General features: G+C 43.9%; 2 protein-coding genes across 7 annotated transcripts in view; both read right to left on the bottom strand.

Moving 5' to 3' along the window:
• ccdc120a (coiled-coil domain containing 120a) overlaps positions 1-14025 on the bottom strand; it is a 137136-nt gene extending 123111 nt beyond the window's left edge. Inside the window, exon 1 of the mRNA XM_036989099.2 lies at positions 12601-14025. The gene's annotated coding sequence lies outside the window, so the exon portion shown is untranslated. The remainder of the gene's footprint in view (positions 1-12600) is intronic.
• Positions 14026-25664: 11639 nt separating this feature from the next.
• On the bottom strand, positions 25665-71281 carry mbd1a (methyl-CpG binding domain protein 1a). 6 transcript variants are annotated; one of them, XR_016483464.1, is made up of 21 exons: positions 71159-71281; positions 68206-68590; positions 67395-67615; positions 66420-66606; positions 64952-65044; positions 63602-64319; positions 57334-57371; positions 53348-53440; positions 52177-52236; positions 50597-50725; positions 50431-50475; positions 50136-50189; positions 46168-46239; positions 45924-46050; positions 40931-41383; positions 39169-39249; positions 35903-36007; positions 35206-35526; positions 30464-30682; positions 29533-29703; positions 25665-28444 (listed from the first exon to the last, which is right to left on the bottom strand). XR_016483464.1 is itself a non-coding variant. In XM_036989095.2 (21 exons), exons 2-21 carry the CDS (start codon positions 68377-68379, stop codon positions 28274-28276), a joined length of 3558 nt encoding a protein of 1185 aa, XP_036844990.2. In that variant the 5' UTR covers positions 68380-68590; positions 71159-71281; the 3' UTR covers positions 25665-28273. The 6 variants fall into 6 exon arrangements, 4 of the variants coding, with proteins under 4 accessions (XP_036844990.2, XP_090041699.1, XP_090041698.1 ...); XM_036989095.2 differs by having other exon boundaries at positions 45898-46050; XR_016483465.1 differs by lacking the exon at positions 50136-50189.
• Positions 71282-72089: the final 808 nt, after the last annotated feature.

Here is a 72089-nt window from a genome sequence, read left to right as displayed (position 1 = left end):
TACGGGCATAACTTCTCCTGTTTCGAGTTTCTACAGGCATATATTCTCCCGTTTAGAGTTTCTACGGGCATAACTTCTCCCTTTTCGAGTTTCTACGTGCATATCTTCTCCCGTTTCTACGGGCATATCTTCTCCCATTTAGAGTTTCTACGAGCATATCTTCACCCGTTTCTACGGGCATAACTTCTCCCGTTTCTACGGGCATATCTTCTCCCGTTTCTACAGGCATATCTTCTCCCGTTTAGAGTTTCTACAGGCATATCTACTCCCGTTTCGAGTTTCTACAGGCATATCTTCTCCCGTTTCGAGTTTCTACAGGCATATCTTCTCCCGTTTAGAGTTTCTACGGGCATATCTTCTCCCGTTTAGAGTTTCTACGGGCATATCTTCTCCCGTTTCGAGTTTCTACGGGCATAACTTCTCCTGTTTCGAGTTTCTACAGGCATATATTCTCCCGTTTCGAGTTTCTACGGGCATAACGTTTCAAGTTTCTACGGCCATAACTTCTCCCGTTTCCACTGTCATATCTTCTCCCATTTAAAGTTTCTACGAGCATATCTTCACCCGTTTCTACGGGCATATCTTCTCCCGTTTCTACAGGCATATCTTCTCCCGTTTCGAGTTTCTACAGGCATATCTTCTCCCGTTTCGAGTTTCTACAGGCATATCTCCTCCCGTTTAGAGTTTCTACGGGCATATCTTCTCCCGTTTCGAGTTGCTACGGGCATATCTTCTCCTGTTTCGAGTTTCTACAGGCATATCTTCTCCCGTTTCGAGTTTCTACAGGCATAACGTTTCGAGTTTCTACGGGCATAACTTCTCCCGTTTCGAGTTTCTACGGGCATAACTTCTCCCGTTTCTACGGGCATAACTTCCCCCGTATCTACGGGCATAACTTCTCCCGTTTCTACGGGCATAACTTCTCCCGTTTCGAGTTTCTACGGGCATATCTTCTAGCGTTTCGAGTTTCTACAGGCATATCTTCTCCCGTTTCGAGTTTCTACGGGCATATCTTCTCCCGTTTCGAGTTTCTACGGGCATAACTTCTCCCGTTTCTACGGGCATAACTTCTCCCGTTTCTACAGGAATATCTTCTACCGTTTAGAGTTTCTACGGGCATATCTTCTCCCGTTTCTACGGGCATAACTTCTCCCGTTTCGAGTTTCTACGGGCATATCTTCTCCCGTTTAGAGTTTCTACGGGCATAACTTCTCCCGTTTCGAGTTTCTAAAGACATATCTTCTCCCGTTTTGAGTTTCTACAGGCATATCTTCTCCCGTTTCTACAGGCATATCTTCTCCCTTTTCGAGTTTCTACGGGCATATCTTCTCCCGTTTCTACGGGCATAACTTCTCCCGTTTCTACGGGCATAACTTCTCCCGTTTCGAGTTTCTACGTGCATATCTTCTCCCGTTTCTACGGGCATATCTTCTCCCATTTAGAGTTTCTACGGGCATATCTTCTCCCGTTTCTACAGGCATGTCTTCTCCCGTTTCGAGTTTCTACGGACAGATCTTCTCCCGTTTCGAGTTTCTACGGGCATAACTTCTCCCATTTAGAGTTTCTACGGGCATATCTTCTCCCGTTTCTACAGGCATGTCTTCTCCCGTTTCGAGTTTCTACGGACAGATCTTCTCCCGTTTCGAGTTTCTACGGGCATATCTTCACCCGTTTCTACGGGCATAACTTCTCCCGTTTCTACGGGCATAACTTCTCCCGTTTCTACGGGCATATCTTCTCCCGTTTCTACAGGCATATCTTCTCCCGTTTAGAGTTTCTACAGGCATATCTACTCCCGTTTCGAGTTTCTACAGGCATATCTTCTCCCGTTTCGAGTTTCTACAGGCATATCTTCTCCCGTTTAGAGTTTCTACGGGCATATCTTCTCCCGTTTCGAGTTTCTACGGGCATATCTTCTCCCGTTTCGAGTTTCTACAGGCATATCTTCTCCCTTTTCGAGTTTCTACGGGCATATCTTCTCCCGTTTCTACGGGCATATCTTCTCCAGTTTCGAGATTCTACGGCCATAACTTCTCCCGTTTCGAGTTTCTACGGGCATATCTTCTCCCGTTTCTACAGGCATATCTTCTCCTGTTTAGAGTTTCTACGGGCATAACTTCTCCCGTTTCGAGTTTCTACGTGCATATCTTCTCCCGTTTCTACGGGCATATCTTCTCCCATTTAGAGTTTCTACGGGCATATCTTCTCCCGTTTCTACAGGCATATCTTCTCCCGTTTCGAGTTTCTACAGACAGATCTTCTCCCGTTTCGAGTTTCTACGGGCATAACTTCACCCGTTTCTACGGCCATAACTTCTCCCGTTTCTACGGGCATATCTTCTCCCGTTTCTACAGGCATATCTTCTCCCGTTTAGAGTTTCTACAGGCATATCTACTCCCGTTTCGAGTTTCTACAGGCATATCTTCTCCCGTTTCGAGTTTCTACAGGCATATCTTCTCCCGTTTAGAGTTTCTACGGGCATATCTTCTCCCGTTTCGAGTTTCTACGGGCATATCTTCTCCCGTTTCGAGTTTCTACGGGCATATCTTCTCCCGTTTCTACGGGCATATCTTCTCCCATTTAGAGTTTCTACGGGCATATCTTCTCCCGTTTCTACAGGCATATCTTCTCCCGTTTAGAGTTTCTACGGGCATAACTTCTCCAGTTTCGAGTTTCTACAGGCATATCTTCTCTCGTTTCGAGTTTCTACGGACAGATCTTCTCCCGTTTCGAGTTTCTACGGGCATAACTTCTCCCGTTTAAAGTTTCTATGAGCATGTCTTCACCCGTTTCTACGGGCATATCTTCTCCCGTTTCTACAGGCATATCTTCTCCCGTTTAGAGTTTCTACAGGCATATCTACTCCCGTTTCGAGTTTCTACAGGCATATCTTCTCCCGTTTCGAGTTTCTACAGGCATATCTTCTCCCGTTTCGAGTTTCTACAGGCATATCTTCTCCCGTTTCGAGTTTCTACAGGCATATCTTCTCCCGTTTAGAGTTTCTACGGGCATATCTTCTCCCGTTTCGAGTTTCTACGGGCATATCTTCTCCCGTTTCGAGTTTCTACGGGCATATCTTCTCCTGTTTCGAGTTTCTACAGGCATATCTTCTCCCGTTTCGAGTTTCTACGGGCATAACTTCTCCCGTTTCTACGCGCATAACTTCTCCCGTTTCGAGTTTCTACGGGCATAACTTCTCCCGTTTCAAGTTTCTACGGGCATAACTTCTCCCGTTTCTACGCGCATAACTTCTCCCGTTTCGAGTTTCTACAGGCATATCTTCTCCCGTTTCGAGTTTCTACGGGCATAACTTCTCCCGTTTCTACGCGCATAACTTCTCCCGTTTCGAGTTTCTGCGGGCATAACTTCTCCCGTTTCGAGTTTCTACGGGGATAACTTCTCCCGTTACTACAGGCATAACTTCCCCCGTATCTACGGGCATAACTTCCCCCGTATCTACGGGCATAACTTCTCCCGTTTCTACGGGCATAACTTCTCCCGTTTCGAGTTTCTACGGGCATAACTTCTCCCGTTTCGAGTTTCTACGGGCATATCTTCTCCCGTTTCGAGTTTCTACGGGCATATCTTCTCCCGTTTTGAGTTTCTACGGGCATAACTTCTCCCGTTTCTACGGGCATATCTTCTCCCGTTTCGAGTTTCTACAGGCATATCTTCTCCCGTTTCGAGTTTCTACAGGCATATCTTCTCCCTTTTCGAGTTTCTACGGGCATATCTTCTCCCGTTTCTACGGGCATATCTTCTCCCGTTTCTACGGGCATAACTTCTCCCGTTTCGAGTTTCTACAGGCATATTTTCTCCCGTTTAGAGTTTCTACGGGCATATCTTCTCCCGTTTAGAGTTTCTACAGGCATATCTTCTCCCGTTTCTACGGGCATATCTTCTCCCGTTTCTACGGGCATATCTTCTCCCGTTTCTACGGGCATATCTTCTCCCGTTTCTACGGGCATATCTTCTCCCGTTTCGAGTTTCTACGGGCATATCTTCTCCCGTTTCGAGTTTCTACGGGCATATCTTCTCCCGTTTAGAGTTTCTACAGGCATAACTTCTCCAGTTTCGAGTTTCTACGGGCATAACTTCTCCTGTTTCTACGGGCATATCTTCTCCCGTTTCGAGTTTCTACGGGCATAACTTCTCCCGTTTCTACGGGCATAACTTCTCCCGTTTCTACGGGCATAACTTCTCCTGTTTCTACGGGCATAACTTCTCCCGTTTCGAGTTTCTACGGGCATAACTTCTCCCGTTTCGAGTTTCTACAGGCATATCTTCTCCCGTTTCGAGTTTCTACGGGCATAAGAGAGAGAGAGAGAGATAGAGGGAGAGCGAGAGAGAGGTGGAGAGAGAGAGAGGTGGAGAGATAGAGGGATAGAGCAGCAAACTGGTTGTCTTTCAGAAAACTGGTCAAATTTATTCTGTCTTCACATCACAGCTTAGAATCGTTCAACTTTCGCTGAATCAACAGTCCAAACAGTTCAAAGTTCACTGAATCCTCTGTTGATGCGTTGCAATAGAGTTGTTGTATTTCCAGCTGTTATCTCTTGGGGGGGAGGGGGGGCAGAGAGACAGAGACAGAGAGAGAGGAGTCTCTCTAAGAACTTTGCACACCTGGATTGTACAATATTTGCACATTATCTTTTAAAAATTATTCAAGCTCTGTCAAGTTGGTTGTTGATCATCAGCCATTTTCTAGTCTTGCCATAGATTTTCAAGACGATTTAAGTTAAAATTGTAACTAGGCCACTCAGGAACATTCAATGTCGTCTTGGTAAGGTTATTGTCCTGCTGAAAGGTCAATTTGTCTCCCAGTGAATGTTGAAAACAGTCAGAACCTTGTTTTACTCTAGGATTTTGTCTCTGCTTAGCTCTATTCCGTTTCTATTTATCCCAACAACAAACCAAAAATATGTAGTTCTTGCCAATGACATGTATACCCATAACATGATGCAGCAACCACAATGCATGAAAATATGAAGAGTGGTACTCAGTGATGTGTTGTATTGGATTTGTGTTCAGGACATAAAGTTAATTTCTAACAGACAGAGAGAGGTCTATCCTAAGTTACTAATTAGTAACAGACAGAGAGAGGTCTATCCTAAGTGACTAATTAGTAACAGACAGAGAGAGGTCGATCCTAAGTGACTAATTAGTAACAGACAGAGAGAGGTCTATCCTAAGTGACTAATTAGTAACAGACAGAGAGAGGTCTATCCTAAGTGACTAATTAGTAACAGACAGAGAGAGGTCTATCCTAAGTGCTGAGAGCATTCAACCAGGTAAGGTTGGGCAGGCTCGGTGCTCAAGAGCTCCAGTGCGCCTGCACGGTCCGGTCTACCCAGTACCACCTCCACGCACCAGCCCTCCGGTGGCAGCTCCCCGCACCAGGCTTCCTGTGCGTGTTCTTGGCCCAGTACCACCAGTGCCAGCACCACGCATCAGGCCTACAGTGCGCCTCGCCTGTCCAGCGCTGCCAGAGCCTTCCTCCTCTCCAGCGCTGCCGGAGTCTCCCGCCTATCTAGCGCTGCCAGAGCCTTTCTCCTCTACAGCGCTGCCGGAGTCTCCCGTCTGTTCAGCGCAGTTGGAGCCTTCCTCCTCTCCAGCGCTGCCGGAGTCTCCCGCCTGTTTAGCGCTGCCAGAGCCTTCCGTCTCTACAGCGCTGCCGGAGTCTCCAGTCTGCATAGAGCTGCCAGTCTGCATAGAGCTGCAAGAAGCTGCCAGTCTGCATAGAGCTGCCAGTCTGCAAGGAGCTGCCAGTCTGCAAGGAGCTGCCAGTCTGCAAGGAGCTGCCAGAGCTGCCAGTCTGCAAGGAGCCGCCAGAGCTGCCAGTCTGTATGGAGCAGCCAGAGCCGTCAGTCAGCATGGAGCAGCCAGGGCCGCCAGTCAGCATGGAGCAGCCAGGGCTGCCAGTCAGCATGGAGCAGCCAGGGCTGCCAGTCAGCATGGAGCAGCCAGGGCTGCCAGTCAGCGTGGAGCAGCCAGAGCCGCCAATCAGCATGGAGCAGCCAGTCAGCATGGAGCAGCCAGAGCAGCCAGTCAGCATGGAGCAGCCAGAGCAGTCAGTCAGCATGGAGCAGCCAGATCCGTCAGTCTGCTCTTCCAGATCCGCCAGTCAGCCAGACTCTTCCAGATCCGCCAGTCAGCCAGACTCTTCCAGATCCGCCAGTCAGCCAGACTCTTCCAGATCCGCCAGTCAGCCAGACTCTTCCAGATCCGCCAGTCAGCCAGACTCTTCCAGATCCGCCAGTCAGCCAGACTCTTCCAGATCCGCCAGTCAGCCAGACTCTTCCAGATCCGCCAGTCAGCCAGACTCTTCCAGATCCGCCAGTCAGCCAGACTCTTCCAGATCCGCCAGTCAGCCAGACTCTTCCAGATCCGCCAGTCAGCCAGACTCTTCCAGATCTGCCAGTCAGCCAGACTCTTCCAGATCTGCCAGACTCTTCCAGATCTGCCAGACTCTTCCAGATCTGCCAGTCAACCAGACTCTTCCAGATCTGCCAGTCAACCAGACTCTTCCAGATCTGCCAGTCAACCAGACTCTTCCAGAACCACCAGCCAGCCAGGATCTGCCGGATCCAACTACCTGCCTGAGCTTCCTCTCAGTGCTGAGCTTCCCCTCAGTCCCGAGCTACCCCTCAGTCCCGAGCTGACCCTCCCTATTGTTTTGATGTGCGTCCGGGAGTCCGCACCTTAGGGGGGGGGGGGGGGGGGGGGGTTCTGTCACGCCCTGGTCGAAGTATTTTGTGTTTATCTTCATTTATTTGGTCAGGCCAGGGTGTGGCATGGGTTTTTGTATGTGGTGTGTTGGTATTGGGATTGTAGCTTAGTGGGGTGTTCTAGTTAAGTCTATGGCTGTCTGAAGTGGTTCTCAATCAGAGGCAGGTGTTTATCGTTCTCTCTGATTGGGAACCATATTTAGGCAGCCATATTCTTTGAGTGTTTCGTGGGTGATTGTCCTTAGTGTCCCGATGTCCTTGTTCTGTGTTTATGTGCACGAGTATTAGGCTGTTTCGGTTTTCGTTACGTTTATTGTTTTGTAGTGTTTGTATTTAGATTCGCGTTGTTTCAGTTTAATAAACATGGATCGCAATAGCCATGATCAAAACGAGGGAGAACAAACCATTCATTTTTTAGGTCAATGTCTTTACAATACGTTTTCATGGGGAATCCAGAATTCCAATCGACGTTCCTGCAGTTCCTACTGCTTCCACTGGATGTCACCAGTTTGTAGAAATTAGTTGAGGTTTTTCCTTTGTGTAATGAAGTAGCCATGATCAAAACGAGGGTCACTTCGAATCACTGCTGATTCTCAAGATCTGGCACACTAATGAGATGCTAATGAGTCCAAACTACTACACCGTCTGAGCCAAGGGCTACATGCTTTTTGGTAAGTTTTGATTACAATACTGGGTGGGGTGAATATATTTTACAAGACATATATGATTTTTGTTAAGGAGTAAATAGTAGCCTACAGCAAAGCGTGTTTAAATCATTTCTAACTTGTTAACAATTTCTGCTAGTTAGTTTTTGCTTGATTGAGCCTGCTAACTGAGGAGTTTTAATTCACCTGTTTCCATACATGTTTCATTTTAAACCATTTATCTTACAAAGGAGTTGTTAAATCTAACCGCTTAACTATTTATCTGTACATGGAATTGTATGGTTTTTTTAAACTCTTTTTTTCTAATCTTTGTAGGAAAATATCACAGGCACTATCTGATGTGTGGAGACATTTCACTGCAGCTAATGTAGAAGGAAGAGCTGTGTACATTTGCAAATACTGTGCCAAATCATATGTGAAGAATGCAACAAAGATGCAGAATCATCTGGCCCAGTGCATAAAGTTCCCTCAGCGTTCACAACAAGCAACCTCTGACAAAAGTCCCTCTACTTCTATTCGAGGTGTAAATGATGAATCAGACACCTTATCGATAGCAACAGCTCATCGTCCTCCTGGAATCAGAGTTTTTTTTACTCAATGGAGGATCGTAGTCAGAGAAATGCTGATGAATGAATATAGCAACAATCTACCTCACTAAGCAAAGTGAGAAGAATAAGAGCACCACATTGAAGCTGCCCAGCAACACCTGTTGGGGTGATGATGTCATCATGTTTGACAGTCTCTTGGAGGGGAAGGAGTCTCTCCAAGAAATGGCCTTATCACTTCTCACTACCGTCTGCCAATATGGACAGCCCCATCAAGAGGATCCTCCTGGATGATGTATTTTGGGAGAGAGTGGTAAGCAGCCTGAAACCTATAGCAGTAGCCATTGGACGGATCGAGGGAGACAAAGCCATCCTGTCTGATGTTCAGACTCTGCTTGCAGATGTCAGAGAAGAAATCCGTACTGCCCTGCCCACTTCACTGTTGCTCCAAGCAGAGGAAACTGCAGTTCTGAAATGCAGCAAAAAAAAACGTGAAGACATCTGCCTGAAGCCCAATCACACCGCAGCGTACATGTTGGACCCCAAAGTCTGCTGGCAAGAGCATCCTGTCTGGTGCAGAGATCAACAAGGCCTATGGTGTCATCACTACCGTGTCTCGCCACCTTGGCCTGGATGAGGGCAAGGTTGTGAGCAGTCTGGTGCAGAGATCAACAAGGCCTATGGTGTCATCACTACCGTGTCTCACCACCTTGTCCTGGATGAGAGCAAGTTTTACAGATGTATGTTTAAAACGGTTTTTGGAAGATACGATGGATCATTGGGGATCATTGGGGATCATTCAATATTCCCTTTCTTTTGTTGTTCAGTTGAAATCATCCCATGTGAAGAATCAACTCATTTAATTAAAGTTCAATTCGTAACTAAATTGTTATTTTTTTATTTCTATTGGAAGGATTTAATAATTTGCAATTATGTCTACTTATGATAAGGTAAAAGGTTTAGGTTTCTGTCGCCATATGATATGGTAAATATATCCAACGCAAAAAGCATCTACTTTTAAATGGTATTAATATTAAATTTGCATATATTCCTGTTAATTCCCACGGAAAGTTTCCACCTCTGAGTGCAACCCTAATCCTAAGTGACTCTTTAGAGCCACTCCTCTTCCTCATCTCCCCGTTGCCCTCTTCTTCATCTACCTGTTGCTCTCTCCTCTTCATCTCCCCGTTGCCCTCTCCTCTTCCCCCCCATTGCTCTCTCCTCTTCCTCATCCCCCCATTGATCTCTCCTCTTCCTCATCCCCCGTGCTCTCTCCTCTTCCCCCCCGTTGCTCTCTCCTCTTCCTCATCCCCCCGTTGCCCTCTCCTCTTCCCCCCCGTTGCTCTCTCCTCTTCCTCATCTCCCCCTGGCCCTCTCCTCTTCCTCATCCCCCTGTTGCCCTCCTCTTCCTCATCCCCCTGTTGCCCTCCTCTTCCTCGTTGCCCTCCTTTTCCTCATCCCCCTGTTGCCCTCTCCTCTTCCTCATCCCCCGTTGCCCTCAACTCTTCCTCATCCCCCGTTGCCCTCTCCTCTTCCTCATCCCCCGTTGCTCTCTCCTCTTCCTTAAAAAAAACAAAAAAGGTAGGGGTGTGGATCAGAAAACCAGTCAGTATCTGGTGTGTCCACCATTAGCCTCATGCAGCACAACACATCTCCTTCACATAGAGTTGATCAGGCTGGTGATTGTGGCCTGTGGAATGTTGTCCCACTCCTCTTCAATGGCTGTGTGAAGTTGCTGGATATTGGGCGGGAAGTGGAACACACTGTCGTACGTGTGGATCCAGAGCATCCCAAACATGCTCAATGGGTGACATGTCTGGTGAGTATGCAGGCCATGGAAGAACTGGGCCATTTTCAGCTTCCAGGAATTGTGTACAGATCCTTGCGACATGGGGCCACGCATTACCATGAAACATGTGGTGATGGATGAAGGACCTTGGGATATTGTTACAGTATTTCTGTGCATTAACATTGACATCGATAAAATGCAATTGTGTTCGTTGTCCGTAGCTTATGCCTGCCCATACCATAACCCCACCACCACCAGGGGGCACTCGGCTCAAAATGTTGACATCAGCAAACCGCTCGCCCGGTTGTGAGGCTGGTTGGACGTACTGCCAAATTCTCTAAAACAAAATTCGAGGTGGCTTATGGTAGAGAAATTACCATTAAATTCTCTGGCAACAGTTCTGGTGAACATTCCTGCAATCAACATGCCAAATGCACGCTCCCTCAAAACCTGAGTCATCTGTGGCATTATGTTGTGTGACAAAACTACGCATTTTAGAGTGGCCTTTTATAGCTCCCAGCACAAGGTGCACCTGTGTAATGATCATGATATGTCACACCTGTCAGGTGGATGGATTATGTTGGCAAAGGAGAAATGCTCACTAACAGGGATGTAAACAAACATGTTAGAAATAAGCTTTATGTGCGTATGAAACATTTCTGGGATATTTTATTTCAACTCATGAAACATGGGACCAACACTGTACATGATGCGTTTATATTTTTGTTCAGGATGAGGAGGTACAGGGTTAGCCTGTTGAGCTAAAGGCACGGGGATGAGGAGGTACAGGGTTAGCCTGCTGAGCTAAAGGCACAGGGATGAAGAGGTTTCAGGGTTAGCCTGCTGAGCTAAAGGCACGGAGATGAAGAGGTTTCAGGGTTAGCCTGCTGAGATAAAGGCACGGAGATGAAGAGGTTTCAGGGTTAGCCTGCTGAGCTAAAGGCACGAGAATGAAGAGGTTTCAGGGTTAGCCTGCAGAGCTAAAGGCACGGAGATGAAGAGGTTTCAGGGTTAGCCTGCTGAGCTAAAGGCACGAGATTGAAGAGGTTTCAGGGTTAGCCTGCTGAGCTAAAGGCACGAGATTGAAGAGGTTTCAGGGTTAGCCTGCTGAGCTAAAGGCACAGGGATGAAGAGGTTTCAGGGTTAGCCTGCTGAGCTAAAGGCACAAGAATGAAGAGGTTTCAGGGTTAGCCTGCTGAGCTAAAGGCACGAAGATTAAGAGTTTTCAGGGTTAGCCTGCTGAGCTAACGGCACAGGGATGAAGAGGTTTCAGGGTTAGCCTGCTGAGCTAAAGGCACAAGAATGAAGAGGTTTCAGGGTTAGCCTGCTGAGCTAAAGGCACGAAGATGAAGAGTTTTCAGGGTTAGCCTGCTGAGCTAAAGGCATGGAGATGAAGAGGTTTCAGGGTTAGCCTGCTGAGCTAAAGGCACGGGATGAGGAGGTTTCAGGGTTAGCCTGCTGAGCTAAAGGCACGGGGATGAAGAGGTTTCAGGGTTAGCCTGCTGAGCTAAAGGCACGGAGATGAAGATGTTTCAGGGTTAGCCTGCTGAGCTAAAGGCACGATAATGAAGAGGTTTCAGGGTTAGCCTGCTGAGATAGAGGCAAGAGAATGAAGAGGTTTCAGGGTTAGCCTGCTGAGATAGAGGCACGAGAATTAACAGAATTCAGGGTTAGCCTGCTGAGCTAAAGGCACGGGGATGAAGAGGTTTCAGGGTTAGCCTGCTGAGCTAAAGGCACGAGATTGAAGAGGTTTCAGGGTTAGCCTGCTGAGCTAAAGGCACAGGGACGAAGAGGTTTCAGGGTTAGCCTGCTGAGCTAAAGGCACGGGGATGAAGAGGTTTCAGGGTTAGCCTGCTGAGCTAAAGGCACGAGATTGAAGAGGTTTCAGGGTTAGCCTGCTGAGCTAAAGGCACAGGGACGAAGAGGTTTCAGGGTTAGCCTGCTGAGCTAAAGGCACGGGGATGAAGAGGTTTCAGGGTTAGCCTGCTCAGCTAAAGGCACGGGATGAAGAGGTTTCAGGGTGTGGTCATTGGGTTCACTGAAGCATCTTCACCTCATGAAAAGATGACCCGTTAAAAACAGGGCATCCCAAATGAATGTTGCTCAATGAGAAATACAAAGTGACCTATATTATTAGTCATTATTAAAGACCGTCTTTACGTTGTTATCCAGCTACAGATGTGAATAAAGCAAGAACTGCAATTGAGGTCAGTATCATAGCAGGGTCAACGTGGAGCGGTTAAGGAGCAGAACCTACCGCTCAACCACAGGCTTCCGGAAGCATTACATCCAGACATTGACTCGACTGGCTACACCCCCTCCCTCCCGCCCCGCCTCTCCCCTCCCGCCCGGGCCCCTCCCGCACCTGCCAACCCCCCCACCCCACCCCGCCCCTCCCGCCCCTGCCACCCCCCCCACCCCGCCCGCCCCTCCCCTCCCTCCCGCCCCTCCCACCCTTGACACACACAAGCATTGAGTAGGCTTATCAAAACATGTGAACAGCAATGCAGCAATAATCAACCGGAACACTTTTGTGCTTCCTCTGATACAGAATAACCAATGGAGGGTGTGTGGGGATAGTGCGGGGGGAGAGATATATGCTTAGGGGCTCCTGAGTGGCATAGCAGTCTAAGGCACTGCATCTCAGTGCTAGAGGTGGTCACTACAGACCCTAGTTCAATCCCGGGCTGTATCACAACTGGCTGTGATCGTGAGTCCCATTGGGCGGAGCACAATTGGCCCCAGCGTTGTCTGGGTTAGGGGAGGGTTTAGCCGGGGGTTGGCCATCGTTGTAAAATAAGAATGTGTTATTTAAAACTGACTTGCCTAGTTAAATAAACGGTTTAAAATCATTGTAAAAAAAAGTAGCCTACCTGTTTGAAGGGATTTAGAGCGCCTTTATTAATGCCAAGAATCGACTCCCGAACGCGGCAGAAAAAAACATCTCTGAAATTCTATCCCGAATCTTCATGGAATAAACGTGTAAAGTGTGACTGGTCCAGTCCTGACGGAGTCCTCTAGGACTGCACCTATAGGGTGAGGGTGTCTGTATCATACCGACACGTTGATCATGATGAGAAGCAAAACTAACAAGCAGCGAGCAACAGAATAACACGTCCCATTCATAGCCTGTTGCCTGTTCGGGCGAGTGAACGTGTATCACAACAACATAACACTGTGTGGCGGCAACGTGGATAGCTCGCCTCTGTCCGGAGAGAGCTCATTCAGCACACCAACACAAGACCAAGTGCACTGCAAAGACCAGGCATTAGGACCGGACTTCGTGGAAGGAGTGATGGAAGAAAAAAAAAACACACCTTCCTTTCCGCAGATCTATTCGTAGTTCCTTGCGGTCCGGTAACGTTCATTCAGAATGAATTGTTTAAAAATGTATTTTTATTATCTCAGTACAATCTCTACACTGCCCTGGGGTAGACCGGTATAATGGTAAACCAATGGAGATGTTCTGTCTTTCACACACACCCCGGTTCGTTCCTCTGCGCCTTTCACACACTCCGGTTCGTTCCTCTGCGCCTTTCACACACTCCGGTTCGTTCTTCTGCGCCTTTCACACACTCCGGGTCGTTCCTCTGCGTCTGTCACACACTCCGGTTCGTTCCCCTGCGTCTGTCACACACTCCGGTTCGTTCCTCTGCGCCTTTCACACACTCCGGTTCGTTCCTCTGCGCCTTTCACACACTCCGGTTCGTTCCTCTGCGCCTTTCACACACTCCGGTTCGTTCCTCTGCGTCTGTCACACACTCCGGTTCGTTCCTCTGCGTCTGTCACACACTCCGGGTCGTTCCTCTGCGTCTGTCACACACTCCGGTTCGTTCCTCTGCGCCTTTCACACACTCCGGTTCGTTCCTCTGCGTCTGTCACACACTCCGGGTCGTTCCTCTGCGTCTGTCACACACTCCGGTTCGTTCCCCTGCGTCTGTCACGCACTCCGGTTCGTTCCTCCGATATCAGTTTCAGAATCTTCCAGTTGCTCACCTTCCATGCAGCATCCAAACCCGGGACTGGGAGGGAGATATAGCCTACAAATAACTTATGTGGTGATGTTTTCTTTATCCTGGTTAGCAGAAGATAAAGAAAGATGCTTCGCTTGCAAGTTTCTTCATCAGAGAGAGAGGGACAGAGAGAGAGACAGAGAGAGAGAGAGGAGAGAGAGAGAGAGGACTATATAACATAAACGCCTATTCACCAGGGATAGAGAGAGAGCACGCAACGCACATGCTCTTGGTCTCCATCAATAGGCTGCCTCTGCCTACATCTTCCGTATCCATGTAGTAACTAGGAGAAAAGACTGAGCCACTACCACAGTTAGTCAGAGAAAGGACCAATCCGGTCCCTCCTATTCACCGCTGAACGGTATATCGTAAAGTAGCGCTCAGCGCGTTAACTCTTTCATGGCTGGTGCGCTTCATGGCCGCTGAATAGGTATTCAAATAATTCCATATAAATTCAGCAAACACAATTGACTTGAACATGTATATTCGTTTTATTTAGATATGGAGGCTGTTTACATTCTAATTCGGAAAACATTGATCCATCAAGTCATTGCGTTTATCTATTGACTACATACAATTATTTGACCACATTTCCAAAATTGACAAAGAAGCAGAGGGCAATTCCTTTGCAGAGAGACAGATGAAAAGGTATTCCCGAATCCTGACAGTTTTCTGTTTGCGGTAGATTAGGGGTTAACACGTCGGTATTTTAATCCACCAAAGCCTTGTTAGAGATTATAAACCAGGGCTGCCTCCCGAATAGCATTACGTCTGTTAAATGGCACCCTATTCCATATATAGTGCAGATTACATTTGACCCTGGGCACTATGAAGGGAGTAGGGTGCCATTTGGTGGTGCGGTGTAGGGCACTATGAAGGGAATAGGGTACCATTTGGTGGTGCAGTGTAGTGCACTATGAAGGGAATAGGGTACCATTTGGTGGTGCAGTGTAGTGCACTATGAAGGGAATAGGGTGCCATTTGGTGGTGCAGTGTAGGGCACTATGAAGGGAATAGGGTGCCATTTGGGATGCAAAATGTAGTGTATTTGGGACACAGTGGGATCAGGAGGCGGTTGGCACAACATCAACAGTCATTGCTTTGCTTTATAAAAGGAGAAACAGAATAGATATGGAGTTTTTCTTTCATAGGATTATCTAATCTATTCACAGGTTTACTGTCAATAAACTGAAATAGAAAGGAGTGCTTCTCGAGGCCTAGGAATACACAGGTCAAATCTCACCCGTAGAAGTGGATTTATATCAGAACCTGAATTGTCAGTTACCCTTCTTGAACACATGAGTCATCCGATTCCATTTCTGATCATTCCAGTGTTGAAAGATGACAGTATCTGGACTAAACTTCCTAATTTGCTCCAATGGGCAAAATATATCGAATACACAGTACCAGTGGTTAGAGCGTTGGACTAGTAACCGGAAGGTTGCAAGTTCAAACCCCCGAGCTGACAAGGTACAAATCTGTCGTTCTGCCTCTGAACAGGCAGTTAACCCCCTGTTCCTAGACCAGTTAACCCACTGTTCCTAGACCAGTTAACCCACTGTTCCTAGACCAGTTAACCCACTGTTCCTAGACCAGTTAACCCACTGTTCCTAGACCAGTTAACCCACTGTTCCTAGACCAGTTAACCCACTGTTCCTAGACCAGTTAACCCACTGTTCATAGACCAGTTAACCCACTGTTCCTAGACCAGTTAACCCCACTGTTCCTAGACCAGTTAACCCACTGTTCCTAGGCCGTCATTGAAAATAAGTGACTTGCCTACTGACTTGCCTAGTTAAATAAAAGGTACAATTAAAACATTAAAACACAGTACCAGTCTAAAGTTTGGATACAGCTTCTCATTCAAAGGTTCTTTATTTTATTACAGTTTTGCACACTCTTGGCATTCTATCATCAAGGCAAAGTGTGGCAACTTTAAAGAATCTCATATATATATATATATTACAATATTACACACAGTGCCTTGCGAAAGTATTCGGCCCCCTTGAACTTTGCGACCTTTTGCCACATTTCAGGCTTCAAACATAAAGATATAAAACTGTATTTTTTTGTGAAGAATCAACAACAAGTGGGACACAATCATGAAGTGGAACGACATTTATTGGATATTTCAAACTTTTTTAACAAATCAAAAACTGAAAAATTGGGCGTGCAAAATTATTCAGCCCCTTTACTTTCAGTGCAGCAAACTCTCTCCAGAAGTTCAGTGAGGATCTCTGAATGATCCAATGTTGACCTAAATGACTAATGATGATAAATACAATCCACCTGTGTGTAATCAAGTCTCTGTATAAATGCACCTGCACTGTGATAGTCTCAGAGGTCCGTCAAAAGCGCAGAGAGCATCATGAAGAACAAGGAACACACCAGGCAGGTCCGAGATACTGTTGTGAAGAAGTTTAAAGCCGGATTTGGATACAAAAATATTTCCCAAGCTTTAAACATCCGAAGGAGCACTGTGCAAGCGATAATATTGAAATGGAAGGAGTATCAGACCACTGCAAATCTACCAAGACCTGGCCGTCCCTCTAAATTTTCAGCTCATACAAGGAGAAGACTGATCAGAGATGCAGCCAAGAGGCCCATGATCACTCTGGATGAACTGCAGAGATCTACAGCTGAGGTGGGAGACTCTGTCCATAGGACAACAATCAGTCGTATATTGCACAAATCTGGCCTTTATGGAAGAGTGGCAAGAAGAAAGCCATTTCTTAAAGATATCCATAAAAAGTGTCGGTTAAAGTTTGCCACAAGCCACCTGGAAGACACACCAAACATGTGGAAGAAGGTGCTCTGGTCAGATGAAACCAAAATTGAACTTTTTGGCAACAATGCAAAACGTTATGTTTGGCGTAAAAGCAACACAGCTGAACATACCATCCCCACTGTCAAACATGGTGGTGGCAGCATCATGGTTTGGGCCTGCTTTTCTTCAGCAGGGACAGGGAAGATGGTTAAAATTGATGGGAAGATGGATGGAGCCAAATACAGGACCATTCTGGAAGAAAATCTGATGGAGTCTGCAAAAGACCTGAGACTGGGACGGAGATTTGTCTTCCAACAAGACAATGATCCAAAACATAAAGCAAAATCTACAATGGAATGGTTCAAAAATAAACATATCCAGGTGTTAGAATGGGCCAAGTCAAAGTCCAGACCTGAATCCAATCGAGAATCTGTGGAAAGAACTGAAAACTGCTGTTCACAAATGCTCTCCATCCAACCTCACTGAGCTCGAGCTGTTTTGCAAGGAGGAATGGGAAAAAAATTCAGTCTCTCGATGTGCAAAACTGATAGAGACATACCCCAAGCGACTTACAGCTGTAATCGCAGCAAAAGGTGGCGCTACAAAGTATTAACTTAAGGGGGCTGAATAATTTTGCACGCCCAATTTTTCAGTTTTTGATTTGTTAAAAAAGTTTGAAATATCCAATAAATGTCGTTCCACTTCATGATTGTGTCCCACTTGTTGTTGATTCTTCACAAAAAAATACAGTTTTATATCTTTATGTTTGAAGCCTGCAATGTGGCAAAAGGTCGCAAAGTTCAAGGGGGCCGAATACTTTCGCAAGGCACTGTATATATATATATATATATATATATATATATATATATATATATATATGAATGAGAGAAAGAGAGAGGGGGGGAGAGAAGGGGAAGGAGAGAGGGGGGAGAGAGAGGGGGAGAGAGAGAGGGAGACATAGGGAGAAGGAGAGAGAGGGGGGGGAGAGAAGGGGAAGGAGAGAGGGGGAGAGAGGGAGAGAGAGAAGGAAGGGGAAGGAGAGAGGGGAGAGAGGGAGAGAGAGAAGGAAGGGGAAGGAGAGAGGGGGGAGAGAGAGAGGGAGAAGGAGAGAGAGAGAGGGGGGGAGAGGGGAAGGGGGAGGAGAGAGGGGGAGAGAGAGGGAGAAAGAGAGAGGGGGAGAGAGAGGGAGAAAGAGAGAGGGGGAGAGAGAGGGAGAAAGAGAGAGGGGGAGAGAGAGGGAGAGAGAGAGGGGGAGAGAGAGGGAGAGAGAGAGGGGGAGAGAGAGAGGGGGAGAGAGAGGGGGAGAGAGAGAGGGGGAGAGAGAGGGAGAAAGAGAGAGGGGGAGAGAGAGGGAGAAAGAGAGAGGGGGAGAGAGAGGGAGAGAGAGAGGGAGAGAGAGAGGGAGAGAGAGAGGGAGAGAGAGAGGGGGAGAGAGAGAAGGGGAAGGAGAGAGGGGGAGAGAGAGGGAGAGAGAGGGGGAGAGAGAGAGGGGGAGAGAGAGGGAGTAAATCAGTAATGGCAGGTCTAAATGAAGCAGTATCTTTGATTTAAAAGGCTTTAATGAAGACTCCCTTTATAAAGCAGTTCCTCTTCCTCTCACAGAAACACAGGAGCCCTTTCTACTGCAGACATTTACTCACACACACACACACTGACCCCTCTCTTAATCCCAGCCCCCCTCTCTTAGGGGTCATTGAGTGTGTGTGTGTGTGTGTTTGAGAGTGTGAGTGTGAGAGAGAGAAACAGAGAGAGAAACAGAGAGAGAGAGCGAGAGAGAAACAGAGAAACAGAGAGAGAGAGAAACAGAGAGAGGGAGAGAGAGAGAAACAGAGAGGGAGAGAGAGAGAAACAGAGAGAGGGAGAGAGAGAGAAACATAGAGAGAGAGAGAGAAACAGAGAGAGAGAGAGAGAGAAACAGAGAGAGAGAGAAACAGAGAGAAAGCGAGAGAGAAACAGAGAAACAGAGAGAGAGAGAAACAGAGAGAGGGAGAGAGAGAGAAACAGAGAGAGGGAGAGAGAGAGAAACAGAGAGAGGGAGAGAGAGAGAAACAGAGAGAGAGAAACAGAGAGAGAAACAGAGAGCGAGAGCGAGAGAGTTTACATTTTTAATCCCAGCCCCTGTCCCCGCAGGAAGGCCTTTTGGTAGGCAGTCATTGTAAATAAGAATTTGTTCTTAACTGACTTGCGTTGGTAAATTAAAGGCTAAATCAAATCAAAAATATGTCATAGTGTTTGGCAGTGAAAAGAAGTGGAACGATAGCAAGGTGTGGAATGTGGTCCATTGTAGCTCTGTTGGTAGAGCCTGGTGCTTGTAACGCCAGGGTAGTGGGCTCAATTCCCTGGACCACCCATACGGAAGATGTATGCAAGCATGACTGTAAGGTACTTTGGAGATGAAAGTGTTGGCTAAATAGCAGATATTACAGCATAACAATTTGCTGTGATATTAGTAATATGTTTGAATAAGCATCATTTTTAGGGGTCAGTCCAGGGGTCAACAGGACTAAATGACATGTCTGTAGGGGTCAGTCCAGGGGTCAACAGGACTAAATGACATGTCTGTAGGGGTCAGTCCAGGGGTCAACAGGACTAAATGACATGTCTGTAGGGGTCAGTCCAGGGGTCAACAGGACTAAATGACCAGTCTGTAGGGGTCAGTCCAGGGGTCAACAGGACTAAATGACATGTCTGTAGGGGTCAGTCCAGGGGTCAACAGGACTAAATGACCAGTCTGTAGGGGTCAACAGGACTAAATGACATGTCTGTAGGGGTCAGTCCAGGGGTCAACAGGACTAAATGACATGTCTGTAGGGGTCAGTCCAGGGGTCAACAGGACTAAATGACATGTCTGTAGGGGTCAGTCCAGGGGTCAACAGGACTAAATGACATGTCTGTAGGGGTCAGTCCAGGGGTCAACAGGACTAAATGACCAGTCTGTAGGGGTCAACAGGACTAAATGACATGTCTGTAGGGGTCAGTCCAGGGGTCAACAGGACTAAATGACATGTCTGTAGGGGTCAACAGGACTATATTACATGTCTGTAGGGGTCAACAGGACTATATTACATGTCTGTAGGGGTCAGTCCAGGGGTCAACAGGACTATATTACATGTCTGTAGGGGTCAGTCCAGGGGTCAACAGGACTAAATGACATGTCTGTAGGGGTCAACAGGACTATATTACATGTCTGTAGGGGTCAACAGGACTATATTACATGTCTGTAGGGGTCAGTCCAGGGGTCAACAGGACTATATTACATGTCTGTAGGGGTCAGTCCAGGGGTCAACAGGACTATATTACATGTCTGTAGGGGTCAGTCCAGGGGTCAACAGGACTATATTACATGTCTGTAGGGGTCAGTCCAGGGGTCAACAGGACTATATTACATGTCTGTAGGGGTCAGTCCAGGGGTCAACAGGACTAAATGACATGTCTGTAGGGGTCAACAGGACTATATTACATGTCTGTAGGGGTCAGTCCAGGGGTCAACAGGACTATATTACATGTCTGTAGGGGTCAGTCCAGGGGTCAACAGGACTAAATGACATGTCTGTAGGGGTCAACAGGACTATATTACATGTCTGTAGGGGTCAGTCCAGGGGTCAACAGGACTATATTACATGTCTGTAGGGGTCAGTCCAGGGGTCAACAGGACTAAATGACATGTCTGTAGGGGTCAGTCCAGGGGTCAACAGGACTAAATGACATGTCTGTAGGGGTCAACAGGACTATATTACATGTCTGTAGGGGTCAACAGGACTATATTACATGTCTGTAGGGGTCAACAGGACTATATTACATGTGTGTAGGGGTCAGTCCAGGGGTCAACAGGACTATATTACATGTCTGTAGGGGTCAGACCAGGGGTCAACAGGACTATATTACATGTCTGTAGGGGTCAGTCCAGGGGTCAACAGGACTATATTACATGTCTGTAGGGGTCAGTCCAGGGGTCAACAGGACTATATTACATGTCTGTAGGGGTCAGTCCAGGGGTCAACAGGACTAAATGACATGTCTGTAGGGGTCAGTCCAGGGGTCAACAGGACTAAATGACATGTCTGTAGGGGTCAGTCCAGGGGTCAACAGGACTATATTACATGTCTGTAGGGGTCAGTCCAGGGGTCAACAGGACTAAATGACATGTCTGTAGGGGTCAGTCCAGGGGTCAACAGGACTAAATGACATGTCTGTAGGGGTCAGTCCAGGGGTCAACAGGACTAAATGACATGTCTGTAGGGGTCAGTCCAGGGGGCAACAGGACTAAATGACATGTCTGTAGGGGTCAACAGGACTAAATGACCAGTCTGTAGGGGTCAGTCCAGGGGTCAACAGGACTAAATGACATGTCTGTAGGGGTCAGTCCAGGGGTCAACAGGACTAAATGACATGTCTGTAGGGGTCAACAGGACTAAATGACCAGTCTGTAGGGGTCAGTCCAGGGGTCAACAGGACTAAATGACATGTCTGTAGGGGTCAGTCCAGGGGTCAACAGGACTAAATGACATGTCTGTAGGGGTCAGTCCAGGGGGCAACAAGACTAAATGACATGTCTGTAGGGGTCAGTCCAGGGGTCAACAGGACTAAATGACCAGTCTGTAGGGGTCAGTCCAGGGGTCAACAGGACTAAATGACATGTCTGTAGGGGTCAGTCCAGGGGTCAACAGGACTAAATGACATGTCTGTAGGGGTAAACAGGACTAAATGACCAGTCTGTAGGGGTCAGTCCAGGGGTCAACAGGACTAAATGACATGTCTGTAGGGGTCAGTCCAGGGGTCAACAGGACTAAATGACATGTCTGTAGGGGTCAGTCCAGGGGTCAACAGGACTAAATGACATGTCTGTAGGGGTCAGTCCAGGGGTCAACAGGACTAAATGACATGTCTGTAGGGGTCAGTCCAGGGGGCAACAAGACTAAATGACCAGTCTGTAGGGGTCAGTCCAGGGCTTCAACAGGACTAAATGACATGTCTGTAGGGGTCAGTCCAGGGGGCAACAGGACTATATTACATGTCTGTAGGGGTCAGTCCAGGGGTCAACAGGACTAAATGACATGTCTGTAGGGGTCAACAGGACTAAATTACATGTCTGTAGGGGTCAACAGGACTAAATGACATGTCTGTAGGGGTCAGTCCAGGGGTCAACAGGACTAAATGACATGTCTGTAGGGGTCAACAGGACTAAATGACATGTCTGTAGGGGTCAACAGGACTATATTACATGTCTGTAGGGGTCAACAGGACTATATTACATGTCTGTAGGGGTCAGTCCAGGGGTCAACAGGACTAAATGACATGTCTGTAGGGGTCAACAGGACTAAATGACATGTCTGTAGGGGTCAGTCCAGGGGTCAACAGGACTAAATGACATGTCGGTAGGGGTCAACAGGACTAAATGACATGTCTGTAGGGGTCAGTCCAGGGGTCAACAGGACTAAATGACATGTCTGTAGGGGTCAACAGGACTAAATGACATGTCTGTAGGGGTCAGTCCAGGGGTCAACAGGACTAAATGACATGTCTGTAGGGGTCAACAGGACTAAATGACATGTCTGTAGGGGTCAGTCCAGGGGTCAACAGGACTAAATGACATGTCTGTAGGGGTCAGTCCAGGGGTCAACAGGACTAAATGACATGTGTGTAGGGGTCAGTCCAGGGGTCAACAGGACTAAATGACATGTCTGTAGGGGTCAGTCCAGGGGTCAACAGGACTAAATGACATGTCTGTAGGGGTCAGTCCAGGGGTCAACAGGACTAAATGACATGTCTGTAGGGGTCAGTCCAGGGGTCAACAGGACTAAATGACATGTCTGTAGGGGTCAGTCCAGGGGTCAACAGGACTAAATGACATGTCTGTAGGGGTCAACAGGACTAAATGACATGTCTGTAGGGGTCTACAGGACTAAATGACATGTCTGTGAGGGTCAGTCCAGGGGTCAACAGGACTAAATGACATGTCTGTAGGGGTCAACAGGACTATATGACATGTCTGTAGGGGTCAGTCCAGGGGTCAACAGGACTAAATGACATGTCTGTAGGGGTCAACAGGACTATATGACATGTCTGTAGGGGTCAGTCCAGGGGTCAACAGGACTAAATGACATGTCTGTAGGGGTCAGTCCAGGGGTCAACAGGACTAAATGACATGTCTGTAGGGGTCAACAGGACTAAATGACATGTCTGTAGGGGTCAACAGGACTAAATGACATGTCTGTAGGGGTCAGTCCAGGGGTCAACAGGACTAAATGACATGTCTTTAGGGGTCAACAGGACTAAATGACATGTGTGTAGGGGTCAACAGGACTAAATGACATGTCTGTAGGGGTCAGTCCAGGGGTCAACAGGACTAAATGACATGTGTGTAGGGGTCAACAGGACTAAATGACATGTCTGTAGGGGTCAGTCCAGGGGTCAACAGGACTAAATGACATGTCTGTAGGGGTCAACAGGACTAAATGACATGTCTGTAGGGGTCAGTCCAGGGGTCAACCGGACTAAATGACATGTCTGTAGGGGTCAGTCCAGGGGTCAACAGGACTAAATGACATGTCTGTAGGGGTCAGTCCAGGGGGCAACAGGACTAAATGACATGTCTGTAGGGGTCAGACCAGGGGTCAACAGGACTATATTACATGTCTGTAGGGGTCAGACCAGGGGTCAACAGGACTATATTACATGTCTGTAGGGGTCAGTCCAGGGGTCAACAAGACTAAATGACCAGTCTGTAGGGGTCAGTCCAGGGGGCAACAAGACTAAATGACCAGTCTGTAGGGGTCAGTCCAGGGGGCAACAAGACTAAATGACCAGTCTGTAGGGGTCAGTCCAGGGGGCAACAAGACTAAATGACCAGTCTGTAGGGGTCAGTCCAGGGGGCAACAAGACTAAATGACCAGTCTGTAGGGGTCAGTCCAGGGGTCAACAAGACTAAATGACCAGTCTGTAGGGGTCAGTCCAGGGGGCAACAAGACTAAATGACCAGTCTGTAGGGGTCAGTCCAGGGGGCAACAAGACTAAATGACCAGTCTGTAGGGGTCAGTCCAGGGGGCAACAAGACTAAATGACCAGTCTGTAGGGGTCAGTCCAGGGGTCAACAAGACTAAATGACCAGTCTGTAGGGGTCAGTCCAGGGGTCAACAAGACTAAATGACATGTCTGTAGGGGTCAGTCCAGGGGTCAACAAGACTAAATGACCAGTCTGTAGGGGTCAGACCAGGGGTCAACAGGACTATATTATATGTCTGTAGGAGTCAGTCCAGGGGTCAACAGGACTATATTACATGTCTGTAGGGGTCAGTCCAGGGGGCAACAGGACTAAATGACATGTCTGTAGGGGTCAGTCCAGGGGTCAACAGGACTATATTACATGTCTGTAGGGGTCAGTCCAGGGGTCAACAGGACTATATTACATGTCTGTAGGGGTCAGTCCAGGGGTCAACAGGACTAACATTTTTAACAGATCAGGAAATAACGTATTTTTTTAAACAAATTTGTCAAAATCACCACATTGAGATGAAATTGATTTACATTTTTTGTTAACAAAGAACATAAGAAGCAACTGATGGCGTGAGAACCTGGAGGCACTGAACATCACCAACCTGGAGGCACTGAACATCACCAACCTGGAGGCACTGAACATCACCAACCTGGAGGCACTGAACATCACCAACCTGGAGGCACTGAACATCACCAACCTGGAGGCACTGAACATCACCAACCTGGAGGCACTGAACATCACCAACCTGGAGGCATTGAACATCACCAACCTGGAGGCACTGAACATCACCAACCTGGAGGCACTGAACATCACCAACCTGGAGGCACTGAACATCACCAACCTGGAGGCACTGAACATCACCAACCTGGAGGCACTGAACATCACCAACCTGGAGGCACTGAACATCACCAACCTGGAGGCACTGAACATCACCAACCTGGAGGCACTGAACATCACCAACCTGGAGGCACTGAACATCACCAACCTGGAGGCACTGAACATCACCAACCTGGAGGCACTGAACATCACCAACCTGTGAGACTTCTTTTCAATGTGCTCAGTCAAGCGGTTCACTGCTCCATTGGCTAAGAAGAGACGCCGGCGCTCCCTGGTGGCAGAGACGAGCACTACAGGGGAGGCTGAGGAACAGCCTCAACATACACACCCGCAGCCAGTCTACGGTGTGTACAAAGGTCTACCAAGCACTCTTTCACACAGAATCTAAAGATGTTTTTACACCGGCAGCCCAATGCTGATATTTTTGCACGATTATTGGCAAAAGATCTGATTGGTCAAAAGACCAATAATTGGACAGAAGATTATAATTGGTATGTTTGTGTAAACACAGCCTAAATGACTACTAGTCTTTGGGGGAAAGCAGAGAGACCATGTCGGGGGAAAGCAGAGAGATCATGTCGGAGGAAAGCAGAGAGATCATGTCGGGGGGAAAGCAGAGAGATCATGTCGGGGGGAAAGCAGAGAGATCATGTCGGGGGAAAGCAGAGAGATCATGTCGGGGGAAAGCAGAGGGATCATGTCGGGGGAAAGCAGAGGGATCATGTCGGGGGAAAGCAGAGAGATCATGTCGGGGGAAAGCAGAGAGATCATGTCAGGGGAAAGCAGAGAGATCATGTCGGGGGAAAGCAGAGGGATCATGTCGGGGGAAAGCAGAGGGATCATGTCGGGGGAAAGCAGAGGGATCATGTCGGGGGAAAGCAGAGAGATCATGTCGGGGGAAAGCAGAGAGATCATGTCGGGGGAAAGCAGAGGGATCATGTCGGGGGAAAGCAGAGGGATCATGTCGGGGGAAAGCAGAGAGATCATGTCGGGGGAAAGCAGAGAGATCATGTCAGGGGAAAGCAGAGAGATCATGTCGGGGGAAAGCAGAGGGATCAGGTCGGGGGAAAGCAGAGAGATCATGTCGGGGGAAAGCAGAGAGATCATGTCGGGGGAAAGCAGAGGGATCATGTCGGGGGAAAGCAGAGGGATCATGTCGGGGGAAAGCAGAGGGATCATGTCGGGGGAAAGCAGAGGGATCATGTCGGGGGAAAGCAGAGAGATCATGTCGGGGGAAAGCAGAGAGATCATGTCAGGGGAAAGCAGAGAGATCATGTCGGGGGAAAGCAGAGGGATCAGGTCGGGGGAAAGCAGAGAGATCAACAACCATAAAAGTTAAAGTTTAATACTTTTACAAGTTTTGATACAAATACTCACACCATAAAAAGTAAACCAGTACTTCTTTACCATAACAAACTGACATTCCCAGTAGGATACAGTAGGTTTCTGGAGCATCTCCACAGACCATTACCTTCAATTCTATCTTCAAGCCTAGTGGTTAGAGCGTTGGACTAGTAACCAAAAGGTTGCAAGTTCAAACCCCCGAGCTGACAAGGTACAAATCTGTTGTTCTGCCCCTGAACAGAACAGTTAAACCCACTGTTCCTAGACCGTCATTGAAAATAAGAATTTGTTCTTAACTGACTTGCCTAGTTAAAAAAAAAAAAGGTAAAATAAAATTCTAATTTATAAGAAAAGACAAGATGTTGTTGTAGCAAAAATGTGTCTTCTACTCAGACAGAGTGGTCCTTGTATGGACCATGTTGTTCCCGTGAACAACATATAAAACCTTTGAAAACATGTTATTTTTAAACAAAGCCAAGAGAACAGTTACACGTGAACATATAAAAAAAGGTGATTGGGGCCCCCCGTTACATTTGCAACAGATTCTGATTGTGCTCAATGTCTCACTTCTCACTGACTATCCAGTCCAGTGTATTGACATATTGAAAACATTTCTTACCGACACAGACCTTCCTTCCAACACTACAACTGTCTCGGGAAATGGTAAGCCAGCCTGTGAGCACTTTGTTCAGTCAGCTGGGGAGAGTAGATAGTGATGGTCTAGTTCTGTAAAATGGTTTTTTAAAAATGTTTTTAAAAAAATGCATTTGAATTGACATAGAACCAGAAATAATAGAACTCTGAAAATAGAACCAGAAATATTCAAATTAAAATAACTGAACTTTGACCCCAGAAAAGCAAGTATAATGCCGTTGTTAATGTGAAAGTTAACCTGAAAAGGGATAAAGCAGCAGTATCCTCTACTTGGTAACGTCACTGCGGCAGTTCACAGTTCTTGAAAAGACGAACAAACTAGCTAGCTCCATTCTTAAAATGCGCAAAGAAAAATGTTCCTGCAACAGGAAGATATCAGAAGTATTTTTTAAATGAACAGAGTATGTCCCAACGTTAAGCAGACATTCTTCCATACACACATTGATACAGTACCAGTCAAAAGCTTGGACACAATTACTCATTCCAGGGTTTTTTCTTTATTTTTACTATTTTCTACATTGTAGAATAATAGTGAAGACATCAAAACTATGAAATAACACATATGGAATCATGTAGTAACCAGAAACGTGTTAAACAAATCAAAAATATATTTTATATTTGAGATTCTTCAAAGTAGCCACCATTAGCCTTGATGACAGCTTTGCACACGCTTGGCATTCTCTCAACCAGCTTGATGAGGTAGTCACCTGGAATGCATTTCAATTAACAGGTGTGCCTTGTTAAAAGTTAATTTGTGGAATTTATGTCCTTCTTAATGCGTCTTAGCCAATCAGTTGTGTTGTGACAAGGTAGGGGTGTTCTGTGTGCAAAGCAGTTAATCAAGGCAAAGGGTGGCTACTTTGACGAATCTCAAACATTAAATACATTTTGATTTGTTAAACAGTTTTTTGGGTTACTACATGATTCCATATGTGTTCATTTCATTGGCTTGATGTCTTCACTATTATTCTACAATGTAGAACACTTCACAAATAAAGGAAAACCCCCTGGAACGAGTAGGTGTGTCCAAACTGTTGACTGGTATTGTATGTATAACGTTACTAGATCATAAATGAACGTTAAGCAGCCAATCTTCCATTTACACATTGCTACCAGTCTGCGTGCGTGATACGTAGTCTATGAAATACAGTGATGACTGATAAACAAATGTTTTTTTAAAAAACAAACAGATGGTCCAGAAGACAACCAAAGACAAGTAGCCGTGTTGATATCCCAGTTGCCCCCCCGTCATGTTGATATCCCAGTTGCCCCCCCGTCATGTTGATATCCCAGTTGCCCCCCCGTCATGTTGATATCCCAGTTGCCCCGTCATGTTGATATCCCAGTTGCCCCGTCATGTTGATATCCCAGTTGCCCCGTCATGTTGATATCCCAGTTGCCCCGTCATGTTGATATCCCAGTTGCCCCGTCATGTTCAGAACTTTCATTTGTCTTAATGCCAACAGCATTAAGTGTCACATGCAGAAGTAAAAAGGAGCACTGGTCTGCCTGATCTAATGGTAAACTACCAGTGATGTGTTGGAAGACATTTTTCAGTCATGTCCATAAGTAAAGTCAAAATTCTAGTCATAGAAATACAATGAATAGAATGATTTTCTAGCCATTCTATTTCTAAAAGCACCAAATTGAAAATGTCAATGACACGCAGGCACTTCTGCGATGGTTGGAGGCGCACCAATTCACGTCCTGGTTTTCCAAAAACAAAGTCCTGTACGGTGAACCGAGCTGGTATGATGAGCAACCTGGCCTTGGGTCCCTGTAATTTAGTTGGTTCTGTGAACCACACTTGCATAACAAGTAAGCCTGCCTAGAGTTATGGCTTGGTGGGCTAACACAAGTTTAGGATTTAGCTCAGCAGGCTAACACAGTCCTGTCCCGGGGGTTCAAACCCACTCCAGTCACACCCTCCAACCCTGTTACACCCACCCATCCTCCCCCAACTCCAGCTCAAATTCCAGGTCCTCCTCCTCTATAAGTTCCAGGTCCTTCTCCACGATGTTGTCTCGACACCTCTCACACCTCTCCTCCTCCAGAGGGACCAGCAGTTCACAGATGGCCGCCCTCACACAAAGAACCGGCTCCATCACCTACCGGTAAAAACAGGACATTGTAAAAGATAAAATATATAAAAAAATTAAATAAAAAGGTATTGCACAATGACATGTTAAAAGATGCATTCTAGAGACTTTAGTCTGCTTTTACAAACACCTGAAGATATAGTTTGGAGTGCATTTTCAGTTCTTAAATAACATATTGAATGTATTGTCCAGGAGGTGTCCTGGTACATCAAGAGGTCTCACTACAGAAACAGGAGATAGACTAGTGTCCTGTCCAGGGGGTGTCCTGGTACATCAAGCTGTCTCACTACAGAAACAGGAGATCGACTCCTGTTATATGGGGTGTTCTGGTACATCAAGAGGTCTCACTACAGAAACAGGAGATAGACTAGTGTCCTGTCCAGGGGGTGTCCTGGTACATCAAGAGGTCTCGCTACAGAAACAGGTGATAGACTAGTGTCCTGTCCAGGGGGTGTCCTGGTACATCAAGCTGTCTCACTACAGAAACAGGAGATAGACTAGTGTCCTGTCCAGGGGGTGTCCTGGTACATCAAGCTGTCTCACTACAGAAACAGGAGATCGACTCCTGTTATATGGGGTGTTCTGGTACACCAAGCTGTCTCACTACAGAAACAGGTGACAGACTAGTGTCCTGTCCAGGGGGTGTTCTGGTACATCAAGCTGTCTCACTACAGAAACAGGAGATCGACTCCTGTTATATGGGGTGTTCTGGTACATCAAGAGGTCTCACTACAGAAACAGGTGATAGACTAGTGTCCTGTCCAGGGGGTGTCCTGGTACACCAAGCTGTCTCACTACAGAAACAGGTGACAGACTAGTGTCCTGTCCAGGGGGTGTCCTGGTACATCAAGCTGTCTCACTACAGAAACAGGAGATCGACTCCTGTTATATGGGGTGTTCTGGTACATCAAGAGGTCTCACTACAGAAACAGGATATAGACTAGTGTCCTGTCCAGGGGGTGTCCTGGTACACCAAGCTGTCTCACTACAGAAACAGGAGATCGACTCCTGTTATATGGGTTGTTCTGGTACATCAAGCTGTCTCACTACAGAAACAGGAGATCGACCCATAGGGCAGGATTCTTTCTGGCTCTCACCTCCATGCCCCTGTCCCCCAGGGCGGGCAGCCTGACGGGGAAGCCGGGGCAGACCATCAGGCTCTCCAGATCCAGCAGCAGAGTCACCAGCTGGGTGATGGTTCCGAGACGGGGAGGGTGGACCTCGTACAGGGGGTGGGTCAGCAGCAGGGGCTGGCCCTGTACCGTCACCTGGTTAAAGACGATGCACAATAACAAGCTCAACTCCTCCTTCAATAGTTCACAAGCTTAAAAAGGGGGGGGGAAGTTCAGTATTTTACAACAATGTTAGATGGTTCCTCACCCTGAAAAGTACTCAAATGGGGCCTGGACAAACTGTAATCCATGCTTCGGTTTTCTGTAAACAGACACTTGAAAACTTGCGAGGAACCATTCTAACATTAAGTTGTAAAATACGTTGGAGGTGAGGCTTTGGGTGCCGTCGGCCCAAAAGGAAAATCGGACTGATACAAAAGATAGGAGGTGTCACAGTTATGGATGGCGTTTCTGCCCTAAAGCCTTCATCAGTAACGAGACCAAAAGGACTAGTCAAAAGTAGTGCATTCATTTTAGGGAATTAGGGTGCCATCTTGAACACGGCCTAAGTTGAATTGAACTTTCCCTACCTGGAAGTATATTTTACCCCTACCTGGATGTCTCTTTTTCCCCCCCTACCTGGAAGTCTCTTTTCCCCCCTACCTGGAAGTCTCTTTTTCCCCCCCTACCTGGAAGTCTCTCTTTCCCCCCCTACCTGGAAGTCTCTCTTTCCCCCCCTACCTGGAAGTCTCTCTTTCCCCCCCTACCTGGAAGTCTCTCTTTCCCCCCTACCTGGAAGTCTCTCTTTCCCCCCCTACCTGGAAGTCTCTCTTTCCCCCCCTACCTGGAAGTCTCTTTTCCCCCCCTACCTGGAAGTCTCTCTTTCCCCCCCTACCTGGAAGTCTCTTTTCCCTACCTGGAAGCAGAAGCCAGGTTGGATCTGGAGAACTGTGTCAGCCATGGTAGAGAGTTTAGAGCACTGGAGGAGTTGTATTAGAGGTCCCCTGGCCATGACCCCTACCCAGTGGGCTGGTAGCACCGTGCGGCGCAGGGCCCTCAGGAACCCAAACAGAGCTGCCTCCCTCTCGTCACGACAGGACTCGCTGCCGTCGGCCAGACTGAAGGTCTCTGTGATCTAGAGGGACGGTGGGGGTAGAGGGAGGAGTGAAAGAGAGAGAGAGAGAGAGAGAGAGAGAAATGACAGATGAATGTGAGGAGAGATCAAAAACTGGGTTAAATACACGTGTCAAAATACTCCCAAACACTTGATCCGAGGTTAATTTGGTTTGCCCTGTACAGAGAACCAATCCAATCATGTCCATGATCGATGGAGAGAGAACCAATCCAATCATGTCCATGATCGATGGAGAGAGAGAACCAATCCAATCATGTCCATGATCGATGGAGAGAGAACCAATCAAATGGAGAGAGAGAACCAATCCAATCATGTCCATGATCGATGGAGAGAGAGAACCAATCCAATGGAGAGAGAGAACCAATCCAATCATGTCCATGATCGACGGAGAGAGAGAACCAATCCAATCATGTCCATGATCGATGGAGAGAGAACCAATCCAATGGAGAGAGAGAACCAATCCAATCATGTCCATGATCGATGGAGAGAGAGAACCAATCCAATGGAGAGAGAGAACCAATCCAATCATGTCCATGATCGACGGAGAGAGAACCAATCCAATCATGTCCATGATCGACGGAGAGAGAACCAATCCAATCATGTCCATGATCGATGGAGAGAGAGAACCAATCCAATCATGTCCATGATCGATGGAGAGAGAGAACCAATCCAATCATGTCCATGATCGATGGAGAGAGAGAACCAATCCAATCATGTCCATGATCGATGGAGAGAGAACCAATCCAATGGAGAGAGAGAACCAATCCAATCATGTCCATGATCGATGGAGAGAGAGAACCAATCCAATCATGTCCATGATCGATGGAGAGAGAGAACCAATCCAATCATGTCCATGATCGATGGAGAGAGAGAACCAATCCAATCATGTCCATGATCGATGGAGAGAGAGAACCAATCCAATCATGTCCATGATCGATGGAGAGAGAGAACCAATCCAATGGAGAGAGAGAACCAATCCAATCATGTCCATGATCGACGGAGAGAGAACCAATCCAATCATGTCCATGATCGATGGAGAGAGAGAACCAATCCAATCATGTCCATGATCGATGGAGAGAGAGAACCAATCCAATCATGTCCATGATCGATGGAGAGAGAGAACCAATCCAATCATGTCCATGATCGATGGAGAGAGAACCAATCCAATCATGTCCATGATCGATGGAGAGAGAACCAATCCAATCATGTCCATGATCGATGGAGAGAGAGAACCAATCCAATCATGTCCATGATCGATGGAGAGAGAGAACCAATCCAATCATGTCCATGATCGATGGAGAGAGAACCAATCCAATCATGTCCATGATCGATGGAGAGAGAGAACCAATCCAATCATGTCCATGATCGATGGAGAGAGAGAACCAATCCAATCATGTCCATGATCGATGGAGAGAGAGAACCAATCAAATCATGTCCATGATCGACGGAGAGAGAGAACCAATCCAATCATGTCCCTGATCGATGGAGAGAGAGAACCAATCCAATCATGTCCATGATCGACGGAGAGAGAGAACCAATCCAATCATGTCCATGATCGATGGAGAGAGAGAACCAATCAAATCATGTCCATGATCGACGGAGAGAGAGAACCAATCCAATCATGTCCATGATCGATGGAGAGAGAGAACCAATCCAATCATGTCCATGATCGATGGAGAGAGAGAACCAATCCAATCATGCCCATGATCGACGGAGAGAGAGAACCAATCCAATCATGTCCATGATCGATGGAGAGAGAGAACCAATCCAATCATGTCCATGATCGATGGAGAGAGAGAACCAATCCAATCATGTCCATGATCGATGGAGAGAGAGAACCAATCAAATCATGTCCATGATCGATGGAGAGAGAGAACCAATCCAATGGAGAGAGAGAACCAATCCAATCATGTCCATGATCGACGGAGAGAGAGAACCAATCCAATCATGTCCATGATCGATGGAGAGAGAGAACCAATCCAATCATGTCCATGATCGATGGAGAGAGAGAACCAATCCAATCATGTCCATGATCGATGGAGAGAGAGAACCAATCCAATCATGTCCATGATCGATGGAGAGAGAGAACCAATCCAATCATGTCCATGATCGATGGAGAGAGAGAACCAATCCAATCATGTCCAATGATCGATGGAGAGAGAACCAATCCAATCATGTCCATGATCGATGGAGAGAGAGAACCAATCCAATGGAGAGAGAGAACCAATCCAATCATGTCCATGATCGACGGAGAGAGAACCAATCCAATCATGTCCATGATCGATGGAGAGAGAGAACCAATCCAATGGAGAGAGAGAACCAATCCAATCATGTCCATGATCGATGGAGAGAGAACCAATCCAATCATGTCCATGATCGACGGAGAGAGAGAACCAATCAAATCATGTCCATGATCGATGGAGAGAGAGAACCAATCCAATGGAGAGAGAGAACCAATCCAATGGAGAGAGAGAACCAATCCAATCATGTCCATGATCGACGGAGAGAGAGAACCAATCCAATCATGTCCATGATCGATGGAGAGAGAACCAATCAAATGGAGAGAGAGAACCAATCCAATCATGTCCATGATCGACGGAGAGAGAGAACCAATCCAATGGAGAGAGAGAACCAATCCAATCATGTCCATGATCGATGGAGAGAGAGAACCAATCCAATGGAGAGAGAGAACCAATCCAATGGAGAGAGAGAACCAATCCAATCATGTCCATGATCGACGGAGAGAGAGAACCAATCCAATCATGTCCATGATCGATGGAGAGAGAGAACCAATCCAATGGAGAGAGAGAACCAATCCAATGGAGAGAGAGAACCAATCCAATCATGTCCATGATCGATGGAGAGAGAGAACCAATCAAATCATGTCCATGATCGATGGAGAGAGAGAACCAATCCAATCATGTCCAATGATCGATGGAGAGAGAACCAATCCAATCATGTCCATGATCGATGGAGAGAGAGAACCAATCCAATCATGTCCATGATCGACGGAGAGAGAGAACCAATCCAATCATGTCCATGATCGATGGAGAGAGAACCAATCCAATCATGTCCATGATCGATGGAGAGAGAGAACCAATCCAATGGAGAGAGAGAACCAATCCAATCATGTCCATGATCGATGGAGAGAGAGAACCAATCCAATCATGTCCATGATCGATGGAGAGAGAGAACCAATCAAATCATGTCCATGATCGATGGAGAGAGAGAACCAATCCAATCATGTCCAATGATCGATGGAGAGAGAACCAATCCAATCATGTCCATGATCGATGGAGAGAGAGAACCAATCCAATCATGTCCATGATCGATGGAGAGAGAGAACCAATCCAATCATGTCCATGATCGACGGAGAGAGAGAACCAATCCAATCATGTCCATGATCGATGGAGAGAGAACCAATCCAATCATGTCCATGATCGATGGAGAGAGAGAACCAATCCAATGGAGAGAGAGAACCAATCCAATCATGTCCATGATCGATGGAGAGAGAGAACCAATCCAATCATGTCCATGATCGATGGAGAGAGAGAACCAATCAAATCATGTCCATGATCGATGGAGAGAGAGAACCAATCCAATCATGTCCAATGATCGATGGAGAGAGAACCAATCCAATCATGTCCATGATCGATGGAGAGAGAGAACCAATCCAATCATGTCCATGATCGATGGAGAGAGAGAACCAATCCAATCATGTCCATGATCGATGGAGAGAGAGAACCAATCCAATCATGTCCATGATCGATGGAGAGAGAGAACCAATCCAATCATGTCCATGATCGACGGAGAGAGAGAACCAATCCAATCATGTCCATGATCGATGGAGAGAGAGAACCAATCCAATCATGTCCATGATCGATGGAGAGAGAGAACCAATCCAATCATGTCCATGATCGACGGAGAGAGAACCAATCCAATCATGTCCATGATCGATGGAGAGAGAGAACCAATCCAATCATGTCCATGATCGATGGAGAGAGAGAACCAATCAAATCATGTCCATGATCGATGGAGAGAGAGAACCAATCCAATCATGTCCATGATCGATGGAGAGAGAGAACCAATCCAATCATGTCCATGATCGATGGAGAGAGAGAACCAATCCAATCATGTCCATGATCGATGGAGAGAGAGAACCAATCCAATCATGTCCATGATCGATGGAGAGAGAGAACCAATCCAATCACGTCCATGATCGATGGAGAGAGAGAACCAATCCAATCATGTCCCTGATCGATGGAGAGAGAACCAATCCAATCATGTCCATGATCGATGGAGAGAGAGAACCAATCCAATCATGTCCCTGATCGATGGAGAGAGAACCAATCCAATCATGTCCATGATCGACGGAGAGAGAACCAATCCAATCATGTCCATGATCGATGGAGAGAGAGAACCAATCCAATGGAGAGAGAGAACCAATCCAATCATGTCCATGCTAAATAGAGTTAAGAACAAAGGGAGAGAGATTAAAAGAGAGGGACTGACGGACAGCTCACCTCTGGAGTGACATCATCAAGAGTGACATCATGGATGACCTCGGTGGTCACCCCAGGCATGACCTTTGACCCCGTGACCTCTGGCAGGTCAGGTGGTCCGAGGTGGATGACGGTTCGAGGTATCTCGGCGTACAGCTCTACTAGTTGTTCCTCCTCGGTGTAGTCCAGTGGGGCCGTCTCTGTCCTGCTCATACTGTACGGTGACGAGGGCTCAGTAAGGGGCTGGTGCAGAGGTGGACCTAGTTGCTGCACAGCTGTTGGTTCAGATGTCATGTAGTTAACTGACGGGGGTTCAACTGCAGGCTCCAGGACTGCGGAGGCCTTGGGAGAAAAATAAAATAAAAACATTGATGAGCTGGTTTTACTAAATCAATGGACTAGCTTGGTTTTACTAAAATAGATGGACTAGCTTGGTTTTACTAAAATAGATGGACTAGCTTGGTTTTACTAAAAATTGATGGACTAGCTTGGTTTTACTAAAAATTGATGGACTAGCTTGGTTTTACTAAAAATTGATGGACTAGCTTGGTTTTACTAAAATAGATGGACTAGCTTGGTTTTACTAAAAAATGATGGACTAGCTTGGTTTTACGCACCAAGCTGTGACAATGCAATAGATTCCCAGTAAAAAGTCCCATTCAGCACCAGCTATCGAATTTGTGAATACGGTGATGATGATGTGTGTGTGACTCACTACCTGAGAAGCGAGGCTGGGGCCAGGGGTGATGGTAATTTGGTTGCCGTTCATCCTGATGAACTGGAGGTTGCCATGGTCGCCCTGGTAACAGCTCTGCGGGTAGGGCTGGGGATAGGGCAGGGATTTTAATACAATTATACTATAGATGCATACATTCAGCATTATGGTCAATTGAAATTGGTGTAATGCATGCTGAACGTGGAACGAGGGAGTTTGTTGTGTTGAAAGTCTCTGCAAAAAAAAAAGTGTTCTATTGAAAAAAGTTTGGTTACTAGCGACATGGTTAACCTCAGTTGCTGGGACCGCTACATCTGTCCAGGGATCCTGTCAACTAATAGTTTGAAGAGCTGAATGGTAGCTCAGCTAGCTTAGCTGCTAACTCAATATCAAGCTAGCGAGGGTTTCCTTGACAACTTGAACACAGCCCGCAACACGTTTAGCCCTTGCGGGCCTGCGGAATGTCCCGGGCTTTGTGGCTGTCTAAATCCCCGTTGCTGGCGTTTCCATCAGATCTGCCCTGCCTGGAATTACATGGAGTACCAGCGATAGCCTACCATGACATCCAAAACTAAAATGGAGTACCAGCGATAGCCTACCATGACATCCAAAACTAACATGGAGTACCAGCGATAGCCTACCATGACATCCAAAACTAAAATGGAGTACCAGCGATAGCCTACCATGACATCCAAAACTAAAATGGAGTACCAGCGATAGCCTACCATGACATCCAAAACTAAAATGGAGTACCAGCGATAGCCTACCATGACATCCAAAACTAAAATGGAGTACCAGCGATAGCCTACCATGACATCCAAAACTAAAATGGAGTACCAGCGATAGCCTACCATGACATCCAAAACTAAAATGGAGTACCAGCGATAGCCTACCATGACATCCAAAACTAAAATGGAGTACCAGCGATAGCCTACCATGACATCCAAAACTAAAATGGAGTACCAGCGATAGCCTACCATGACATCCAAAACTAAAATGGAGTACCAGCGATAGCCTACCATGACATCCAAAACTAAAATGGAGTACCAGCGATAGCCTACCATGACATCCAAAACTAAAATGGAGTACCAGCGATAGCCTACCATGACATCCAAAACTAAAATGGAGTACCAGCGATAGCCTACCATGACATCCAAAACTAAAATGGAGTACCAGCGATAGCCTACCATGACATCCAAAACTAAAATGGAGTACCAGCGATAGCCTACCATGACATCCAAAACTAAAATGGAGTACCAGCGATAGCCTACCATGACATCCAAAACTAAAATGGAGTACCAGCGATAGCCTACCATGACATCCAAAACTAACATGGAGTACCAGCGATAGCCTACCATGACATCCAAAACTAAAATGGAGTACCAGCGATAGCCTACCATGACATCCAAAACTAAAATGGAGTACCAGCGATAGCCTACCATGACATCCAAAACTAAAATGGAGTACCAGCGATAGCCTACCATGACATCCAAAACTAAAATGCAGTACCAGCGATAGCCTACCATGACATCCAAAACTAAAAGACGGAGTAATGGAGAGTTTCTTGATCACAGGTGGGGAGAAAAAAAAGAGTGTTCTACAAGCAGTTGCTACCTTTACATTTAAGCAGATGCTCTTATCAAGAGCGAATCACATGAGCAATTAGGGATACGTGCAAAGCTGTCAAGGCAAAAAGGGTGGCTACCTTGAAGAATCTCCGATACAAAATATATTTTGATCTCTCTAATTCTCTCTTTCTTTCTCTCTCTTGGAGGACCTGAGCCCTAGGACCATGCCTCAGGACTAACTGGCATGATGACTCCTTGCTGTGCCCAGTCCACCTGTCCGTGCTGCTGCTCCAGTTTCAACTGTTCTGCCTGCGGCTATGGAATCCTGACCTGTTCACCGGACTTGCTACCTGTCCCAGACCTGCTGTTTTCAACTCTCTAGAGACAGCAGGAGCGGTAGAGATACTCTGAATGATCGGCTATGAAAAGCCAACTGACGTTTACTCCTGAGGTGCTGACTTGCTGCACCCTCGACAACTACTGTGATTATTATTATTTGTTCTGTTATAATCTCCACCTGGCACAGCCAGAAGAGGACTGGCCACCCCTCATAGCCTGGTTCCTCTCTAGGATGGGTTTCTGTACAGCACTTTGAGATATCAGCTGATGTATTTATAAAGCCCTTCATACATTTGATTTGATACTTATGTAAATGTGATATTTCAGGTTTTTTTTAACCCGTTTTTGCCTAGCAAAATGTTTGAAAGGTCAAGGGGTCAAAATCCTTTTCAAATGCACAGTGTATGTACACACACAGTATGTATGCATACGTACAGTTGAAGTTGGACGTTTACATACACCTTAGCCAAATACATTTACTCACTTTTTCACAATTCCTGACATTTAATCAGAGTAAAAAATCCCTGTCTTAGGTCAGTTAGGATCACCACTTTATTTTAAGAATGTGAAATGTCAGAATAATAGTAGAGACAATGATTTATTTCAGCTTTTATTTCTTTCATCACATTCCCAGTGGGTCAGAAGTTTACATACACTCAATTAGTATTTGGTAGCATTGCCTTTAAATTGTTTAACTTGGGTCAAACGTTTCGGGTAGCCTGTTGTTCTGGGATTGATTTGCACAAGTACGTTCATCTCTAGGAGACAGAACGCGTCTCCTTCCTGAGCGGTATGATGGCTGCGTGGTCCCATGGTGTTTATACTTGCGTACTATTGTTTGTACAGATGAACATGGTACCTTCAGACGTTTTGAAATTACTCACAAGGATGAACCAGACTTGTGACGGTCTACATTTTTTTTGCTGAGGTCTTGGCTGATTTATTTTGATTTTCCCGTGATGTCAAGCAAAGAGGCACTGAGTTTGAAGGTAGGCCTTGAAATACATCCACAGATACACCTCCAATTGATTCAAATGAGCTCAATTAGCCTATCAGAAGCTTCTAAAGCCATGACATCATTTTCCAAGCTTTATATAGGCACAGTCAACTTAGTGTATGTAAACTTCTGACCCACTGGAATTGTGATACAGTGAATTATAAGTGAAATAATCTGTCTCTAAACAATTGTTAGACAAATGACTTGTGTCATGCATAAAGTAAATGTCATAACCGACTTGCCAAAACTATTGTTTGTTAATTAACAAGAAATTAGTGGAGTTAAAAAGTTTTAATGACTCCAACCTAAGTGTATGCAAAACTTCCGACTTCAACTGTACATTCGTATGCGTTGTTGGTCCTTACCTGAACACAGCTGCTGGGGTAGGGTTCCTCTGACCCAGATACACCACTACTGGGGTTTACAGGCATATAGGATGGAGACATCTAGAACCAGAGGAAGATAAAGAAACATCATATTGTGCAGGATAACAAATTCTGCGGCACAACTAAAATGTCCTTATTAATTCATTGCAAATCATCCATTTTGTGACATTTTAAAAATAAATATATATATAAATAAATATAAATAAATATATATAAAAATATATATAAAAATAAATATAAATAAATAAATAAATAAAATATATATACAAATATATATAAAAATAAATATATATAAATAACTATATAAATAAATAAATAAAAATATATATATAAATAAATATATATAAATAAATATATATATAAAAATAAATATATATAAATATATATAAATAAATAAATAGATATAAATAAATAGATATAAATAAATAAATATATATATATAAATAAATATATAAATAATATATAAACAAATAAATATAAATAAATATAAATAAATAAATAAATAAAAATATATATAAAAATAAATATATATAAATAAATATATATAAATAAATAAATAGATATAAATAAATAAATAAATAGATATAAATAAATAAATATATATATAAATAAATATATAAATAATATATAAACAAATAAATATATAAATAAATAAATATATATATATAAATATATAAATAAATAAATATATATAAATAAATATATAAATAATATATAAACAAATAAATATATAAATAATATATAAACAAATAAATATATAAACAAATAAATATATAAATAAATATATAAATAATATATAAATAAATAAATAAATATATATTAAATGGAAGTTATTTGAACTATTTTAATAGTTGGATAGTTCCTTACTCATGATAATTACGTGTGTACACCTTTAAGAGTGTTCCGCAAATTAAAAAAAACAAAGTTTCACTAAAATAGATATTTAGTTATGAAACATTGGAGACAAGATGGTTTTCTGTAAAAAAAAGGTGCAACCGTGGACACAAAGCAACGCTCCATTTGTTTCTATGGCAGAGGCTATGGTACAGCTAAGCCTAAAATCAGACTTGCCTGTGCTAATGGTTCTCCCCTTTGTTCCTCAAATTATCCTAATGTAACAGCAGCCTGAGCACACTGGACTGGACACAGCGATACACATGTCACCATTTAACGTATTACCTGACCTGATGCTCCCAAGTCTCAATTATATGTGCATTCCACCTGTCACATTTACAAGTGAGTGTTACATTTTTTTAAAATCAAGATTAAGAAAAGTTCCTCCAGGGTCCAACCGAGAGAGCCCCCCTCCGGGGCCCAACCGAGAGAGCCCCCCTCCAGGGCCCAACCGAGAGAGCCCCCCTCCAGGGCCCAACCGAGAGAGCTCCTCCGGGGCCACATGGAGCGGCTGGGGATCCCCGACGAGGTTTGAAAACCCCTGATGTACAACAGAGGTCTCTAACGGGCGGCCCATGGGCCAGATGGGGCTTGAAAGCCGATTTAACGTGCCCCGTTAAAGGACAGAACAAAGATATGGGGGTGTGTCCCAATAAGCTCTCCTTCCTCCTGAAGTGTGCACTCGTTCACTACTACCCAAAATGTAAAATTATTGGATAGGTATAGGGCATGGGCTAGGGGTGTCCATATTACCGACCATTTCCTTTCAAATCCATGAAGGAAAGTGCACACTTCAGAAGAAAGGCTAGGTTATTGGGACACAACCACAGAGATCGTCAGAGCTTACCTGAGGTATTTGTTCAGGCACGTCGTCGTCGTACTCCTGTAGTTCCGCCCATCCTTCTCCATCTTCTCCCCCTCCCCCAGGGCTGTGCTCCAACGACTGGGTGGTAACGGTGTAGACTGGTTCCTCTTCCTCCTCAGTCTCGTCCGTCTCTGTCGTATCACTCGAGGAGACCTGGCTCCATACTCGTCTCCTCCGTTTGGTGAAGTGTTTAGGGGGCCGACCACGTCCCCTCCCTGTCCCAACTGTTGATCCACTTCCTGGTTTTACCATACGCCATTTTGAAAGTGTCCTTCCTAATAGTACATATCCTGCTCCACGCCCTACTACAGTTCCTGGTGAAATAGGAACACTTCCTGGAAGTACACTTCCTAGTCCAATGGGAACACACTGGCCACCTGGGTCTTCTGTCAGGTGTTTCTTAAAGAAGCTCCCCATTAAGTCCCTTTTGGTGGGCTGTAGGGAGAAGACTTGTAATTACAAATACATACATACTACTGACAGCATAACGTCTATAAGAGGCATTCAGACTGTGTGTGTGTGTGTGTGTGTGTGTGTGTGAAATACAATTTAAAATCATATATGAAAAACAAATGTCACGAGATTTAGCGAAATAAACTAACACAAATTGAAAACACATTCTCTTAACCACCACATACCATAACCAAAAAAAGTACCATATACCATAAAGAACCATGAACCAAATACCATACAAAACCATAAAGAACCATACAGAACCATAAAGAACCATAAAGAACCATAAAGAACCATAAACCATAAAGAACCATAAAGAACCATAAACCATAAAGAACCATAAAGAACCAGATACCATAAAGAACCATAAAGAACCAGATACCATAAAGAACCATAAAGAACCAGATACCATAAAGAACCATAAAGAACCATAAAGAACCATAAACCATAAAGAACCATAAAGAACCGTATACAGTAGAAGTCGGAAGTTTACACTCAGGTTGGAGTCATTAAAACTCGTTTTTCAAACACTCCACACGTGTCTTGTCAAAGTAGGACATCTACTTTGTGCATTCCACAAGTTATTTTTCCAAGAATTGTTTACAGACCGATTGTATCACAATTCCAGTGGGTCAGAAGTTTACATACACTAAGTTGACTGTGCTTTTAAACAGCTTGGAAAATTCCAGAAAATTATGTCATGGCTTTAGAAGCTTCTGATAGGCTAATTGACATCATTTGAGTCAATTGGAGGTGTGAAAAAAATCAGTGCCTCTTTGCTTGACATCAAGGGAAAATCAAAAGATATCAGCCAAGACCCCCCCCACAAAATTGTAGACCTCCACAAGCAAATTCCAAACACCTGAAGGTACCACGTTCATCTGTACAAATAATAGTACGCAAGTATAAACACCATGGGACCACGCAGCCGTCATACCGCTCAGGAAGGAGACGCATTCTGTCTCCTAGAGATGAACGTACTTTGGTGCAAAAAGTGCAAATCAATCCCAGAACAACAGCAAAAAAGACCTTCTGAAGATGCTGGAGGAAACAGGTACAAAAGTATCTATATCCACAGTGAAACGAGTTCTATATCGACATAACCTGAAAGGCCGCTCAGCAAGGAAGAAGCTACTGCTCCAAAACAGCCATAAAAAAGCCAGACTACGGTTTGCAACTGCACATGGGGACAAAGATCATACTTTTGGGAGAAATGTCCTCTGGTCTGATGAAACAAAAATAGAACTGTTTGGCCATAATGACCATCGTTATTTTTGGAGGAAAAATGGAGAGCCTTGCAAGACGTAGAACACCATCCCAACCGTGAAGCCCGGGGGTGGCAGCATCATGTTGTGGGGGTGCTTTGCTGCAGGAGGGACTGGTGCACTTCACAAAATAGATGGCATCATGAGGCAAGAAAATTATGTGGATATTTTGAAGCAACATCTCAAGACATCAGTCAGGAAGTTAAAGCTTGGTTGCAAATGGGTCTTCCAAATGGACAATGACCCCAAGCATACTTCCAAAGTTGTGGAAAAATGGCTTGAGGCCAACAAAGTCAAGGTATTGGAGTGGCCATCACAAAGTCCTGACCTCAATCCTATGGAACATTTGTGGACAGAACTGAAAAAGCGTGTCGAGCAAGGAGGCCTACAAACCTGACTCCGTTACACCAGCTCTGTCAGAAATAATGGGCCAAAATTCACCCAATTTATTGTGGGAAGCTTGTGTAAGGCTACCCGAAACGTTTGACCCAAGTTAAACAATGTAAAGGCAATGCTACCAAATACTAATTGAGTAAATGTATGTACACTTCTGACCCACTGAGAATGTGATTAAATAAATCATTGCTGAAATAAATAATTCTCTCTAATATTATTCTGACATTTCACATTCTTAAAATAAAGTGGTGGTTTCCTCCGAAACATTGGTGCGGCTGGCTTCCGGGTTGGATGGCGCTGTGATAGTAACTACTAACAATTGGATACCACGAAATTTGGGAGAAAAGGGAGTAAAACATGTATTTTTTAATAATAAATGAGGTGGTGATCCTAACTGACCTAATACAGGGAATTTTTACTAGGATTAAATGTCAGGAATTGTGACAAACTGAGTTTAAATATATTTGGCTAAAGTGTATGTAAACTTCCGACTACAACTGTACCATAACCATAACCATATGTACCATAAATGTACCAAATACACCAGAACAACACGTACCATAACAATATGTACCATAAAGAACCATATGTACCGTAAATAACCATATATACCATAACTATATGTACCATAAAGAGCTGTATGTACCATAAAGAACCATATGTACCATACATAAACATACACCATAACTATATGTACCATAAATAACCATACACCAGAACCATATGTACCATACATAATAAAATGTACCACAAAGAGCCATATGTACCATAAAGAACCATACATCAGAGCCATATGTACCATTAAGAAGCATACGCCATAACCATATGTACCATTAAGAAGCATACGCCAGAACCATATAGAACCATACACCAGAACCATATGTACCATAAAGAATCATATGTACCACATATAACCAACCGTATGTACCATGTATTACCATATGTACCATATATTACCATATGTACCATACCTATCCATATGGAACCATACACCAGAACCATATGTACCATATATAACCATACACCGGAACCATATGTACCATATATTTTCATATGTACCATATATTTCCAGATGTGCCATATATAACCATATATTACCATATGTACCATATGCCCATATGTTCCATATATACCAATATGGACCATATATGACCATATGTACCCTGAATAACCATACACCGGAACCATATGTACCCCGAAGAACCATACACCAGAACCATATGTACCATAAATAACCATATGTACCATATAGTACCATATATGCCCATATGTACCCTAAAGAACCATACACCAGAACCATATAGAACCATATGTACCATATATGACCATACACCAGAACCATATGTACCATATATGACCATACACCAGAACCATATGTACCATACAGAACCATACACCAGAACCATATGTGCCATATATGACCATACACCAGAACCATATGTACCATATATGACCATACACCAGAACCATATGTACCATACAGAACCATATGTGCCATATATGACCATACACCAGAACCATATGTACCATACAGAACCATACACCAGAACCATATGTACCATACAGAACCATACACCAGAACCATATGTGCCATATATGACCATACACCAGAACCATATGTACCATATATGACCATACACCAGAACCATATGTACCATACAGAACCATACACCAGAACCATATGTACCATACAGAACCATACACCAGAACCATATGTACCATACAGAACCATACACCAGAACCATATGTACCATACAGAACCATATGTACCATACAGAACCATACACCAGAACCATATGTACCATACAGAACCATACACCAGAACCATATGTACCATACAGAACCATATGTACCATACAGAACCATACACCAGAACCATATGTACCATACAGAACCATATGTACCATACAGAACCATATGTATCCTAAATAACCATACACCAGAACCATATAGAACCATATGTACCATACAGAACCATACACCAGAACCATATGTGCCATATATGACCATACACCAGAACCATATGTGCCATATATGACCATACAGCTGAACCATATGTACCATACAGAACCATACACAAGAACCATATGTACCATATAGAACCATATGTACCATACATAACCATACACCAGAACCATACACCAGAACCATATGTACCATACAGAACCATACACCAGAACCATATGTACCATACAGAACCATACACCAGAACCATATGTACCATACAGAACCATACACCAGAACCATATGTACCATACAGAACCATATGTACCATACAGAACCATATGTACCATACAGAACCATATGTACCATACATAACCATACACCAGAGACATATGTACCATACATAACCACATGTACCATACATAACCATATGTACCATACAGAACCATACACCAGAGTCATATGTACCATACAGAACCATACACTGAAGCCATATGTACCATACAGAACCATACACCAGAGCCATATGTACCATACATAACCATATGTACCATACATAACCATATGTACCATACAGAACCATACACCAGAGCCATATGTACCACACATAACCATATGTACCATACATAGCCATATGTACCATACATAACCATACACCAGAGCCATATGTACCATACATAACCATATGTACCATACATATCCATATGTACCATACATCACCATACACCAGAACCATATGTACCATGCAGAACCATACACCAGAACCATATGTACCATGCAGAACCATATGTACCATACATAACCATACACCAGAACCATATGTACCATACACCAGAACCATATGTACCATACACCAGAGCCATATGTACCATACACCAGAACCATATGTACCATATTAAGACAGCGGCGGTACTTGCACTTCTGTTTCTTTTTGTTGGCCCCGCCGTTCTTGGGCTTGTCCAGGCAGTAGACACATTTACCACAATCTGTACGCCGACAGGGAGCACACTGACCACAGCCCTGAGTACGCTTCTTTAATTTACCCTGGGAGAGAAAGGAGAGAAACACATAAAGAGGTCGTCGTACCTGGGCGAGTGAGCAGGGGGGGGGGAAGAGAGGGGTAAGAATGCCATCTGGGACTCAAGTCTTCCACGGACTCACCGTTATACGTGAGATGTTAGTCGGTTCCTGCGGCGGCTCTTCAGAGTCACTTCCCTCGCTGTGGTTATACACCTGTAGGATGACAACAGGAAGAGAAATGTCACTCAAAACACATCTAGGGTTGTCACCTTGGATGCATCCCAAGTAGCACCGGATTCCCTACAGTGACTTTTTACACATTTTGTGATTGCAGTCCGAATTAAAAACAGATTACATTTAGATTTTGTGGTCACTGGCCAACACACACACACACACACACGTCAAAGTGGAATTGTGTTTTTTTTCTATTTGACATAATTAACTAAATATGAAAATGCATAAATGTCTTGTCAAATATTAAACTCCTTTGTTATGACAAGCCTAAATAAGTTCAGGGGTAAAAATGTGCTTAACAAGTCACATAATAAGATGCATGGACTCAATAATAGTGTTTAACATGATTTTTCAATGACATCTCTGTACCCCCACACATACATCTGTAGGATCCCTCAGTCAAGCAGTGAATGTCAAACACAGATTCAACAACAAAAGACCAGGGAGGTTTTCCAATGCCTCACAAAGAAGGGTTTGCCTGTTCTAGAATCTATTTTAGTATTCCAAAATCCAGTGAAGTTATTTTTTCTACGACCAGTACCAAAGTCCTTCACAGATTGCTCAGTTTGGTCGGGGGGCCAGCTCTAGGAAGAGTCTTGGTGATTCCAAACGTATTCCATTTAAGAATGTTGGAGACCACTTGGGGACCTTCAATTCTGCAGACATTTTTCGGTACCCTTCCCCAGATCTGTGCCTCGACACAATCCTGTCTCTGAGCTCAACAGGCAATTCTTTCGAACTCAAAGCTTAGCTTTTTTTTACTCTGACATGCACTGTGGGACCTTATATAGACAGGTGTGAGCCTTTCCAAATCATGTCCAATCAATTGAATTTACCGCAGGTGGACTCCAATCAACTTGTAGAAACATCTCAAGGATGATCAATGGAAACAGGATGCACCTGAACTCAATTTCGAGTCTCATAGCAAAGGGTCTGAAAACTTATGTAAATACTGTATTTTTAAAAATACATTTCTAAACACCTGTTTTCGCTTTTGGTCATTATGGGGTATTGTGTTTAGATGGATGAGACTTTTTTTGTATAGTTTAATCCATTTTAGAATAAGATTAACGTAACAAAATGTGGAAGGGAAGGGGTCTGAATACTTTCCGAAATCACTGTATACACACATCACATGACACAATGTGGACACCTGCTTGTCGAACATCTCGTTCCAAAATCATGGGCATTAATATGGAGTTGGTTCCCCCCTTCGCTGCTACAACAGCCTCCACTCTTCTGGGAAGGCTTTCCACTAGATGTTGGGACATTGCTGCTATAGCAGCCTCCACTCTTCTGGAAAGGCTTTCCACTAGATGTTGGGACATTGCTGCTATAACAGCCTCCACTCTTCTGGGAAGGCTTTCCACTAGATGTTGGAACATTGCTGCTATAACAGCCTCCACTCTTCAGGGAAGGCTTTCCACTAGATGTTGGAACATTGCTGCTGGAACTCGCTTCCATTGGAAGCCACAAGAGCATTAGTGAGGTCGGGCTATATTATATGATGTTGGGAAATTAGACCTGGCTCGCTGTCGGCATTCCAATTCATCCCAAAGGTGTTCGATGGGGGTTGAGGTCAGGGCTCTGTGCAGGTCAGTCAAGTTCGTCCACGGGGGCCTCCAGAGTGGTGCAGTGGTCTAAGGCACTGCATCGCAATTGCTAGCTGTGCCACTAGAGATCCTGGTTCCGAGTCCAGGCTCTGTCGCAGCCGGCCGCGACCGGGAGACCTGTGGGGCGGTGCACAATTGCTTCCGGGTAAAGCGGGCATTGTGTCAAGAAGCAGTGTGGCTTGGTTGGGTCGTGTTTCGGAGGACGCATGGCTCTCCCGAGTCCGTACGGGAGTTGCAGCGATGAGATAAGACTAGCTACTAAATGGATACCACGAAATTAGGGAGAAGGGGTAAAATAAAAATATATATAATATTAATAATAATAATAATAATAATAATAATAATAATAATAATAATAATAATAATATTCTTCCACACCGATCTCAACAAAGAATTTCTGTATGGACCTCGCTTTGTGCATTGTCATGCTGAAACAGGAACGGGCCTTCCCCAAACTGTTGCCACAAGGTTGGAAGCACAGAATCATCTAGAATGTATGCTGTATGCTGTAGCGTTAAGATTTCCCTTCACTGGAACGAAGGGGCCTGAACCATGAAAAACAACCCCAGACCATTATTCCTCCTCCACCAAACTTTAAAGTTGGCACTATGCATTCAGGTAACATGAGGAATGACTACCATCTCTGTACCCCACACATACAGATAATTGTAAGGTCCCTCAGTCGAGCTGTGAATTTTAAACACAGATTCAACCGCAAAAACCAGGGAAGTTTACCAATGCCTTGCAAAGGGATACTTATTGGTAGATGGGTACAAAACTAAAACAGCAGACATTGAATATCGCTCAGTTTAAAGGCTGTGATGGGAGAAAACTGAGGATGGATCAACATTATATAGTGACTCTACAATACTAACCTACATGACACAGTGAAACTAAAGAAGCCTGTACAGAATAAAAAATATTCCAAAACATGAATCCTGTTTGCAACAAGGCACTACAGTAAAACTGCAACAAATGTGGCAAAGCAATTCACCTTTTTTCCTGAATACAAAGTATCACGTTTGGGGCAAATCCAATACATGAGTCCCACTCTCCATATTTTCAAGCGTAGTGGTGGCTGCATCATGTCATGAGTATGCTTGTAATCGTTAAAGGCTCCCGAGTGGCGCAGCATTCTGAGGCACTGCATCTCAGTGCAAGAGGCATCACTACAGTCCATGGTTCACATCCGGCCGTGATTGGGAGTCCCATAGGGCGGCGCACAATTGGCCCAGCGTCTTCCGGGTTTGGCCAGGGGTAGGCCATCATTGTAAATAAGAATTTGTTCTTAACTCACATGCCTAGTTCGGTTAAAGGTTAAATGTAAAAAAAAAAATATACAAACATTTAAGGACTGGAGAGTTTTTAAGGATAAAAAAATCCAAACGGAATGGAGCACAGGCAAAATCCTAGAGGGAAAACCTGGTTCAGTCTGTTTTCCACCAGACACTAGGAGATGAATTCACCTTTCAGCAGGACAATAACCTAAAACCCAATGCCAAATCTACACTGGAGATGCTTACCAAGGAGACAGTGAATGTTCCTGAGTGGCCGAGTTACAGTTTTGTCTTAAATCTGCTTGAAAATCTATGGCAAGACATGATGGTTGCCTAGCAATGACCAGCAAACAATTTGACCAACAAACAATTTATTGAATAATTTTGAAAAAAATAAATGGCCAAATATTGTATAATCCAGGTGTGGATAGCTCTTAGAGATTTACCAAGAAAGACCCAAAGCTGTAATCGCTGCCAAAGCTGATTCTAACATGTATTGACTCAAGGGTGTGAATACTTATGTAAATTACATATTTCTGCATTTCATTTTAAAAATACATTCAAACAGTCCCCCCAAAATTATTACTTTTGTCATTATGGGATATTGTGTGTAGATGGGTGAAAAAAAATATTGAATCCATTTTTTAATTCAGACTAACACCAAAACATGTGGAAAAAGTCAAGGGGTTTGAATACTTTCTGAAGGCACTGTATATAGTGCACTATACTATATAGGGCATATGGTGCCAGTTGGGGCACAGGCCTTGTCACACACCTAATAATAATGCACTGTATCCATGTGGGTGGTGTCCCTCAAGGCTCTACTCTCAGGTCCTCTGCGTTTCATTATTTATATAATTGAGTGGCATATCCATTATATAGGTGACGACAGACAACGTCTTAGCCTCCCATTAGAAAGAAGTCTTCTGAACTCAATGGGACTTCCTGGTTAAATAAATACGTTTAATATTTTTAAAAAACTCACAATTTTCTCTGGCTTCCACTCTACTTCCTCCTCCTTCTCTTTCACCCGTACCTTCTGTAAAAAGACATGGGTTTGCTAGCCTATGCAATTGTTTTATTTGCCGAGTATATAGTGTTTACACCCCTCTTACGCTAAATTCATAAATCTAAGGGTTAGACCCACCCGTACACCAACTGACTTAATTGTCCCCATGGGGAACATTTTGTTGCAGTGTCAAGTACACGTTTAACGTGGCGTTTAAATACAAAACTAAATGGACAAACACCCATATTAAAATAAATTCATAAATACAAACCTTTCTCTGTGGTTTCAACTGTTGTTTTTCTTCCTCTTTAACCTTCTGGAAGATTACACATCATGAGAAATTCAATTGACATATCATCCAAATGCTTTTTTGGTACGCAAGGACAGTGACAACCAAAACCAATCAATTACCATCAATTCAGTCAATCAACAAATACCTGTTGAGGAGTCCTCATCTTCTTCTGTGGCTTTTCTTCTACTTCTTCCTCCTCCTCCTCTTCTTCCTCCTCCTCTTCCTCCTCCTCCTCTTCCAGTTCTTTCACAGATTCTTTCATCTTGGCTTTTCTCTGTGGGGACAACAGAACAATATTGACCTTATCTGTGGCCTACAATTGTGACTTTCCCCAAATCCCGATTGGAGGATTCATGGATTTCCTGCTAATTCCATCCTGAATGCAGGATGTCTTCCAACAGAGTGTTACATATATATATTTTTTTAATTATCTCCAGCGCATTCAGAACGGATTCAGACCCCTTGATATTTTGTTATGTTATATATATATATATATAACATTTATTTAATACATTTTACAATATATAGACTAACACCAAAATATATATATATATATATTGTAAAATGTATTAAATAAATGTTTTTTTCATCAATCCACACACAACCCCATAACGACAAAGCGAAAGCGTTTTTTTTAAATAAATGCTAGCACATTTATTAACAATAAAAAAACAGAAAAACCTTATTTACATAAGTATTCAGACCCTTCGCTATGAGTCTCAAAAATGAGCTCAGGTGCATCCTGAACCTTCCAGAAGGACAACCATCTCTGCAACACTCCACCAATCAGGAGTTTATGGTAGAGTGGCCAGACGGAAGCCACTACTCAGTAAAAGGCACATGACAGCCCACTTGGAGTTTGCCAAAAGGAACCTAAAGGACTCTCAGACCATGAGAAACAAGATTCTCTGGTCTGATAAAACCAAGATTGAACTCTTCGGCCTGAATGCCAAGCGTCACGTCTGGAGGAAACCTCGCACCATCCCTACGGTGAAGCATGGTGGTGGCAGCATCATCATGCTGTGGGGATGTTTTTCAGTGGCAGGGACTGGGAGACGAGTCAGGATCGAGGCAAATACGAACAGAACAAAGTACAGAGAGATCCTTGATGGAAACCTGCTCCAGAGCACTCAGGACCTCAGACTGGGGGGGGGTCACCTGCCAACAGGACATTGACCCTAAGCAAACAGCCAAGACAACGCGTGATTGACCCAGCCAGAGCCCGGACTTGAACCCGATCAAACATCTCTGGAGAGATCTGAAAATAGCTGTTCAGCAACGCTCCCCATCAAACCTGACAGCTTGAGAGAAACTCCCCAAATACAGGTGTGCCAAGCTTGTCGTGTCATACCCAAGAAGACTCGAGGCTGTAATCGCTGCCAAAGGTGCTTCAACAAAGTACTGCGTAAAGGGTCTAAATACTTATGTAAAAGTATTATATAATTTATTTTAAATTAGTAACAAAATTGTAAAAAACGTTTTTCTTTGTCATTATGGGGTATTGTGTGTAGACTGTTGAGGTGTAACTTTGCATTAGGACTTTTGATGTCTATGCAAATCCCTAATGTCCAGGTGGTTGTTTATGCTACCCTACCCTTCCAGAAAGAAAACCAAAATAACAATTGTTCCTCTTTGAAAAGCTTTGTTAGTTAAAAATTGTAATTTAAAGTTTACTTCCTAAATTGACTGGAATTGAAATGAAAATGGTCCAACCCTACATCTTACCGATATACTAGGTCTCCTGGTGACCTTGGTTGATTTGTGTCCAAACCGCTTACGCTTCATCTGAAAAACAAACCAAGAGCAGATGAGGAGTACCTTATCAAAACACACATCATAAAAAAACATGCTAATTCCATCTGGAATTAATACTTATAATTATTATTTTTTTTAAGTATATTTTTGGAGTGCTGTCAATTTCATTCATTTAGTACGCCTCCCCAATGGCAACACTTTCCCTATATAGTGCACTACTTTCTACCAGAACCCTATGGGCCCTGATCAGAAGTAGTGCAATAAATAGGCAATAGGGTGCCATTTGGGATGCGCACACTTAAAATATGGTATACATTAAAAACCACCTTAGCGTACCTTAGTGTAAAGTGGAGTCAGGTTAAAAAGCGTACCTTAGTGTAAAGTAGAGTCAGGTTAAAAAGCGTACCTTAGTGTAAAGTAGAGTCAGGTTAAAAAGCGTACCTTAGCGTAAAGTGGAGGCAGGTTAAAAAGCGTACCTTAGTGTAAAGTAGAGTCAGGTTAAAAAGCGTACCTTAGTGTAAAGTAGAGTCAGGTTAAAAAGCGTACCTTAGTGTAAAGTAGAGTCAGGTTAAAAAGCGTACCTTAGTGTAAAGTAGAGTCAGGTTAAAAAGCGTACCTTAGTGTAAAGTGGAGTCAGGTTAAAAAGCGTACCTTAGTGTAAAGTGGAGTCAGGTTAAAAAGCGTACCTTAGTGTAAAGTGGAGTCAGGTTAAAAAGCGTACCTTAGTGTAAAGTGGAGTCAGGTTAAAAAGCGTACCTTAGTGTAAAGTGGAGTCAGGTTAAAAAGCGTACCTTAGTGTAAAGTAGAGTCAGGTTAAAGAGCGTACCTTAGTGTAAAGTGGAGTCAGGTTAAAAAGCGTACCTTAGTGTAAAGTGGAGTCAGGTTAAAAAGCGTAACTTAGTGTAAAGTGGAGTCAGGTTAAAGAGCGTACCTTAGTGTAAAGTGGAGTCAGGTTAAAAAGCGTACCTTAGTGTAAAGTGGAGTCAGGTTAAAGAGCGTACCTTAGTGTAAAGTGGAGTCAGGTTAAAAAGCGTACCTTAGTGTAAAGTAGAGTCAGGTTAAAAAGCGTACCTTAGTGTAAAGTGGAGTCAGGTTAAAAAGCGTACCTTAGTGTAAAGTAGAGTCAGGTTAAAAAGCGTACCTTAGTGTAAAGTGGAGTCGTGCCGCTGTTGCCAAATTCCTCTTCTTTGAACTCCAGTTGTTTCCCCCCTAGAACCCATTTATCCCCTCCCACCTGAGGACAGACCGACCAGCACAACACAGTCACTACAGCACACTACAGGAAGGGAAGGGAGGGACATAGCAACCAACACAACACAGTCACTACAGCACACTACAGGAAGGGAAGGGAGGGACATAGCAACCAGCACAACACAGTCACTACAGCACACTACAGGAAGGGAAGGGAGGGACATAGCAACCAGCACAACACAGTCACTACAGCACACTACAGGGAGGGAAGGGAGGGACAGAGCAACCAGCACAACACAGTCACTACAGCACACTACAGGAAGGGAAGGGAGGGACATAGCAACCAGCACAACACAGTCACTACAGCACACTACAGGAAGGGAACGGAGGGACATATCAACCAGCACAACACAGTCACTACCGCACACTACAGGAAGGGAAGGGAGGGACATAGCAACCAGCACAACAGTCACTACAGCACACTATGGGAGGGGAGGGACATAGCAACCAGCACAACACAGTCACTACAGCACACTACAGGAAGGGAAGGGAGGGACATAGCAACCAGCACAACACAGTCACTACAGCACACTACAGGAAGGGAAGGGAGGGACATATCAACCAGCACAACACAGTCACTACAGCACACTACAGGAAGGGAGGGAAGGGACAGAGCAACCAGCACAACACAGTCACTACAGCACACTACAGGAAGGGAGGGAAGGGACATAGCAACCAGCACAACAGTCACTACAGCACACTACAGGAAGGGAAGGAAGGGACATAGCAACCAGCACAACACAGTCACAACAGCACACTACAGGAAGGGAAGGAAGGGAGGGACATAGCAACCAGCACAACACAGTCACAACAGCACACTACAGGAAGGGAGGGAAGGGAGGGACATAGCAACCAGCACAACACAGTCACAACAGCACACTACAGGAAGGGAAGGAAGGGAAGGGAGGGACATAGCAACCAGCACAACACAGTCACTACAGCACACTACAGGAAGGGAAGGAAGGGAGGGACATAGCAACCAGCACAACACAGTCACTACAGCAAACTACAGGAAGGGAAGGGAGGGAGGGACAGAGCAACCAGCACAACACAGTCACTACAGCACACTACAGGAAGGGAAGGGAGGGATATAGCAACCAGCACAACACAGTCACTACAGCACACTATGGGAAGGGAAGATGGGAGGGACAGACCGACCAGCACAACACAGTCACTACAGCACACTACAGGAAGGGAAGGGAGGGACATAGCAACCAGCACAACACAGTCACTACAGCACACTATGGGAAGGGAAGATGGGAGGGACAGAGCAACCAGCACAACACAGTCACTACAGCACACTACAGGAAGGGAAGGGAGGGATATAGCAACCAGCACAACACAGTCACTACAGCACACTACAGGAAGGGAAGGGAGGGACATAGCAACCAGCACAACACAGTCACTACAGCACACTATGGGAAGGGAAGATGGGAGGGACAGACCGACCAGCACAACACAGTCACACTATGTTTGAGTTCCAAATGGCACTCGAATCCGTATAGTGTGCACTACTTTTGACCAGGCTCACAGTGTAGTGCACTATATAGGGAATAGGGTGCCATCTACTAATGTACTTCTAGTAGGGTTACAGAATGTGATTACATTTCCCAACATTCCAGTAAAATCATGAGGAAATAAAGTAATCCCCCATTAACCGGGATTTCCAGAAAACCTGGGAAAGTTAGCAGCATTGTTGCAACCCTATCCCATTACCAGATAACGACCCCGTTACCATCGGCCTAAATTAATCACTTTGATTTATACATAAAACTTTTTTTTTTTAAACCATGAGGTTTGCACTCATGTTTGTAAAGGTTAATAAGAGGCTAGTTAGTAGAAAGAAGTAAACAGCTTTAACCCACAGCTTTAACCCGTGCATTGATTAGTCTGGAATCTGGCGGTCAGTGAAAAAAACGGTAAATAAGAAAACAAAGGCTATGCTAAGAACTATTCTATTCTACAACTATTGTGGCGTCCCGCAAGGCTCAGTTCTAGACCCTCTCATTAGTGAGCTGACAACGATTCCTGCAGCGCAAATAGCCCAATGCTTGTGCAGCACTTGCCTTAGAAACAAAATGGACACCTTCTAAAAAACACAGAAACATTCAAATGCATTATTGTGGTGAATTCAGTCCGTCTTCAACACCCTGTGTGACAACAGAATGGTGATAGACCCTCGTGTGTCGTAATCACGGAAATGGCTCAGGTGCACGCTTCCTAGAGCGCTGCAAGTAGAGCAGGATGTTGTCCCAACTAGGCACTACACTGAGCTACAAAACTAATTGATCACTCCAGTGATTGACTCAATTCAACACATCTGGTCTTCTAAGATTAAATCAATCTGAAACATGAGGGGACCAGAAAGTCCAGGACCACGGTTGCTACCCGCGGTTGCTACCCGTGTCCTAGAAAACCAGAGTTCCTACTCCTTATATAGTAGTGTTTATTTCACCATTGTACTTTTGTCTTTCACTTGATTCCTCTTGGTCTTCCAGAACAAAAAAAAATATTTATATATATATATATATGGATATATATTGTGTCAGCGGTAGAGACAGGTTGTGGAAGTGAGGGGTAGAGTTTGTCCAGCTGAAACACGCCCCCCACATTCCTCCCTCAATAGAAAACCTTAATCCCCTGCCCCTTTAGTGAACGTTCCGATAATTTAAACATTATAGCTCACACTAATACGACAACACAATACCACAGTGGGATACCGAACTACAAAACCAGCAATATTCACCAAGATCTACTACCTACAACTACCCACCTCATAACTTATGTCATATCTTCAACTCTGTTGGAAGTTGTTTCTTGGAATTAATTATTACTGTACCTCAGCAGAGTCTGGAACTATGGCCTTTTCCCTGTGTCTGTTATCACGGACAGTGGCCGCTACTGCTACTCGCTGTTTGTTTGTTACCTATGCATAGTCACATCGCCCCCACCTACATATACAAATTACCTCAACTGACTCGGTAACGGGGCCCCCTGTATATAGCCTCGTTATGTTATTCTTATTGTGTTACTTTTTATTGATTTATAACGATTGGACCAACTGACAGACCCTGCCAGACCGGTGGCTGTATAACGCCTGGACCAACTGACAGACCCTGCTAGACAGGTGGCAGTATAACGCCTGGACCAACTGACAGACCCTGCTAGACAGGTGGCAGTATAACGCCTGGACCAACTGACAGACCCTGCCAGACCGGTGGCCGTATAACGCCTGGACCAACTGACAGACCCTGCCAGACCGGTGGCCGTATAACGCCTGGACCAACTGACAGACCCTGCTAGACAGGTGGCAGTATAACGCCTGGACCAACTGACAGACCCTGCTAGACAGGTGGCAGTATAACGCCTGGACCAACTGACAGACCCTGCTAGACAGGTGGCAGTATAACGCCTGGACCAACTGACAGACCCTGCCAGACCGGTGGCCATATAACAACTGGACCAACTGGCAGACCCTGCTAGACAGGTGGCAGTATAACGACTGGGCCAACTGACAGACCATGTCAGACAGGTGGCAGTATAACGACTGGGCCAACTGACAGACCCTGACTCTGCTGCAACTAAAATAAATGTGCATCAGGACCAACACAGGACATTGTAGGGTGATCCAGTATCAGCTTCCTCGCCACCAAACCATGAGTGGAGAAAATGCTAAACTGACTCAGGATCAGTGTCTTAGGTGCAACTTCACCTTACACTAACATAGAACAGGGAGAATACTACAGACGATAGTAAACAGCTACAGAATTAAAAGGATGCTTTATCCAATCAGACTAGCAGAACAGGAGTAGCCAACACATGCAGAGTGAAAGACAGTTCGGCGGGCAGAGATGGATCATGTTAGGTCGGTCTTACCTTTCTGAACACAATACTTGGGGACTGTTTCTTCTCAGCTGGAGAACACAAAAAAAACCACAAATACTTCAACCAAACAGACAGAAAGATGCCCCGAGGACTGTATATAATACAAACTACAACCACTCAAAGTGACTCTTTTCCTCGAGACTCATCTGAACCAACAAGCGACAAAGATTTACAGTTGACTGTTGTCTTCTAGATATAACTGCCACACCTTCAAGTGCTCCACACACACACACACACACACCGTGGTCAGGAATCCCAGCATCCCTGGGGGTACACTACAGAGTGCACCAGCTAACTTTGGTGATTTTCTGATTCATTAAGGTTATTTCAGAATAGTGGATCCGACTTTAAGACCTTTGTTTCCCAGGATGAAAGGTCCCGAAGCTTCTGCATTTGTGTTTTTTATCTTTACCAGAATAAAAAAATAAATTGTACAAGTGCTAGTGAATTTCAAATAGCGGCTGCTAGCTAAATATGCAAAGGCAAATAAACGAATTGCAAAGACAGGCAATCCAGCTCATAAATGTATACATCTATAGGTAGAATATAATTTTTTTGTGAGGTTGGATATTTACAAGCCATTGTGAACGAGAGACATTGTGCAAATGAACAAAGTTTTACCGCATGCTTGTCTGAAGGAAGAACAGCACTGTCTCTGGAGCAGCATGTGCACACGCTAGTGTTGCACGGTATACCGAAACGTCAGTACTTTGTTGATACTAGAACATGAAAAACGGGTACTAGAATTTGTTACTTTCGGTGCTTCTGTCAAAATGTGTCTCACGGATCAAGGCTGCGTATCAGTGCAGCAGACCCCTTACTATAGATCCGCCGGTCTGCTCCACTAGCCTGGGAGTCTGGACTGCATCAAGTTAGCTCCACTAACTCACTAACTTAATTTGCCAGAATTTCACATAATTATGACATAACATTGAAGTTTGTGCAATGTAACAGGAATATTTAGACTTCGGGTTGCTGCCCGTTCGATAAAATATGGAACAGTTCCGTATTTCATCGGGAACAATTTAAAAAAAAAAAGAATTATACATCTAATTGATTTATGATCCTATATTGATGGAATGGTTCACAACCCTATACATCCACCTGAATGACCCAGATGCTAAGGAGAAGTCCCTAACTGTTTTATGGGCCTACTGTAAGCGGTCTGTATGCAGCCAAAATGTGGTCAGAGTCCTAGAGCAGCACTGCCCCCTCAAGATTCAAATACTTATTTTTCACCATAATTTGCTAATAAATTCATTAAAAATCCTACAATGTGATTTTCTGGATTTTTTTTCTTCTCACTTTGTCTGTCATAGTTGAAGTGTACCTATGATGACAATTACAGGCCTCTCCCATCTTTTTAAGTGGGAGAACTTGCACAATTGGTGGCTGACTAAATACTTTTTTGCCCCACTGTATATCTGACCTCCATCATCTAGGACGTCACAATGGTTAATCAAATCTCCCCCTTTCTGCCCATGTTTTTGCACAGTTTTGCAGGCCGTCTCATACAGCTGCAACTGTATATGCATTCGTAAATCAAGAACTTTCTTGAGTTGGGCTCTGGGATGGTGCAACTGTTGAGAATGTGAGTCTATGGTTGTTGTGGGGGAAAGGGGTTGACTGTGTGTGGGTGTGTGTGGGTGTCCCACAACTGTTGCGAGGGAGTAAAATATGTTAGGGTCAATATAGGAGGATTCACAATAATTGTTTGCTAATATAATAATTGCAATAATGTAATTTTGGTCATGGCGAAAGGTAAAATCCTTTGCATACATTGCCTACATTACCACAAATATTAATAGCTAATTAAGAAAAATAAGATATGCAGGATTTAAAAAATATATATATACATTTATTTTTGAGGTGAGGGTGATGGAAATGCATTTGGCGGTTCATCTACTTCTGTTCTGTGTGCTCTTTTCGAAGGATGGATCCCAGTCTCTTCAGGGCTGGGATACGGGGGGGGGGGGGGGGGGATGACAACCCAACTCGGGATGAGGAGGGCTTTTAGCGGATGGAATAGTGGGGACCAATTGGAGGTTTTACTTAGTAGCAATGCAAATATCATTGTACAGCTATATAGACACACAATCGTCATGTTACGTTTACAAACATATATTGTGATAAATAGAATTGAAAGTTGTGTCTCATTATGGTAAGTGGTGAAATAAGTATAGCCAGTTATAATTGTAATGGCTTAGCAGATAATAAGAAAAGACGATCAGTGTTTACCTGGCTATAAGAGAAGGAATATAATATATATTGTCTACAGGAAACTTATTCAACTATTTGAGATGAAGTTGTGGAAAAAGGACTGGGGGGAATATACAGTATTTCTCCCATGGGCAAAGAAATTCAAAGGGGGTGATGATATTAACAGTAATTTTGATCCAAATGTGCAAATTGTCCAAACAGATCAAGGTAGATTAACTATTTTAAATGTGTTATTGGACAATAAACAGATATGGTTTATTAACCTATACGGTCTGAATAATGATGATCCAGGCTTCTTTGAATATATATAAAACAATTAATCAACTCTACAAGCAAGAAAAATGTATAACTGACTTTTTCAGACATAACATAGGTACAGCAGATCCCCTTATTGTATGAGACACTTTTAAATGTGCTTTTACAGGACATGCAATTCAGTACTCATCTATAAAACAAAAACAATTTATGTCAATAGAGTCCATATTAACAAAGGAAATTGAAGGACTAACAGAACAGATAGACAGCAATAAAAACTGTACCATAGAGGCACAGAATAAGTTAGAGGAAAAACATAAAGAAGTGGAGGAACTTATTCAAGAAAGATCCAGTGTAATATATTATTACAAATAAAGCGAAAAAATATGGAATATGGGGGAAAAAATGCAAATTATTTTCCAATCTTCAATATAGAAATGCTACCAAAAAAATGTATTGAAACTTGTTACAAATTATGGAGTCACACGTGATTCACTGAATGAGGAAGTGAAGTACTTTAAGAATATTTTTGTTTGTCTCCTCCATCTCTACTAACCAAAGCTAATTGTATGGATTTTTTTCCAAATAATAATAATAATAATAATAATAATAATAATAATAATAATAATAATAATAATGTAAAATTAACATATGTACAGAAAGACTCATGTGAAGGCCAAATTACAGAGGATAAACTTCTTGATGCATTTAAAGCCTTTAAGTCTGGGAAAACTCCAGGTCTGGATGGCACACCAGTGGAAGTATATCAAACATTTTTTAAATATATATTGAGAGGACCATTATTAGCCTGTTTTAACCGCTCCTATATAAAATGGTAAATTATCGGACACGTAACAAGGTCGTCTGATATCATTATTACTGAAACAGGACCCAAGTGGTATATTAAAAGATCCAGTCCATTAAAAAAAAAATCTGAGGCCTCTTCAGTGTTCAGTGTTGTGATGCAAAAATCCAAAATACGCTAAATGCTTGGCGCATAGAATCTAAAAAAAAGTATTGTCAGATATTATTCATCCTAATCAGACAGGTTTTTATTTTACATGGATGATACATGGGAGATAATATAAGGCAAGTACTGGAAACAATAGAATACTAGGAAATATCAGGGACACCAAGCCTGGTTTTCATAGCTGATTTTGAAAAGGCTTTTTATAAAAATATGACTGGATTTTATATATAAATGCGTAGAATATTTCAATGTTGGGGTATCTCTTATAAAATGGGTTAAAATGATGTATAGTAACCTTAGGTGTAAAATAGTAAATAATGGCTAAATCTCAGAATGTTTTAAACTGTTAAGAGGAATAAACAAGGTTGTCCACTATTGGTATATCTATTTACTGTTGCCATCGAAATGTTAGCTGTTAAAATGATCCAACAATAATATTAAGAGATTAGAAATCTCTTTTAAACACAAGTGTTTCATTGTACGCTGATGATTCATGTCTTCATTTAAATCAACAATTAGCACCCCTCCACAGCCTCTTAGAGGATCTAGATACTTTTGCTAACCTCTCTGGATTAAAATCAAGTGTACTATATTACGTATTGGATCACAAACAAAACAAAAAAATCTAATTTTACATTACCGTGTAGTTTACCAATAAAATGGTCTGACGGGGATGTGGACACACTCGGTATACATATCCCGAAAGAAATTCTCACTCCAATACATTTTTATATAAAGTCAGCAAAAATAGATCTTGCTATCAGGGAAAGGAAAATACCTGTCTATATGTGGAAAAAATCACCCTGATTAACTCTTTAGTCATATCACAGTTTACCTATTTGCTTATGGTTTTGCCTAGCAACCTGCTTTTTAAATTATATGAACAAATAAATATTACATTTTATTTGGAATGGCAAGCCAGACAAAATTGTTGGATGTTTTCGAGGCACAACATTACTGACCATAAAGCGGCAATGTAAACTGAGGTTTTTGAATATAAATATGAACTTTATCGAACATACATGTATTGTGTAACATGAAGTCCTATGAGTGTCATCTGATGAAGATCATCAAAGGTTAGTGATTCATTTTCTCTCTATTTCTGCTTTTTGTGACCCCTCTCTTTGGCTGGAAAATGGCTGTGTGTTTTTTGAGACTAGGCTCTGACCTAACATAATCATATGGTGTGCTTTCGCAGTAAAACCTGTTTGAAATCAGACATGATGGGTAGATTAACAAGAAGTTAAGCTTTACTTTGGTGTATTGCACTTGTGAATGTATGAAAGTTAAATATTTCAAAAAAATATTTGAATTTCGTGCTCTGCCTTTTCAGCGGATGCCCGCTAGCGGAACCACTAGCCCTAACAAGCTAGAGGTGGGTTATTTTATTTATTTATTTATTTATTTATTTATTTATTTATATATTTGCATAATTAACCCAAGATAGACCACAGCCTGTCGTTTCCAATGGGAGAAAATTAATCATAGTGGGCAGAGACAAACACGAGCTGGCGACATTCTATTGGTTCGTTCTATCATGCATTTTCATATTTCCATTAGGGAACGCCTACTCTGAAGTGGCAGTAACTCAATAAGTCCCTTCACTCCTTATGAACACCATTTTTTTTAAACGTTAGCAAAGTCTACAAAACTTAGTGCACGCTGTTCGTAACAGATTCTAGTTTTGAAAACAGAAAACAGTTTAATCTTCTCCCACTGCCGGCCACTGGGCTTCCTCTCACCACCATATTTTAACTTATTCTGTCGTCTCGCCGAAAGATTATCTATTGCCTCAGCAAACTGAGTATGTGTGTGTGCGCGTGTAAATAGCTAAGGCTCAGACGGCTCCCCCTCTTGCCTCATGAATGACGTCATTACTGGTTAAAGAGACTGTGCACATTTTTATAATATAAGCCACTGTTGATTTTAATATTGGCTGTACTAGACTTTTAAACCTTTTTTTGTTAGAAAATACTATATGGGGTTCATTATGTGTTTTAAAATGATTGTATTTGTTGTGCTGTTTATACTGTTAGAAATGTAGCTTAATTAAATTGATTAATATTATGGTGTTTCTATTCCAAGAAAAACGAAAATGCATTTTTACATTAGTCTGTGTTTCCTCAGGATTTCCGTTAGGAAAATATGGCGCTGTACAACGTGACCGGTGGGCAGTAGGCCTAGGCTACTAAGCAACTGCGAGTGAAAAGCAAAATAATCTTAACATTTCGAAAGCGTAATTGTAGGCTAACCAATATCCAGATATACTTTTCACTCATATATATATATATTTATTTATATTTATATATTTTTTTTGCTAACAGACCGTAGCATAGCCTACCTGAATGAATTTTAGAGCTACGTTGCTAACAGACCGTAGCATAGCCTACCTGTGTATTATGCCTAGTGGGACACGCTGTTGTGTGTTTTTTGTCTGACAGTTATACTGTGCTATTATATTCACTCTGTTAGGTAGAAGCCTATCATTATGTGATCTCAGCTTCTGTATAACTTTATTAAAACGAGCACCATTCACCAGAGTAGCCTGCCCTCTACTGCCTAAAGTACAGAAGCAACACGTGTGCTGAAGCTTCGGAATCTTTAGGGTTTTTTTGGAGGGGGGTGGGGGATCTGGGAAAAGTCTGATCTGCAGCCACTCTGTTCAGAATATTTAGGGAAGCTGGCTGGCTAACTCCTTGATCCTGTTTTGTAGTCTAGCCCTCTGAGAAAGATAAGCCAGTGTTACTGAGCGGACTATCCCTGGCTTGTTGAATACAAAAGAATGGAGAGAAAAAAAGAAAAAAAAGGACTCACCATCTTTGTCATTGGCTGTTTTCATCTGCTGAATCCTCTCACCGTAGGAGCCTGGCCTAAGGGACGTTGCTTCCACTGACTCTGCCCGTCCACGTCTACCTGTACAAGTTGGTTTCTCGGTGTCCATTTCTCTGTGTCCATTCAGCACAATATTAGATCCACTCCACTGTTGGGTCCACTGGGTTACCAGGGAACGGTGCTGAGGGGGAGGGGAGGTGATTGGGTCCAGATCCACATCCGGCCTATGGATCACTACTACCTTCCTGTGCCTCTCTGGGGTTTGTAGTCCTAATTGAGAGAGTGGATTCTTGGTTGGGCTAGGTGGTTGTAGTCCTGACTGAAGGAGCTGGTTGTTGGTCGGGCTGACAGGCAGGAGAGACTGAGACAGATGAGGGATTACCGCGTCTTGGCTTGAAGAGGCCACGGCACTGAGTCTCTGTGGGGAGATCTGCTCCAGACGGAGAGAGGGGGAGCCACTGGCCAGGGATGGCTTAGGGGTGGTGGGGAGGCTGTTGTGGATAACAGCAGTGGGGGACTGTGTGATGTGCGGGAAGCTGGCCTGACTCTGTGGTGTGCGCTGGGGAGTTCCAGGGAAGCCATCGGGGGTGTGGTTCCGGTCCAGGTCTGGAGTGCCTGTCCTGGGGGTGTCTGTCATAGGGGTACCAGCCCTGGAGGTGCTCGTACTAGAGGAGGGAACTTCCTCCAAGTGGTTCAAATGCTGTGGTGAGGAAATAAACATATATATATTTTTTTTTTTACATAACTACTGTGTACATACACAGCAATATCGGGGATGGAAACCAGGGTCGATCACTAGGAACCAATCAGAAGCAAGCGGGCTGAAAACGGGGACGGTTCTTCCTTATTCACTAATGAATAAGACCCATGGCACCAAGAATAATAATGGCACCAGGAATAATAATGGCACCAGGAATAATAATGGCACCCGGAAGTAAGGCCCCCGAGAATAATAATGGCACCAGGAAGTAAGGCCCCCGGGATTAATAATGGCACCAGGAAGTAAGGCCCCCGGGAATAATAATGGCACCAGGAAGTAAGGCCCCCAGGAATAATAATAGCACCAGGAATAATAATGGCACCAGGAATAATAATGGCACCAGGAAGTAAGGCCCCCAGGAATAATAATGGCACCAGGAAGTAAGGCCCCCAGGAATAATAATGGCACCAGGAATAATAATGGCACCAGGAATAATAATGGCACCAGGAAGTAAGGCCCCCGGGAATAATAATGGCACCAGGAAGTAAGGCCCCCAGGAATAATAATGGCACCAGGAATAATAATGGCACCAGGAATAATAATGGCACCAGGAAGTAAGGAAGTGTTTTTACCTTCAACCTGCTCTTCTCATCCAAGAAGAGTCCTGACTGGAAGTCAAAACGAGAGAGGTCCATGCCACCACGGAGGTATTTGGTCAGTTCAACCTTAGAATATAGAATATAACTTTATTGACCATCCAAGGCAAGACAACGTTATTTAGCATCAATGTAAAACATCACATACAGATCATAAACATGCAGCCTACAATACCAGTATTACCCCACTCCTTAGTATCATGGGCCATACCAGTATCATGGGCCATACCAGTATCATGGGCCATACCAGTATCACCCCACTCCTTAGTATCATTCTCCATACCAGTATCACCATACCAGTATCACCATACCAGTATCACCATACCAGCATCTCCATACCAGTATCACCCCACTCCTTAGTATCATGGGCCATACCAGTATCTCCATACCAGTATCACCATACCAGTATCACCGTACCAGTATCACCGTACCAGTATCACCGTACCAGTATCTCCATGCCAGTATCTCCCTACCAGTATCTCCATACCAGTATCACCCCACTCCTTGGTATCATGGGCCATACCAGTATCACCGTACCAGTATCACCATACCAGTATCTCCTTACTTCAAAACCACATGCATTTATTTTTACACGCTATAACACACAATGCAGGTTTTTAAAGGACCAGAGTTTAAGAATCAGTTTATTGGTCACATACACCGTTTTGTAGAAGTTATCGCAGGTGTAGAGAAATGCTTATGTTTCTAGCTCCAACAGTACAGTAACACCTAGCTAAATGCTTATGTTTCTAGCTCCAACAGTGTAGCAATATCTACTAATTTAATAACTATACACACAGAATCCAAAAAGTTGTTTTAAAAAAAAAAGAAAAGAAAGAAGATATCGTAATGAGTTAGGAATATAAATATACACTAGGTGGTTCGAGTCCTGAATGCTGATTGGCTGACAGCCGTGGTATATCAGCCTTTTGTAACACGGGTATGGAAAAAAAAAACATTTATTAAAATTGGTAGACAGTTTGTAATAGCAATTAGGCACCTTGGGGGTTTGTGGTATATGGCCAATATACCACGGCTAATGGCAGCGTCCATGCACTCTGCGTTGAGTCGTGCGATAAGAACAGCACTTAGCCGTGGTATATTGGCCATATATCACAACCCCCCAAGGTGCCTTATTGCTGTTATAAACTGGTTACCAACGTAAGTAGAACAGTAAAAATAAAAAATAAAAATTTTAAAATACATGGTTTTTGTCATACCCGTGGTATACGATCTGATATACCACGGCTTTCAGCCAATCAGCGTTCAGGACTCTTTACCACATGATGAACACCTTCTCTTTCTACGACATAGACTGACCAGGTGAATCCAGGTGAAAGCTATGAATCCCTTTATTGAGGTCACCTGTTAAATCCACTTCAAAACGTTAATTCATACCTGACCGCTACCCTTTCTCGCTGTAGAAGTATGTAGAAGTGTTCACCTTGCTCCTCATGCGGTCCCCACAAGGACTGCAGTAGTACGTGTCCCACTTCCTCTTAGCGGGCAGGGTGGTTGAGCGTCGGAACACCACTTTGCGTTTCCAGCCCGGTCCTAAAGAGGAGCAATCTTCCCAGTCGTCGTCAGCCTGTACCGGAACCTTCCACCTCCACCTGCGCTTAGGAGCCGGTCTGGACAAAGGATAACGTATGTCTGAGCCAGAACAACCCATATAACAGGAGTCGATCTCCTGTTTCTGTAGTGAGACAGCTTGATGTACCAGAACAACCCATATAACAGGAGTCGATCTCCTGTTTCTGTAGCGAGACTGCTTGATGTACCAGAACAACCCATATAACAGGAGTCGATCTCCTGTTTCTGTAGCGAGACTGCTTGATGTACCAGAACAGCCCATATAACAGGAGTCGATCTCCTGTTTCTGTAGCGAGACTGCTTGATGTACCAGTCCACCTGGGGCGACAGGGTAGCCTAGTGGTTAGAGCGTTGGACTAGTAACCGGAAGGTTGCAAGTTCAAACCCCCGAGCTGACATGGTACAAATCTGTCGTTCTGCCCCTGAACAGGCAGATTAACCCACTGTTCCTAGGCCGTCATTGAAAATAAGAATTTATTCTTAACTGACTTGGTAAAATATCACAGGCCAAGCTCTGCTAAGAGACTTTTTATTTGAACAGAAAAAGTAACAAGCTGTCAGGTTCTGGAGCACATGGTATGGCTCAGTTAATGAGACAACTGTTCTTAAAAACCAAAAGAAAGTTGCAGAATGAATGCAGACACTAACTAATATAATAAATAATAAAAACAATGACCATTTTACATTTCAGTCATATAGTAGATGCTCTAAAATCCAGAGAATTTAGTGGGGAAAACAACCAGAATTCAGTCATTACAACTAGCCACTATCAGCTAAATCAGTTACCAGGAAGATCAAGTGTGAGTGAAGAAATTAAATTCCATACCTCTGTTCATTACCACGCTCCTCCATCTCTTCCCCATCGTCAATGTCGTCCTCCCCCAGGGGCTCAGACCAGGCTCCAGGCGGCCCATCCAGACACCTCCCTCCTTCCCTTGTCCCCTGGGCCAAAACCAGTCGTTCACTGGAGGCCGTGTGCATCTGGACTTCTGCTCCTAGAGGGAGCATGTCGCTCTCCAGCTGGATCAGCGCCTCTTCACCACGGGTCTGCCGCGTTACAGAACATTCAGATAGAAAATGTACAACAGATTGTCTTGGCAGATAGAAAAAGGGAAATGGTGTCAATTCTAGTCACTGTTCAGGAGGATGTAATACCACAGAACATTCAGATAGAAATGGTGTCAACTCTAGTCACTGTTCAGGAGGATGTAATGCCACAGAACATTCAGATAGAAATGGGGTGTAGAACAAATATGATTGTCTAAAAATAGGAAAAAATGCTAGCATAGCTTAAAAATATATATATAAAAATCGGCTTGTTGCAGGTACGTGGGAATAATTTGATGATATTTTTTAAAAAACACATGTTTTTTTTAAAGACCTGCTTTAGCTGAATAAACTGAAATTATGGTGCCAAGAGTGTAAAATGTATACAACGTAATTCCTATGTAAAGGACTGTAAATTGCTTAGGATAAAAAAAAAGTGTCTGCTAAATGGCATATGTTCATGTATAATACTTTTCTTTAAAGTTACACTTGTCTGTTGGATAAAATAAGGACTGGAGTGAGCTCTGTCTGTTTTCTTTCTGCAATGTTCAAAACCGTCTTTCAGATCACTGAAAACCCCCCTCACTCACCTCTTCTTCGGCCCCGGCCTGGTCTCCCTGATTGGCTCCCTCTCCGAGGTCTGGAGCCTGATTGGCCGCACGGCTCAGGGGCGTGTCCTCCTCCAGAGCAATGTGTCGTGCCACCATCCTACCCTCTACTGTGTCTCTCCTTAGGATGAGCAGTTTAGGGCGCTTCCTGTCCATGTCGGGTCGAATGTAATCTAGTTAAGCCTACTCACTGTTTATCATCCATGTTCAGTAACGTTAGTGACTCACAGCAAACACAGGTCCTCCTCTGTTCTCGCCTGTAGCCTTACGACATATGAAGGTCTATACACAAAGTCTCTAGTCTCTTCATCTTGGCATTTGTGGTGGTAAGGGGGTTTGGGTGGGTTCTGCTGATGTTTGGAACACTCTGAAATAAAAGGAAAAAATGTCAGTCGGTGTCATTATTGATTATAATATAGAAAGAACGAGGTAACAAAATGGACAGTTCTGAAACGATCAATATATAACCTACATTCAAAATGTTAATTCAATAATCTCAACCATTGACAACGATACTGCACTCAATACCATCTACTGCATCCTGCCTATGCCGCTCTGTACCATCACTCATTCATATATCTTTATGTACATATTCTTTATCCCCTTACACTTGTGTCTATAAGGTAGTAGTTGTGAAATTGTTAGGTTAGATTACTCGTTGGTTATTACTGCATTGTCGGAACTAGAAGCACAAGCATTTCGCTACACTCGCGTTAACATCTGCTAACCATGTGTATGTGACAAATAAAATTTGATTTGATTTGATTAGGACTAAACATGTAATTTACTGTGAACTAACATGCAAGGCATACGTACGTAACATAGAAAACAACAAGAAACCATGGACATTGGCTCGATTGAAACCATCAATCTGGAGCTTGGCGTTCACCCATGTGGGTTTCCAAGGCTACACGCTGGTGCCATGGCGATATGTTTAGCACCCGAGAAGAAGAGAGAAAAAAGATGTGGTTGCCATGGTGATCACAGCGCGGGCCGGCAGGGCAAAACAAAAAACACTCGCCTGCAGAAATGCAGCGGCATAATAACGTAATGCTGACACCACTTTCCAAGATAACAGAACATGAGTGGGGAAAAAAAGGCCTAATGGATCATTTATAAAAACAAGCTTATTAGAAAATAATTACCAGGGAGGGCGTGGGAAATGTAATACCTAAAATTATTAAGCCTACACCTGCAGAGTTAGAATATTACAGGCCTTTGGGGTTGCTCTTGGAAGTTTAAACCCTGCCCGTGTTTTAAATCCAACCAATCACCTGGCGGCTTAAATTAATCAATTAGTCATATTAGTCATATTGTCATATTGACTAATTATATTGACTAATTAAACTACAAAACTCACAAGGAACCCCACATCATCAAGCTTTAAACACAGTGCTAGTAAGGTGGGAACTATTTTTTGTCAAAAGCCATTTGTCAACGTGCTTTGCAGAATAGGTTGTATGGTGTCTGTTCACAACACTGCTAATCAATTCAGTCTTTGCCTAAATCAAACTTTCTCTAGGTCTCCAAAGCAAGAGGCAAACCTTCTGGCATTATAACAGTCAATAATATAAGGGGGGCCCGCCCTACCTTATAGAATGGTAGGGGAAACACTGAATTAATGACTGCAGCACTGTGCTCAAATCACAATGAAGCACAGCCACTTGTATACAGGAGTGCGTAGGAATGCACTAAGTCCCTCTGGAAAAGTGTCTGCTAAGATGTCAAAAAATATAAATAGAACTGAGAAAAACCTCAATATCACCATGAAAATGTGTTGGGGTTATTGTAATAATATTATCTGGTAGGCTATTTAAGACTGACTGGTGTCAGAGCTCCTTATCAACCTGTAGTTGATGAATGGGCCATCTGCCAAGTTCTTGTTAGTTAAGGTATTTTGCCTTGACAAACTCAAAACACACTGTAGTTAGCTTGTAGCACGGTCAGCTGTTTCGAACTGCAGCAATTAAATCACTACAACTTCATCTGATTGTAGTGTTGTTTTGATGAACATTACCAACACGTTTGATACATAACAGCTTTGTGGGTCACTAGCTATCTACCAAACTCTAAAAACAACAACTGGAAACATGGCTTGGTTGTTGCTAGTCATTAACATGGGTAGGCGTGCATCGAAGCACTGTAGCAACAAAAAAAACACACACACACACACACACACACACACACACACACACACACACACACACACACTTTCATGTTCCATCCGCCATGATTCAGCCTGGTCGTCGGATCCATGTGACTCCCAACAACAGGGGATGTATTCATTACACAGATTCTGTTGCATAACGTTTACGTTTGTGAAACCCGATTTTTCGACGTAACGTAAAAAACTGTTGGGTACTTAAACGGAAGTTGTAGTTCACTTTGAAATGGTATGGTTTCCACGCGTTGCCATTCCAATCTGAATAGTCTGCGAAGTGCTGTCTCTGAAGTGAGGACCCCGGTGCTGGGTTTCTTCAACCTCTTCCATACGTTTATTTATTTTTTTAAGAGACACGACTGAACTACAACTTCTTTTTTGAGAACAAAACTCAAAAGCGTTTGAAGTAACGTTTCTGTTCCACAGACAAAACGTTTTGCAGCAGAATCAACGTAATGAATATACCCTTCCTCGTTGTGTAGGACCCTCCTCTGCTGCTCACTCCCCCTCTCTCCGTTCTCCGTCCACGGCTCCGTGTGTTTTCCCCTCGGCGCTACTACTGAAAAACTGCTCGTTGCAGGAGAATGTTATGCGCTACTCAGATGTATTTCTTCTAATTCTCATGTTATAATGATTCTGTTTTGAAAAAAACTCCATTCGTGATTTTTTTTAGGGGTCAGCGATGTAGCGCCAATCTTTGTTACTAATTTGCAACGTTGCAACAAATGTAAACAAACCCTCTAAAATGGACAGAAATTGGTTGAAAATACTCACACAGTAACGCTTCTTCCATCGCGGCCGAAATCACGTTCGATCGTCTTCCTGTTCTCGTTTCCTTTTTTCTTCTTCAGGGGACTAATGTGTTGAACTGGGCATGTGCAGAACGAGCGGGAAGGGACGGCGATCGGCAAGATAATTAAAAAAAAATAAATAATAATAATTAAAGTGTCGGCCAATTTGTATCGAGTCCAACTTTGAATGGTGACCGAGTTATGTGCACTATGACCAGTGCATCATGGGACTTAATGTCTCTGAATATTATAAATGTTGTTACCTTAGTGAAGAATGATGGCAGAGGATCACGAACATTTTTAGACTCAATAAGACAAATGCCCTGATAAGACTAATTAGCCTACCCCATGATCAAACATTGCTACCATTTCCCTTCTACGCTATCCCTTTGAGGGTCGGTGAGAACGTCAGAAAATGCGGTCTCTGTTGAATAGTATATATATTGGGGGAGGGGTCACGCTCATGAATGGAATCGGACCTATACCATTTATTTGATTATTAGTATCTGGTATGATAATCGATTTGACATTTGAGTCATTTAGCAGACGCTGTTATCCAGAGCCATTTACAGTTTGTGCATTCGTCGTAAGATAGCTAGGCGAGACACAACCCCAACAACCCCATATCGCAGTCATAGTCCGTACATTTTTTCCTCAACGTAGCTATCAGAAAAGCCAGCAAAACTGACGAGGAACAAACTGATTTTAGATCTTGAAAAAGAGGCCTATTCTAAAATAAATATGGATGAACCAATATCTGGAAGTAGGCCATCACACCCAACCATTAAAACGAATAGGATACCCATTCAAATGTCTCATTGGCAGGTTTTAATTTGTCACATAATTCCTAAACTCCACTCCAATACTTGGCTAAGAAGAAAAATATGTAATGTTGACTTCGGCAATAAAATACC

This window comes from Oncorhynchus mykiss, chromosome 9 (genome assembly GCF_057628025.1).
Source record: "Oncorhynchus mykiss isolate SJ-2025 chromosome 9, ASM5762802v1, whole genome shotgun sequence".
Classification (NCBI taxonomy): domain Eukaryota; kingdom Metazoa; phylum Chordata; class Actinopteri; order Salmoniformes; family Salmonidae; genus Oncorhynchus; species Oncorhynchus mykiss.
This window is presented reverse-complemented; position numbering and strand designations above follow the sequence as displayed.

Bases quoted from the DNA above. Each gene is read 5' to 3' on its own strand.
- mbd1a (XM_036989095.2), bottom strand. From the start codon at position 68,379: ATGGACAGGAAGCGCCCTAAACTGCTCATCCTAAGGAGAGACACAGTA. The intron at 66,607-67,394 runs GTATGGAATTTA...TCCTTTGTCCAG, and splicing joins GAGCGTGGTAATGAACAGAG to ACCGGCTCCTAAGCGCAGGT. The intron at 36,008-39,168 runs GTAAGGACCAAC...CCCTATCCCCAG, and splicing joins ACCCCAGCAGCTGTGTTCAG to CCCTACCCGCAGAGCTGTTA.